This window comes from Ichthyophthirius multifiliis, assembly GCF_000220395.1.
Source record: "Ichthyophthirius multifiliis unplaced genomic scaffold scaff_1120509251395, whole genome shotgun sequence".
Lineage (NCBI taxonomy): Eukaryota > Ciliophora > Oligohymenophorea > Hymenostomatida > Ichthyophthirius > Ichthyophthirius multifiliis.
In genome coordinates this window covers 1-72089 of record NW_004085915.1, presented here as the reverse complement: position 1 = coordinate 72089, position 72089 = coordinate 1, and the positions used below count along the sequence as shown (strand labels likewise).

General features: G+C 17.2%; 10 protein-coding genes and 1 non-coding gene across 11 annotated transcripts, besides 61 other annotated features; 5 read left to right on the top strand and 6 right to left on the bottom strand. All coding sequences in view use genetic code 6, as the record gives it.

Annotated features, from left to right (window-relative positions):
• Window positions 1-373: 373 nt before the first annotated feature.
• Window positions 374-398: a microsatellite.
• Window positions 399-1746: 1348 nt separating this feature from the next.
• Window positions 1747-1792: a microsatellite.
• Window positions 1748-1777: a microsatellite.
• A 1185-nt stretch (window positions 1793-2977) lies between the features above and the next one.
• Window positions 2978-3039: a microsatellite.
• Window positions 3040-4023: 984 nt separating this feature from the next.
• Window positions 4024-4074: a microsatellite.
• Window positions 4025-4072: a microsatellite.
• A 1882-nt stretch (window positions 4075-5956) lies between the features above and the next one.
• Window positions 5957-6003: a microsatellite.
• Window positions 6004-6247: 244 nt separating this feature from the next.
• Window positions 6248-6279: a microsatellite.
• Window positions 6280-6629: 350 nt separating this feature from the next.
• Window positions 6630-7925, top strand: IMG5_195020 (S-adenosylmethionine synthetase, putative; the record flags this gene model as incomplete). The annotated part of the gene is made up of 1 exon (XM_004024359.1): window positions 6630-7925. The coding sequence occupies one exon, from the start codon at window positions 6630-6632 to the stop codon at window positions 7818-7820; it is 1191 nt and encodes a 396-aa protein (XP_004024408.1). The 3' UTR covers window positions 7821-7925.
• Window positions 7869-7907: a microsatellite.
• A 737-nt stretch (window positions 7926-8662) lies between the features above and the next one.
• Window positions 8663-8697: a microsatellite.
• A 286-nt stretch (window positions 8698-8983) lies between these two features.
• Window positions 8984-9042: a microsatellite.
• A 340-nt stretch (window positions 9043-9382) lies between these two features.
• Window positions 9383-9438: a microsatellite.
• Window positions 9439-11502: 2064 nt separating this feature from the next.
• Window positions 11503-11565: a microsatellite.
• A 1028-nt stretch (window positions 11566-12593) lies between these two features.
• Window positions 12594-12648: a microsatellite.
• Window positions 12649-12717: 69 nt separating this feature from the next.
• IMG5_195010 (hypothetical protein) lies at window positions 12718-13679 on the bottom strand (the record flags this gene model as incomplete). The annotated part of the gene is made up of 4 exons (XM_004024358.1): window positions 12718-13148; window positions 13212-13314; window positions 13378-13454; window positions 13501-13679. 4 exons carry the CDS (start codon window positions 13677-13679, stop codon window positions 12887-12889), a joined length of 621 nt encoding a protein of 206 aa, XP_004024407.1. The 3' UTR covers window positions 12718-12886.
• Window positions 13680-13751: 72 nt separating this feature from the next.
• Window positions 13752-13811: a microsatellite.
• A 1841-nt stretch (window positions 13812-15652) lies between these two features.
• Window positions 15653-15691: a microsatellite.
• An 857-nt stretch (window positions 15692-16548) lies between these two features.
• Window positions 16549-16602: a microsatellite.
• Window positions 16558-16656: a microsatellite.
• Window positions 16605-16720: a microsatellite.
• Window positions 16721-16993: 273 nt separating this feature from the next.
• On the bottom strand, window positions 16994-23778 carry IMG5_195000 (K antiporter P-type alpha subunit family protein, putative; the record flags this gene model as incomplete). Its single annotated transcript, XM_004024357.1, has 7 exons — window positions 16994-17046; window positions 17114-17313; window positions 19775-19984; window positions 20489-20912; window positions 21107-22488; window positions 22557-23187; window positions 23328-23778. The coding sequence occupies 7 exons, from the start codon at window positions 23776-23778 to the stop codon at window positions 16994-16996; spliced, it is 3351 nt and encodes a 1116-aa protein (XP_004024406.1).
• Window positions 18159-18218: a microsatellite.
• Window positions 18227-18275: a microsatellite.
• Window positions 18263-18323: a microsatellite.
• Window positions 18699-18771: a microsatellite.
• Window positions 19446-19539: a microsatellite.
• Window positions 21037-21101: a microsatellite.
• Window positions 21048-21101: a microsatellite.
• Window positions 23173-23234: a microsatellite.
• Window positions 23238-23320: a microsatellite.
• Window positions 23768-23808: a microsatellite.
• Window positions 23777-23808: a microsatellite.
• Window positions 23777-23817: a microsatellite.
• Window positions 23816-23844: a microsatellite.
• A 4549-nt stretch (window positions 23845-28393) lies between these two features.
• On the top strand, window positions 28394-28466 carry IMG5_194990. The gene has a single exon. It is a non-coding gene; the product is annotated as a tRNA-OTHER (tRNA).
• Window positions 28467-28909: 443 nt separating this feature from the next.
• Window positions 28910-28948: a microsatellite.
• Window positions 28949-30936: 1988 nt separating this feature from the next.
• Window positions 30937-32375, bottom strand: IMG5_194980 (hypothetical protein; the record flags this gene model as incomplete). Its single annotated transcript, XM_004024356.1, has 4 exons — window positions 30937-30948; window positions 30978-31072; window positions 31891-32029; window positions 32094-32375. The coding sequence occupies 4 exons, from the start codon at window positions 32373-32375 to the stop codon at window positions 30937-30939; spliced, it is 528 nt and encodes a 175-aa protein (XP_004024405.1).
• Window positions 32376-33979: 1604 nt separating this feature from the next.
• Window positions 33980-34028: a microsatellite.
• Window positions 33986-34064: a microsatellite.
• Window positions 34065-35246: 1182 nt separating this feature from the next.
• IMG5_194970 (hypothetical protein) lies at window positions 35247-36427 on the bottom strand (the record flags this gene model as incomplete). The annotated part of the gene is made up of 4 exons (XM_004024355.1): window positions 35247-35265; window positions 35810-35972; window positions 36039-36155; window positions 36220-36427. 4 exons carry the CDS (start codon window positions 36425-36427, stop codon window positions 35247-35249), a joined length of 507 nt encoding a protein of 168 aa, XP_004024404.1.
• Window positions 35548-35580: a microsatellite.
• Window positions 35562-35617: a microsatellite.
• Window positions 36428-38323: 1896 nt separating the features above from the next.
• Window positions 38324-38391: a microsatellite.
• Window positions 38332-38388: a microsatellite.
• Window positions 38334-38365: a microsatellite.
• Window positions 38342-38387: a microsatellite.
• A 2046-nt stretch (window positions 38392-40437) lies between the features above and the next one.
• Window positions 40438-40481: a microsatellite.
• An 809-nt stretch (window positions 40482-41290) lies between these two features.
• Window positions 41291-41333: a microsatellite.
• A 345-nt stretch (window positions 41334-41678) lies between these two features.
• Window positions 41679-41726: a microsatellite.
• Window positions 41680-41722: a microsatellite.
• A 2781-nt stretch (window positions 41727-44507) lies between the features above and the next one.
• Window positions 44508-44552: a microsatellite.
• A 3074-nt stretch (window positions 44553-47626) lies between these two features.
• Window positions 47627-47686: a microsatellite.
• Window positions 47687-51194: 3508 nt separating this feature from the next.
• Window positions 51195-51239: a microsatellite.
• A 342-nt stretch (window positions 51240-51581) lies between these two features.
• On the top strand, window positions 51582-54375 carry IMG5_194960 (transforming growth beta receptor associated protein 1, putative; the record flags this gene model as incomplete). Its single annotated transcript, XM_004024354.1, has 3 exons — window positions 51582-51921; window positions 51985-52145; window positions 52195-54375. Exons 1-3 carry the CDS (start codon window positions 51891-51893, stop codon window positions 54373-54375), a joined length of 2373 nt encoding a protein of 790 aa, XP_004024403.1. The 5' UTR covers window positions 51582-51890.
• Window positions 51924-51976: a microsatellite.
• Window positions 54376-55525: 1150 nt separating the features above from the next.
• Window positions 55526-56034, top strand: IMG5_194950 (hypothetical protein; the record flags this gene model as incomplete). Its single annotated transcript, XM_004024353.1, has 2 exons — window positions 55526-55613; window positions 55670-56034. 2 exons carry the CDS (start codon window positions 55526-55528, stop codon window positions 56032-56034), a joined length of 453 nt encoding a protein of 150 aa, XP_004024402.1.
• A 1162-nt stretch (window positions 56035-57196) lies between these two features.
• Window positions 57197-57247: a microsatellite.
• Window positions 57248-57533: 286 nt separating this feature from the next.
• On the bottom strand, window positions 57534-58762 carry IMG5_194940 (hypothetical protein; the record flags this gene model as incomplete). Its single annotated transcript, XM_004024352.1, has 3 exons — window positions 57534-57565; window positions 58009-58318; window positions 58424-58762. The coding sequence occupies 3 exons, from the start codon at window positions 58760-58762 to the stop codon at window positions 57534-57536; spliced, it is 681 nt and encodes a 226-aa protein (XP_004024401.1).
• Window positions 57642-57674: a microsatellite.
• Window positions 58763-58782: 20 nt separating the features above from the next.
• Window positions 58783-58830: a microsatellite.
• Window positions 58831-58942: 112 nt separating this feature from the next.
• On the top strand, window positions 58943-59293 carry IMG5_194930 (hypothetical protein; the record flags this gene model as incomplete). Its single annotated transcript, XM_004024351.1, has 1 exon — window positions 58943-59293. The coding sequence occupies one exon, from the start codon at window positions 58943-58945 to the stop codon at window positions 59291-59293; it is 351 nt and encodes a 116-aa protein (XP_004024400.1).
• Window positions 59294-60230: 937 nt separating this feature from the next.
• Window positions 60231-60292: a microsatellite.
• A 3261-nt stretch (window positions 60293-63553) lies between these two features.
• Window positions 63554-63622: a microsatellite.
• Window positions 63556-63606: a microsatellite.
• Window positions 63623-68447: 4825 nt separating the features above from the next.
• Window positions 68448-68489: a microsatellite.
• Window positions 68490-69735: 1246 nt separating this feature from the next.
• Window positions 69736-69771: a microsatellite.
• A 286-nt stretch (window positions 69772-70057) lies between these two features.
• Window positions 70058-70107: a microsatellite.
• Window positions 70108-70146: 39 nt separating this feature from the next.
• Window positions 70147-70230: a microsatellite.
• Window positions 70180-70265: a microsatellite.
• A 132-nt stretch (window positions 70266-70397) lies between these two features.
• Window positions 70398-71554, bottom strand: IMG5_194920 (class v pyridoxal phosphate dependent, putative; the record flags this gene model as incomplete). Its single annotated transcript, XM_004024350.1, has 2 exons — window positions 70398-71351; window positions 71406-71554. 2 exons carry the CDS (start codon window positions 71552-71554, stop codon window positions 70541-70543), a joined length of 960 nt encoding a protein of 319 aa, XP_004024399.1. The 3' UTR covers window positions 70398-70540.
• A 421-nt stretch (window positions 71555-71975) lies between these two features.
• Window positions 71976-72089: a microsatellite.

The following is a 72089-nucleotide window of genomic DNA, read 5'->3' as shown; positions in this document are numbered from 1 at the left end:
ATTATAAAAATTGCTAATATTTCATATTTTTATACAAAAAGGAAAACTAAATAAATATATAGGAAGCAAAATAATATTATGAAATTTGCAAAAAAAATATAAACGAATAATTTGATTTTAATCCGATTTTTATATCTGTAGTTAATAGTAGTAACGCAAAATAAAATATCTAAGTATTATTTTATATCTAAATTATATTTTTAAAACACATTTTTATTTTTAAATAATTTTTTTATTTTTAAATAAAAACTGTTTCTTATTATAAACTTTTTAGTTTCAGTAATAATTTATCAATTAGTTTGATTTAAATTATTAAAACATTTAATATTTTGAAATTTAAATAAACTAACTATATGAATGTATTAATAATGTATTTTATTTTTTATTTTTTATTTTTTGAATATTTTTTTTTTTTTTAAATAAAAATAAAGATTGTTATAAACCTCAATAAAAAATAAAAAAATTTAAACAAATTAAAATAAAATAATTTTAATATATAAGACCAAGAAATAATGTATATAATTTAAAATAAAAAAATTGCTAAATCTTTATAATGTAATTAAAAAAAAAAAAAAGTTAATCTGAAGATTTAACTAACTTTTAATAAAATAAATTATAAAAATTATCATAATTAAGATCTTAATCTTCTAATGTAAAAAGTTAAGAAGAACTATAAAAAATATAAAGTTGTATTTAGTATATAGAATAAAATAGCTTAATTTCAGGCTAATAATTATAATAATTAAAAATATGAAATAAATATTGAAATTTATAACTATCTTTTTTATTATAAGAATTAATTATTAAATATAAGTTTTTTTACAAGAAATAAAAATATATATATATTCAATAAAAAATTATTTATAAAATATTAATTTCAATTTATTTATTTTTTTAACAGAATTTATTTTGCATAATTTATTATTAATAATTTTTTATTTTATATATAAATTTTAAACTATTTATTTTTATTTTTTTTTAAAAAAAAAACTAATTATTTGAATAATTAATTATATATTTTATTTTATTTTTTTAAAATAATTAAATAAAAAAAAAAATTATTTACTATAATATAAAAAAAATCATTAAATATATTTTTTTTTTAATTTAAAAAAATATTTTAAATTAATCTAAAAGACTTGGATTAATTTAATATATTATTTATTTTTATATGTTTTATTTTCTGTACTAATATAAAAAAAATTTTATAATTTCTTGAAAAATAATAAAACAATTTAAATTTTTCTCAAAACAAATTAAATAATATAAATTATAATTAACATTTACATTTAAATTTATAAAAAATAATAATACAATTATTAATTATTATTAATTTTTTTTAAAAAAAACATATAATAATTAGAAAAACTATATTTATATATTCATTTATTGACTTCACTAATATTTTTAATTTTTTGTTTTAACTTTTATTATTTTTTATTTAGAAATATCTAATAATAACTTTTTTATATATTTTAAATTTAATATAAATAATTTCCTTACATTAAAAATAAAAGAAATTATTTCTACTATAAAATACATTTCATTATTATTTGAATTTTATTCATTTATTATGTTAGAGTATTTTAATTAGTTAGAATGCTTTAAACAAATAGCATCATATTTTATAATATTAAACGATAAAAAAATATATTAAAAATAAATTTAATTAATTTTAAGAAAATTACTTTTATATTTAAAACAATTAACTATAAAAAAATAAAATATTATCCTTCTCTTTTCCATTAAAAAATAAAAAAATAAAAAAATAAAAAAAAAATATAATAGAAAATACTAGAGAACATATAAAAAAAGCTAACAAAAAATCAAAAAAAAAATGGACTATTTATCAAACAAATTTTAATAAATTAAAGAGTAAACGGTAATAATCGAAGAAAAGCTTTCCAAATTAAATGGCGAATAAGGAGTTAAGAAATACTTAAGAGGTAAATTTTTAGGTAAAGGAGGTTTTGCAAAATGTTATGAAGTGACTAATTTGGACACTAAAAAGGTCCTTGCAGCAAAAATAATTCCGAAACAAACCTTAGTAAAAAATAAGGCACGTTCAAAATTAATATCTGAGATAAAAATTCATAAAAGCCTATTTCATAATCACGTAGTTTTATTTGAACATGTATTTGAAGATCATGAAAATGTATATATATTATTAGAACTATGTCCTAATAATACATTAAATGAACTACTTAAGAAAAAAAAAGATTCACGGAACATGAAGTACAAGCATATGTAAACCAAATAATAAATGCTCTAAAATATTTGCATAATTCAAAAGTCATACATAGAGATTTAAAACTTGGAAACCTATTTTTAAACGAAAAATTAGATATAAAACTAGGAGATTTCGGTTTAGCAACGAAACTGGAATTTAATGGCGAAAAAAAACATACCATTTGTGGTACACCTAACTATATTGCTCCTGAAATTCTAGATGGAAAAGTAGGTCATTCATATTAAGTTGATATTTGGTCATTAGGAGTTATTATATATACTTTATTAATAGGAAAAGTAATTTTATAAATAAATGTTTATATATATTTATTTAAATAAATAATTATATATATAATTTTTATATTTTTATTTCAATAGCCTCCTTTTGAAACAAATGATGTAAAATCTACTTATAAAAAAATAAGAAGTAATTAATATTATTTTCCGGAAAACGTTTAAGTTTCTGAAAACGCTAAAAATTTAATTTCTCGAATTTTAAATTTAGATCCTAATAAAAGGCCTACTTTGGATGAAATTTATAATCATTCTTTTATTTGTAATAATCATTAAATTAGTTTAATTAAGGCGAATTCTTTAGTGTTAATTCCGACTTTTTAAACTTCTTATAAACAATAGTTTCCGAATAATTCTTAAAAATAAAATAATATGAGGTAAACTGACTATTTTAATAATGACAAAAATTAATAAAATTAAACTAAAATTTTATAAAAAAAATATTAAGTGGAATATAATAATAATAAAAATAATAATAATAAAAAAATTAATAGTAATATTAAGAATAATAATAATTTGAATAAAATAACTTCATAAAATTTATAATAAAAAGAAATATAGAATAGACCTTTAACATAAACTACTATTACTTAAGGAAAGTATTTTAATTATTTTACTAGCACATAAAGTTTTGGTAAAATAAATAATAATAATTTATTTTCAGTTGTTAACAATAATAATCCTAATGTAGAATTTAATACAGTTCAAGTTCTTTAATGGGTAGATTATTCAGCAAAATATGGGCTTGGTTATATTTTATCTAATGGATGTTATGGCGTTTATTTTAATGATTCGACAAAAATTATATTAGATAATGAACTTAGTAATGTAAAATATATAGAAAAGTAAAATGCTGATGTTATTTAAAATTTTAATTTATAAGAATATCCATAGGAATTGAAAAAAAAAGTGACTCTTTTATTACATTTTAAAAGTTATTTAAGTGAAAAAGTTATTGTATAAGAAAATTAAATTAATTAAAAGGGAAAAGATAATGAATTATATGTAAAAAAATGGATGAAAACTAAATATGCGATATTATTTAGATTATCAAATAAAATTGTTTAGGTTTGCTTTACAGATAAAACTGAAGTTTTAATATGTAATTAATATAAAACAGTGTGTTATATTGATAAGAAAAAATAAAAAATTTATTCTTAACTTTCAAGTGCTTTGGAAAATGAGAATAATGAAATGTCTAAAAGAATAAAATACACAAAAGATATATTAAATAAAATGCTAAATAGTAATAATATAGGCGGAATAAAAAAAGTTAATAATTAATTTAATATATAAGAAAAAGAAAATAACAATATCTGAGATATATTATTAATATGATTATAATATTATAATTTTTAAAAAATTTATCTAATTATATTTTTGAAAAAAAATAAATAAAAAAATTATATATAACAATTTAAAAACTATTATTTTTGCTAAAAAAAATATTAAAAATATATCAATAAGAAAAAATAATATAGTAACGAAATATATATGCAAATATATATATTATATATTTATATATTTATATATTTATATATTTATATATATTTTTTTTTAATATTTTTCTATTATATTAATATAATTATAATTCATTTTTAAAATCTTGAAATCAAAAATTATTTAAAATCTTTATATATATTGAAAAATTATAACAATTTATAATAATTTATTTTATCACATATTTATAGATTATACAAATTTTATAATATCTTTTTTATTAGCTTTTTTTTTAGAAAAAAATGGATGTCCTAAAGCTTATTAAACTCCAAATCTTTCTTCTTTATTATAATCAATTAAATGTTCAATAAGATTATATAATTCTTTAACTTCTTATTAAAATTAATTATCGTCTTATAATAAATAATCTTTCTCAATGATAACTTTTGCTTATTTTTTCCAGAAATTTTCATAATCTTTATAATAAATAAATTTATATTTTGAATCATAAATACTAGCATTATAAAATGGATAATTTTTGGTAATTAATCTACAAAAAACAACGCCTACAGCAAAAGTATCATATTTAAATAAATTTTCAATTGAATCTTTTATTGATATTTATTCATTAGAAAAGTTAGATAAATTATCTCTTTCTATAATTATTTACTCAGGACATGAATATTTTAATGTGCCACAAACTTCCGATTATAATTTGCCTGCGAATGAAAAGTCAATAATTTTTAAATCAAAGTTTTTATCAATTATCATGTTATCTTCATTAATATCTCTATTTGCAATTCCTATTCGATGTATTTATTTTAGTCCTGTAAATATTTAAAATGTAAAATATCTTAAAATAGATAAGGTTATTTGTGTATATTTTTAAGATTTTACTATTTAACCTAAACTTCCATTTTCTCCATATTCTAAAAATATTGCGTTTGAATTATATGATTTATTATTAAAATCAAAAAAATAGTTTCTTATGCTAAATTTATATTCAATTATATGAATTGTTTCTTATTTATTTTCTGAATTATCATTTTTATATGCTTATTAAATTTTTGTTAATGCGTCAACTTCACGTTTAAAAGATTCTAAAAATTTTTCGTCCATTAAATCTTTTTTGACGGCTTTTAATACTATCAATTCATTATTTTAGTCTTTGCATAAAAATATTCTTTTATTTTTAAGGAAAGAAAATATATAGATATTTTTTTAAAAAATAAATAAATTTACTTTCCATAAGAACCTTTACCGATTTTTTACAAAACCTAAATTTTATTCATTTACATTTTATTAATTAATATATATTTTTTTTTTTTTGAATTTTTAGATTTTTTTTGTTTTTTTTTTTCAAGTAAATATAAATAATGATGAAAACATTAATAAAAAATAAAAAATAGATTAATAAATATTTTTAAATATAATAAATATGATGTAATAATAATATTGAATTTGTTTTTTAAAATATAATATTAAATAAAGTTTGATTTATATATATTTTAAAAATTTAAATATTAATATATGAAATTATTATAGATTTATTAATATGAAAATTACATATATTAATAATTTTTTATAAGAAAATATACAAATCAATTTAAAACAAAAAAACTATTAAAAATATTTATATTTTATAAAAAAATCTATCTAAAAAAGTAATATATATATATACTAATTATCTGTTTATAAAAAATAATAAATATATTTATTAAGTTATTATTAATAATTAATAAAAAAATATATTATATGAAATATTACTTCTTAATAATTAATTATATATAAAGATATTAGCTATTTTTTTTGTATATATTAAATTTTCTGCTTTCATATTAATTTATAATTTATAAACATTCAACAATAGCAAAATAAATGCGAAATTCATAAAAGAATATATATTAGAATATAAAGATAGTATATATAATATATTGTATGTAATATACTATTATTAATTTATATTATAAACATTTATTAAAATCAAAATTAAATTTTATATATATATTATTATTATATTTTTTATATATTTTTTATATAATTTATTTAAAAACAATTATGAATTTAAATTGATAAATAAAATAGTAAAATATATAAATATAATTTATAAAATTTGATATATATGTATATATAAATAATTTTTTTTATATTTATTTGATCAATAATATTTTTAGAAACATATTTAAATATTATTTTTTATATAATTTATTTTTTGAATATTTAAGAAAATTAAATATTAAATTAAAAAAAATACTTAAAAGATAGAACATATATATTTCTTTTTATATATATCTTAATATATATCTTAATATTATCGCATTTTTTTAAAATTTATTTATTATATTAATAGGTACTATTTTCTATTTTAACAAAATAGAGATATAATTATTTTTTTAAAATAATATTTATTTATTATTACCTGTTTTCAATAATTTTATAGATTTTTACTAATTTTATATTTTTGTTTTTATTAGTTTATAATTTTATTAAAATTAATTTTTATTTTTATTTACAAAAAACTAAAAATAAAAATAAAAAAAAATCAATATAAATTTAATAAATCATTTTCTTTAATTTTTTAATATAAAAAAAAAGTGTACTATAAAAAGTAAAATATATATAAATATTTATATAAATTAAATATATAATATTAAAAAATTAAAAAAATGGATACTCTTCCATCAAACCATTTCTTATTCACATCTGAGTCAGTAACCTTAGGTCATCCTGATAAACTCTCTGACTACATATCTGATTCTGTTTTAGACGCTTGTTTAGAAAAAGACCCTGAATCCAAAGTAGCTTGTGAGACTGCTTGCAAGAATTCCACAGTTATGGTATTTGGTGAAATATCGTCAGCCTATCCAAATATAGTATACGAGCATGTAGTTCGTTAGGCTATAAAAGAAGCGGGTTATGACAGTATTGATAAAGGTTTAGATTACAAAAATGTCTTCGTAATGGTCGCGTTAGATTAATAATCAATTGAAATAGCAGATGCAGTCCATAAAAATAAAAACTACGAAGATGTAACAGCAGGAGATTAAGGTCTTATGATTGGTTATGCTTCTGATGAAACTAAAGAAATGATGCCTTTAACCCATTTGTTATGTAATAGATTAGTCGAAAGATTAATGGAGTGTAGATAGGGGGGTATTTGTGATTGGATGAGGCCTGATGCAAAAGTATAAGTTACAGTGGAATATAAATAAGAAGGAACTTAAATTACTCCCTTGAGAGTACATACAGTTTTGATTTCATAATAACATATTCCTTCGATTTCTTATGAGAAGATTTAACACGATATTCTTACTTAGGTCATTAAGGTTGTTATCCCTGCTAAATATTTAGATGATAAAACTATCTTCCATATTAACCCTTCTAGATCTTTTATTGTAGGAGGACCCTGTGGAGACGCTGGGTTAACAGGAAGAAAAATCATCGTTGATACCTATGGAGGATGGGGTGGTCATGGAGGTGGTGCCTTCTCTGGAAAAGATCCGACTAAAGTTGATAGATCAGCAGCTTATGCAGTTAGATGGGTAGCTAAGTCTTTGGTTAGTAATGGTTTTTGTAAAAGAGCGTTAGTTTAGGTCTCTTATGGAATCGGTATTGCGAAACCTTTAAGTATTTATGTTAATACTTATGATACAGCAATATAAGGATACAATGATTTTGATTTAAAAGATATTGTTGTAAAAGCTTTTGATTTAAGACCAGGTATTATTATTAGAGATTTGTAGTTGAAAAGACCTATTTATAAAAAAACTGCACATGGAGGACATTTTGGAAGGGATGATCCTGATTTTACTTGGGAAATTCCTAAAGATTTATCATAATATAAAAAATAATAATGAGAAAAGATAATGAAATTTTTTATATATATATAATATTTAAAAAATTAATTATTTGTGATATTATTTTTATTTTTGATAATTTTTTTAAAGATTTTTTTTTTTTAATTGTTTTATTAATTTGGCTTATTTTTTTTTATATTTTTATTTTTTTACATTTAGATAATTTTTTATTTTATTTTTTTAATGACATTGAGTTAATTTTTAAAATGATATTAAATTAAATATAAAATTTTATATACTAAAATATAAAAAAAGGATAATAATTGTAATAATCTAATATTATATCTAAGTAAAAAATAATATATATATGATTTTTATAATAATATTAAAATATATTTTTTAGATTATACATAATATATCATATGAATTTTGGATTATTAATATATATCTCTTTTTTTATTAAAAAATAAAAAATTATTAATTTTATAATAAACAAAATAGTTTATTATTTTAATATAATACAAAAAAAAAAATAGTTAAGTAAAGTACATTATTTATGAAAAAAATAAAAATTTCAATATTAGTATCTTTATTCTAAATAATAATTAAACATTTAAGTTTGTACAAACTTTTAAATGAATTATTCTTAATTTCCTTATTTTTAAATAAATTATTATCTAATTTAATCATAATCAAGTTATTTCTTTATTTAAATAATAAATTTTATATTTTTTTTTTTTTTTTTAAATATATATTTTTTTTATTACATTATCATTAAGTATTAATTAATTTGGTAAATAAATGAGTATATGATTTTGAAAGTAATTTTTTAAACAATTAAAAACCTTAATACAAATTTATTATTTTTTAAAGTTTTCTTAATACATTTCTATTTCACTCAATTAATTATTAAATTCATTTAATTAATTTAATTCATAAAATATTGGTTCTAGTATATTTACTAATTATTAATATAATTTATTTTAATAAATAATTTCTTTCTTTTAGCTTATTCCAAAACTATCTAAATTAATAAAAACACAATGTCCATGTGTTTTATTAAATTATTTTTCTTTAATAAATTAATAACCTTTATTAACTCCCATAATAAAAGGAACTGGAGAATCAAACATATGAATTAAATCATTTGTTAAAAATGTAATTATTGGAAAAAGCCATCTAAAAGGTTTTATTATTGAAATAAAAAGTAGCCTGAAAAAAAAATATATATATAATATATATATATATATATATATATATATATATATATATATATATATATTGAAAAAAAATTATTTTACAATGTTTATGTTAATAAAGTACTATTTTTAGAAACAAATACTAAATTCTCTTCTAAAAGTAAAGAAAATAATAAATATACAAATTCATAAACATTCATATTTGAAATAGCATTTACCATTCCCCATTTGGATTCTAGATAGAGACATTCTTATTTACAAGGTATATCTAGTGTAAGTAGTTCTTTATAAAATTTAAGTTTTAAGCCATAATCTAAAGAATAATTTACTTTAATACATTAATCAATTATTTTTAAAGTTTCAGTGCTTTATAAATTCTTATATTTTATAAAAATTGATATATATACATTAATATAAACAACAATATATATATAAATATATAAATATATAAATATATATATATATATATATATATATATTAATTTTATATTTACTTTTAAATATTTAATATCTATGCTTAACTAATTATCATATTAATTTTCTTTTATTTTATTTAGTTTATTAATGTTTACTTAATCTATTTTAAATATAAAATAAATAAAAAATTAATTAATTTAATTTAATATTTATTAAATTCATACTTATTTATTATTCAATTATTTAAAAAAAGAAATCAAAAAATGGATATTTAGAAGTAATACAATAAACATTAGAAGCTGTATAATAATATTATTTATCATTAATTTATTTATATTCATTTGTATTTTAAGAAATAAGGCTTTAATTTATATATTCTTTAGTTACAACACAAACACAATATGTAAGTTTATTTGGATTGCAAATATCTTATAAAGATTCGCTATTTTTAATGCCGGTTTTATCATAAGAATCTTGCGATTTAATAACAAAAATAAAAGCATCTTTATTTTTATCAAGTTTTTTTATTTCTGATAAACTTTTTTTTTTTTTTTTTTAGTAGAAATGAATAAATTAATTTTTTTTAACTTTTTTATATCAATATCAGTATTTTTTCTTTTTTATTTTTTAATTTCAACACCAAAAGGAAATATGAATTAATTTATAACATTAAGTTCTTCAATTTCACTACTTGATTTAGGTTGTGATTATAAATATATTATTTATGAATCTAAACTATAAATTTATTTATTTTTTATATTTTTTAAATATAAAACTAACTTAAAAATTTTAGATTTTATTTTTTATTCAATATTATCTAATTAAGCTGATATTAATAAAAAGTTTTGGATTAATTTAAATTGTTTTTATGATTAGTATTCATTTTTCATTATTTATAAATCATTGTTATTATATCTTTATGATGTTTTTAAACCTTAAATTATATCTACTACACCTTCTTATGTATCTATATTTTCAATTAAATTACTATTAGTATCTACATAATTGTTATTAATGTTACTATTTGTTAAATTTTAACTACTCTTATATAAACTATTTTGTATTCTATTAATATTAAAGTCTTTTTTATTAAAATATATATTTTTTTTTGTATTACTATTGGTAAGAACTTAAAGAACATTTCGATATATCTTTTCTTTTTGAATAGTTTAAATATTGTATTTTTTATATATTATTATTTGCTTTTTTTTTATTATTATATATTAAAAAAAAATAATAGATATAATATTTTTTTATTACTATTGTTATATTATGTGATATCATTTAAGTTTTACTTAAATTTATACTAACTATTGTATTATTAATTGCTTAAATCTTCAAAAATAAATTGTTTTTAAGGCGCTATAATTTAATTTAAGTTTTTGTTTTAATTATTATTATTAGTATTACTTTATAATTAATTACTATTAATACTGTTTTATTTATATTCTTATATATTTTCGTTATTTGAATATTGAGAAATACTTAAATATTGAACATTTTTGTTATGAAAATCCTCTTTATTATTATACCTAGAAGATTAAATCATATAATTGTTTAGTTTATTTGTAATTTATTTTTTAATATTTAAGGATACATTATTTGATGTATTTAATTATTTGGATTAATTTTATGGTTATTATTTTATAATTTCTTGCTTTATTTCATTTTGAATATTACATGGAACAGATGTTTTTCTGGAAATTTATAATTATTCTAAATCATTTTAAGTACTATTTTATAATTTATTACATTGCTATTATAAAATTTAATTATTTTTTAATAAGTCTTCAATTTTATACTTCATATTTTCTTGTATTTCTTCATAATTTTATATTCTTGATAAAAATATATTTGTTTAATCTTGTTATATTTTGTTCTGTTCTTATAATTATTTATTATTTAACGACATTTATTCGAGTTTATTTTTATAATCTTTATTTTAATAATGTAATTCTTCAATTATTTTTAATAAATTATCGTTATATTCATGGCTTTGCTCTAATAATAGTGTTAGTTATTATTTAGAAAATTATTAAAATTTATTTTATTATGAAATAGAAGTCTTTTCTTAAATTTGCATTTTAAATAAAAATGTAATAAATAAATATTGAAAATTTAAAAATTATATATATATATAATAATATATATATATATATATATATATATATATATATATATATATATATTAATTGTTATCTTAAAACTCTCTTATCATTATTAAATTAATTGTAAAAACAGAGAATTATTTTTTAAAAAAATTAACTTAATTAATAATAAACAAAACAACCTTATTCTGTATACATATATAAATTAATAAAATATTGTTTAAATAAAACAAATCAAATATTTAAATTTTTCATATTTTTATAGATCTATAGTATATTTTAGCATGAATGCATGAAACTAATTCTATTAACCCTGGAATTAAACTACATGTTATAAAATAAAAATACTTATTTAAATTTAAAATATTTACCTAAATAATCCAAAAATATACCATAAAGATAAATAATGCCATTTATCTAAAATAAACCATATAAGTAAAAGAAAACCAATTATATGCAAATAAATTTCTTTTATTTTTAAGTTTATATATATATAAATAATAATATTATTTTTATTACATATTATATTAATTTAATCATAAAGCATAGTTATTCCATAAATAACTATTATTATTTCAATTAATGTAAATAAAATTATTAATCCTCCTGCTGCTAAACAACTGTTTTAATAAATAGTTAATTATTAATTAGTATTTATAAACATACTTATTTTCGGCTTCTTTATATTCAGATGAATTTATTTTCGCATTTGCTGATATACCTGCAAATACATTTTCATACTATTTAATTTGGTTTTTTTGTTTTAAAGTTAATAAATTAAATTTATTAGATTATTTTAAATTACATATGAATATAAAACTATACAACCAGCAATAAGCTAAAGAAATAAAGTAATAAATTTAATAGGGTTAATTACAAATGCTGCAGTCATTAGTAATATATAAATTATTTATTTATGAATAAAAAGTTATTAATATTTTTAAAAATAAAATATATATGAATATTGTTTTTTTATTTTTTAAAAAAAATATTAAAACATTTTGCATTTTTGAAAATAAAGTTAAAAAATAAATTTTTTTATTATAAATTTTATAGAATTTATTTCATTAAATATAATCTTAATAATATAATAATTTTTTTCTTATTTCTATTATAAATAATTATAAAAAATATTAAATATAATAGTATAAAAAGTATTTATAAGTACATATGTAATATTACAGTTTAACATTATTTGTATTTATATATATATAGAAATATTTAATTATTATTAACTTTTTAAATTTTTGATAATATTTTTTTTTCTTATAAATATACAAATTAAACTATTTTTAATAGTTTTGATAAATGGATAAGCTTTTATTTTTATATATTTTATAAAAAATTTTTTAGTAAAATTATATAATAATTAATTAAAAAAATTATATTTTTAATTTGTATCTCATTCTCCAATACATTTTACTTTAAACAAAGTAAACCAAGAATCTTCTTTTTTTGCTTTTCTGATTAAAATTACTATTTAATTTTCCTTTATTTAGATTTTAGATTTTTCAGGATCAAGACTATACATAGTTCTTGGAGCAGAAAACTAATAATTTTTTCCATTAAATTCATGCACTTTTAATTCAAAGCTTGTTTCTAAAAATCTGCAAGATATTTTTTTTGCGTTATGTTAATGTATTTTTGGAAAATCTAATAATACTCTTTAATTTAATTTGTAAAAAATTTAATATGATTGAATTTTTAATTTTAAAAAAATAAAATACTTAACACTCCATTCTCCTGATTCATAAAAAGTAAAATTCTTAATTGTTTCATAATATATTTTTTTTTCATCAACTCGTCCAACTGCAATAGGTTATGGCTAATCTTTTGTTTTATTATTTTAAAAATTAATATACAATTTGTTATTAAAAAAAAGAAAAATATTACCACAAATTATATATACATCACTTTTTTAATCAAAAAAGTTACTAAAAAGCATATTTAAATTTTTTATTGGTTTTGCACTAATAATTAAATATTTTTTAAATAAAATAAAATAAAATATAATACCTTTCGTTAGTTAAAAGTTAAGCATATTATAAATTTATATCAGTTCTAGTTTTGGCAGCATCTTAAATAAAATTATTTAATGTATAATCATTATCTAATTTATCTTAGGGTATTTCATGTAAATATGTTTAATATTCTTATTCTGAATGTGCGAATTTTAAATGAACATAAACTTTCATTTTATTTTATTAATTTAATATATTAACTTTTTTAAAAGATACATATAAAAAAAAATATTAATTATTAATTTAATTTTTAATTAATAAATTGCTTATATATTTTTTATTCATAAATTATTTATATATTTTTTAAAAGTAGATACTTATAGAAATATTATATATATTTTGAATATAATTTGAATATAAATATAATTTTAATAGAATTAAATAGAATTAAATCGATTTATGAATTATAAGAGTTTTTTTTTATATAAATAATAAAAATAAAATAATTTTAAGTTTTTAATAGACTTTAAATATTATTAAATAAAGTTATTAAAAAAAAAAAAAAAAAAAATTAATAAAATTATTTAATATATCTATATATAAATTATATACTAACATAAATTTTTTATTTTTTATATATAAATTTAAATATCTTTTGAAATTATTTATTCTATTTTTTAAAAAAATATATAAATAGATTTGTTTTAAAACACTATATTATTATTATTTCATTTTTTTATATTTGTATTTTTTTTTTAATAAAAATTGCATAATCTTTCAATTTATTTTCATATTTCTATTCTTTAATTATAAAAATGAAAAGCTTTTTAGGTGAAATTTATTTTGGGATAAAAAAAAAATTAATATAGAAAAAAAAAAGATATTATATCAAATATTTAGAAAACTAATAATAAAGTCAAATTGTAAAGCATTTAAATATTTTTTACCTTTCATATATTTATTATATATCTTAGAAAAATTAGTTCAGTATTTTATAATAATTATATATTCAATTCAAACAATTAAATTCTTAAAATATAAATAGAGGTTAGAATTTTATATAAAATATTAATTTATTAAGATATTTAAGTATAGTTTTGATTTCACCAAAAAAAAATTAATTTAAAATAATAATAGCGCAAATAAAATTAAAGTTAATTTGTTTAATAAAAAAATAAATTAAAAATAAAGAAAATAAATAATATTTAAGTAAATCTGTCATTTTCCCAAAAAAAAATATTAAAAGAATTAATTTAAAACTTATTAAAAAAAAAAAATACAAAAAATTTAAAAATAAAATAATAATTATATTAAAGCAAAATAAAATATAAAAAAACAGATTAATTTCATATAAATTATATTTATGCTTATTTCTATATATTTATTTTAAAAAAATATTTACTTATTTAAAATTAAAATAATATTAAATCTAATTTCTTATATATAAATAAATAATACATATTATCATTTCTTTAAACTACTCCTATATTAAATGCATCCTTTTTACATTGTCTCAATCCATTTTGGAGGTTATCTAGCCGCAATATAATTAACAATTTATTTCGGCACAACTCCTTTAACATCACTTTAAGTTAATATAGTTAATGAAGTGTCATTTCCCTAAGGTCTAATAACATACCCAGAAATATATGAATGTGCCCTTAAGAACCCTTTTTTTTCCGGACAAGAAGGATGAGAAGTACTATAAAATGCAATAGTAATATATCCTTTTTAAGGATAATCTTTTTAAGAATTCTAGTTTAGCAAAAATCTCTTTTAGAAACTCCTAAACCAGGATCAATATAAAAATAAATGACATCCAACCCTTCCTAAATAGTATCTACAACTTGAAATCCTAAAGTCACTTTATCCCATTATTATCTTATTTTTGCGTCATATATTTACACAAATACTTCTTCGGAAGTACATCCTTATATAAGTGCTTCCGCTCTTACCAAAACACAAGGGATTCCCTGGAATCATCTTTGTAAAAATTGATATTGTATTTCCTTTTCTAACTACTGATTCCCAATTATTGTGGGCTATCTCTGGGTTTTCGCTTATTAATTCAGTTAAATTTTTGAGTTTTTCCATATTTTTGATTTTAAATTGTGTATTTCGGTCTTCTGTTTTTTCCGAGTATTGGCATTTTTATTTGTTTGTCTAAGTGTTGAATTTTTAGTTTTCTTAGTTTTTCTCGCCTTAAGTTATTAGTAAATTATTTTATTATAAATTAATTTTATTATCTGTATCGAAATCTGAATTCAATTTCTAAAAAGGAATATTTTAATTTAAATTTAAAGATTAAGATTAAATAATTTCTTTGTTTTTTATTAAGGAAGAATTTCTAGTTTTTTAATATATGGAATTTCATTTGTTTTTTTGGATTTTCCTTTTTTAGAAAAGGAAGTTTGGTTAAAAACACTTTCGTTTTCAGCGTTATTTTTTGGAAGTTTATCAAATATAATTTTTAAAGTAGATTATTTCATGAAAATATTAAAGTCTTTTTCTTATTTATTTTCTTCTGTTTTTATCTCTTTTTCTTTTTCTTGAGATATTTATTCTTCTTTTTGTTAATTTTCAATTTTTTATTCTTCCTCAATACAATTCATATATAAGTCGATCACTCTGCCTTGGATTTAATCACTTTTATCTTTATTAGTCTTATTTTATTTATGGTTAATTTCGTTATTTAGTTACTAGTCATTTATAGGAGATACACCTTTTACTTCATTTTAATTGGCACTTTTAGTCTCATCATTATAAATAAAATCTTAAATAAAAACTTAAATGTGTTCTTATTTGAAGAGTTTTTTGAAAGATTGTGTTGTTATAGGCTTGTCTAGGAAAACGTCGATTTCTTGTATTTTATTTTTTAAATTTTGATTATGTGTTTTTTATTTAGAGTCTATTAGTTTGAGTATATAGTAATTTTTTATTAATTTTTCAACTGAAAACATATATTTTTTAAGTTCAGAGTTTATTCGAATTTCTTTTATTTTGGAAATTTAATAAATAGGGTAAAAAACATTGAAAACAACATCTATTATTTATTATTCAAAGTGTTCTTAGTTTTTCTAATTTTCTTCTAATTTTTCTTTACTTTTTAAGTTTTCTTGTAAAATTTTTATATTTTAATTTAAAATTTGTTTATTTTTTTATATTTCTTATTAAATATCATTATTTTATTTTTAAATTTCTTTATTTTTTTCTTATATTTTTTAACTTTTTTCTTATGTTTTAATATTTTTTTATTAAATTTCTATATTATTTTAGTTTTCTTATAATATTTCTTTGTTTTTTAAAAAAATTAATTATAATTTTCAATAAAAATATCTTTATTTTTTTATTCTTATATTTTCATTTTAGTCAATTTTTTTATTAATTTTAAAGCTTCCATATTTTATTTATTATTTTATATAAAATTAATAAACATCTAAAGAATATTTATTAATTTGCTATGAAATTTAGTTCGAAAATATTGTATAAAACATATCATTTTTAACTACTCAATAATTTTTTCTATATAATATCTATAAGTATTTAAATCATTCTTATATTTTCCTACCAAAGACTTTCCATAAATAATAAAGCATTCCATCTTTAATAAAAGAAGATAAAACAATTAAACTTTCTATTTAAATTTTTTTTCTTTTTAATCTTCTAACCTGCATATTAACCTATAACACCTCCTGCAACCGCTCCTGCAGCTGAAACAATCGGATTTAACCCTGAAGCTAGTAAACCTATTGTACCTAAAACAGTAACTCCAAAAATACCACCCATAGCACGGTTATTTCCTAATTGAACATTCAAGAGTAATTAGTTAATTTATTTATCAAAATTTTGATTCCATTCTAGGGTGGGCCTATATTTATTTTCTTGGAGTATATTTAAATAAAATTATGTGTCTTTTTATGTATATTTTTTTAATTATTAAGTATATTTTTTTTTTTTTAGATTTCGCTTAATTTTTTAGCTAATTAATATTATTTTTCATTTTAATTTTTGTATATTATTGATTATGGATATATTGATTCTAAGGGATTTAAGTTTATTTATGTAGGATTTAATATTGTTTCTTATATCTAATTATTTGTTTGCATTTTTAATTTTATTTTATTATTTATTTTATTAGTTGATTTTTAAATAAAGTTGCTTTTATTAAGTAATTTTGTTTATTCGATAGAATTTTTGTATTTTATGTTTAATAAAAAATAATAAATATGAAAAAATAAAGTATAAAAATAATTAATATATATTTAATAATTATTTGTTTTTATTTAAAATAAAAAATATGTAAATTTTTAATATATTTTTAGACTTATTATTAATTATTAATAAAAAGGTATTTTATCATTTTAAATATATATAAATTAATAATTTTAAATATTATTTATTTGTTTTTTTAATATTTATGTTTATAATTATAATTTATGTAGAAATGAGTTATTTGAATTAAAATGGTGATATTAATAATAAATTAAATTTATTTCGAATTTATAATTTTAATGAAAATAAAAAATAATAAAATAATAAATATTAAATTTTAAAAATTAATAATTAAATAATGAATATAAATTATTACAATAAATTATTATATATATTATTTACGTGATTAAATATTTTTTATAATAAAAATATCACATTAAATTGATAAATAAATATGAAAAAATAAAAGATAATTTTAAAAATAATAAATAATATATAAAATTTTAAAATTGATTAAAATTTATTTATAAATAAATTATAAATTTTATATAATTATTAAAAAAATTAGAAAAATATAAAATTAAAATATAAAATAAAAGTGTAAAATATAAATATATATATATATATATATATTTATATATACATTTATCTATATATATATATATAATTTTTATTTAGTTTATCATTGATTATTTTTAAACGGGTCTATTCTACAAACAGGACACTACTTTTTTTTTTTTAACCATTCATCAATACAAATTTTATGGAAATAATGATCACATTTAAATTTTCTTATCTTTTCACCTATTATAAACCTATTTAAACATATAATACAATTATCATCTTCTTTATTTATTTTTTTATATTTGAATACATCGTCTATTTAATTAAGTTATTATTCAGAGGCTCCTTCAATTATATTTTACTAACTTTCAAATAAATACATAATATATATAAATTAATAAATTTATCTAAATAATCTTGACCTTAAATGATATTAATAATTAGAAAAAATTAAAACATTTCTTTAATCTGTAAAAAATTATTATTATTATTATTATTATTATTATTATTATTATTATTATTATTATTATTACTTAATTTTCTTATTATTGAAATTATATTTAATTTTATAAATTTCTTCTATGAAAATAAGAAATACATTATATTAAAATGATTTGACATATAACTATAAAAAATAATAAATAATATTTATTTGTGTACAACTATTAAAGAAAAAAAAAAAAATCGCTATTTTAATAAATATCTTAATCATATTTCGTGCATTTATTTATTAATATCCTTAATTTTATGTTCTCTAGATTTATCTAAATAAATTTTATTATATTTAATGTTAAATTATTTACGTTTAATTTTAAAAAATACTATTACTATCTACTTAATTAAATAAAAAGATAGGATCAAATTAATTATTTCTTATATTATAAAATTATTCAAATATATCTTAACTATTTTAGATATTTTATTGTGAATTATTTATTATATTATTATGAAAATCTTACTATTAATCTGTTTATTGTTGAATTTGTATATTCTCATTATTTATGTTAGGGAGTTATTAATTATTATTTTATTATTATGCTTTTTCATATTAATTTTATTCTGATTATATTTTATTATTTATTTATTAATTTTCATTTTATTCAGTTTTGATGCGAGCTTTTTATAAATTTTAATTGTATATTTAATTTACGCATTCTTCAATTTCATTAATATTTGTTTTCATAACTTTTTTTTTAATATTTTATTTAATTTTAAAAAATTTATATAAATATATATATATTTATATATAATAAAAATTTAAATATTTTATCTTTATAAAATAAATATATAATTATAATTATATTATATATTATTTATAAAATTTTTAAAATGTTTCTTAAATCTTTAAATAAATAATATAAAAAAAATATTACATAAGAATAATATTTAATTATTAAAAAAAAAATAATACAAATGTAAACATAAATATAAAGATTAAATATAAATAAAAAATATAATAATGTTTAACTTATACAAACAAAAGTATATAAATAAAGAAAATTAAATCAAAATAATTAAAACTCTAAACTTTTTTTTTAAGTAAAAAAAATCACCAACATAAAAATCTATCGAACCATTTAAATCTTCTAATAAGTGCTTTTCTTATTTCTTCCCAAAGTAACAAAAACATCGAAAACGGTAACCCAGGAATTCCAAACTACCAAAAATCAATGGGTCTTCCTCCGAAAATTTTCTAAACACCAGGTGTATAAAAAAGGAATACGCATAATACAGTTTCAACAAGAATTCCTATAAGCATAACACTATTGAAAGGAGATGTAGTAAAGGACATTTTTTTACTTTTGCAAGCAAAAACATTACTCCATTAAACCAGTACAACAGCTGCAAAAAAAGCTGTTTAAGCATAAAATAAGGCCTATGTAGAATAACATACTTGATTATTAGTAATAGGAGATTTATCACTAGAACCACATTAAGGAAATTCGTAATCTTTAAATTTTTGGAATTTACCATCTACACATTTATAATAGGCATTTTATATATTCTAATCAGAATTCGGATTTGAGAAGTCGAAATAGTCGAATTTTAAATCCTAAGGGCAACATCTCCAATTTTTATATCGTTAGTAATAGAATATAAAATAGGGAATTTGTCATATTATAATTAATACAAAATCTAAGGACTTAATCCATAATAATTCCTTTTTTTGTATAAAAAAGATATAAATATAAAAAAAAATACTTAATGAATATGTAAATAAAAAAATTTATGTTTATATATATATAAAATAATAATAAATATATAACATTGTAGTAAAATAAGCCGCAAAACCTCCACATGTAGAAATAAGTCCCATTAAAAGATAGGCATGAATAATGAGTTTTGCAGATACCAAATGGTCATCTTTTTTTCTTGGTTTTCTAGTCATTATATCGATTTCAGCTTCCTCATAAGCTAAAGAAATCGCGGGTAATATATCAGTTCCTACACAAATACATAAAACAAACATACTAGAAAGTGGTAAAGGATATCCAAAAATAACATTAATTAGAAAAGGAATTAATTAAGGAATATTTGAAGTTAATAAATATACAATTGTCTTCTTTAAATTATCGAATATTTTTCTACCTTCTTCAACTCCATTTATTATAGAAGCAAAATCATCATCTAAAAGAATCATATCAGCAGCATCTTTTGTTACATCAGCACCACTTAAATTCATAGAAATACCTTATTTATTTAAAAAACAAGATTAAATGTATAAAAGTAAACAAATATTAATAATAATATGATTTATTTAAATTTATAAATAAATATATAAACAATTACATTAAAAAGTAAAAAATTTAATAATTATAATATTACTATATATATATATATATATATATTTATTTAATTATATATTTATTTATATATATAATTACCTATATCTGCTTATTTTATGGCAGGAGAATCATTTACACCATCACCTGTAACAGCACATATATATCCTTGACTTTAACAGGCTTTTACTATTTAGAGTTTTTAAGCAGGCGTTGTTCTCGCAAATACACAGTAATCTTTTTTTACCCATTATCCTATATAGTATAATTCTTAATTATTTTCTTCTTTTTCTCGTTCTAAAGAGTCCATTATTCTATCTCCATGGACTACTATAGCTTTGGCTTTTTAAATTGCTTCATCCCAACTGATCCCTGGATTTTTTTCCATTATATCTTCATTGGTTTCCACATTTCTTGGAATTATATTACATTCTCGAGCTATAGCTGCTGCAGTAGGAGGTTGATCTCCTGTAACCATAATAACTTTAATTCCTGCACTTCTACATTCCAATACTGCATGAGGTACTCTTGTTTTAGGGGGATCTATTAATGATATAAGCCCTACAAAAGTGAAATTTTCTAACTTGAAATTATAATTAATCTTCGAAGAAACATTAAAATAACTTTAATTTAATTAAAACTCTTCTCTTAATAAATGCAATTTAGCAAATCCAAGTACTCTTTCTCCTCCCTTTCCAAACCTTAAATTGACATCGTTAAATTTTCTGTCCCATTCTTATTAAATTTCGACTTTTCGTTGCTCAAGTAGTATATATTTGCAAAATTTCCATATTCTTTCTGGAGCACCTTTAATATATATACAATAATCAGAATCATTAGTACTTTATTCTACTATTGTCAATGCGAATTTATCGTTTGCATTAAAAGGCATTCTCGCAGGAGCACCTTCTTTAGTTTTCGCAAACTTGAACTTCATACGTGTTTTTTCCACGTCTTCTATAGATTAATAAAATCGCAAAAGACCAGTTTCTGTAGCATCCCCGAAAACTGGACATTTAGAAAAGTCTATATCTTCTCTATTTATATTTTCTTCAATATTAAACTAAGCTTCTGAAGATAAAATTGCATTTAAATGTAAAGCCTGGAAGCCTCTATCATTTATATCATATTCTAAGTCCTATGTAATAGGCAATTGAGACTTATTGACTGCATTTATGATTTATCCGTTATACCACATATGTTTTACAGTCATCACATTCTAGGTTAATGTACCTGTTTTATCTGAACATATGCAGGATGTGGAACCTAGTGTTTCTACAGCTTCCAGATTTTTTACTAAAACCATTTTATCAGCTAACTTTTTAGCTGTTATTGCTAAAGATATTGTTATACAACCTAAAAGACCCTCTGGAACGTTTGCAACTAATATCCCTATACCATTAGATATAGAATTTGCTACTCCTGCCTTTATTACAAGTAAGTCTAATATGAAAAATAAAAAACCTAGACTAACTCCGATTATACTAATCATTATTACAAATCTTAAATTTTTAATATTTTTTCATATAAAAATAAAAATAAATAAAAATACCTATCTAGTTCTTTTCTTAAAGGAGTTTTTACTTTCTATCCGCTAGAAGCTAAATCTGCAATTTAGCCTAAAGTAGTATTATCTCCGATTCTAATGACTACTCCTTTTCCTATTCCTGATGTACATAAAGTCCCAAAAAATGCCAAGTTGGAAGTTTCTAAAGGGTTTAAGGGATGAGAGCAGTCTATGGTTCTTAATAAGGGTTCAGTTTCTCCTGTAAAAGGAGAATTATCGACTTTCATTTCCATACTTTCGATAATTCTGATATCTGCTGGTATCTTCATTCCGGCTTTGATTTAAACAAGATCTCCTATAACTAATTTTTCTACAGGAATTTATTTAAGCATACCATCACGGAATACATAGCATACTTAAGGTAAGAAATTTTTAAAGCCTTCCATTAATGCTTCACTTTTAGCAGTTTACATATATGTAAGATAACCAGTTAATAAAATAATAAACATTAAAACTATAGCAACATATAAATTAGATGTTTATGAAGTATCGATTCCATATGTAATAAAACATAAAACAGTACAAACCCAAAGCAATATTGCAAATCCATTCGATATTTCTTTGAAAAACCTTAGCCATCCCGGTAATTTTTTCTTTTCAGTTAATTTATTATCACCTAAAATTAATATTAAATTAATTATTATAAACAAAAAATAATATTAAGAAATATATAAATGTAAATATATATAAAATTTATTATATATATTATATAAATATATTAATATATATATATATATATATATATATATTTATTACCATCTTTTTAATTTAGTTATATAGCTATAGCTTCTTATAAACCTTATTTAAAATCTGTATTTAATCTTTTTCGCAAATCTTCTAAAGGAATTCTATGATCGTCCATCAATCCAAAAGCTTCTTTTGTTTATGCTTTTTTTTCCTCTGGATCATCTATATGTGGTTATATTGCTTTATATTAAGAGTTAGGTTCCTTGTATTTTTTAGAACTATTTACCGAAGATATTACATTATTATCTTGATTATTGTTAAAATTCTATATTGAATTTGATCGGTTTATTTATACACTTTTGCGTTCTTCTTGATAAAATTATAAATCTATAGATTATTTAATATCTTCATAATTTCTTGCTAATGAAGATCGAATTGATTCTGATTTAGGTTGGTATTCTAAATTAGGATTGATTTAATTGTGTGTTTCATTTAATTTTTGATAATTCTTTACTTTCATTTTTTTTTTATTTAATTTTTTTTTATATTTTATTATTTTAATTATTTTGTATTAATTATTTGTATTTTGTGTTATTTTAATAATTCTTTTATATATATATATTTATATTTAATATTTCATTTAGATATTTTTAACAAAAGATATTCATTCATAAGTACTTCTTTTAAATATTAACAAATTATTTATTTTTTGGTCTTTTCCAATTTAAAGTTCATTTATTTTGAATAATTTAACATATATTTTAATTATATATATTTTATATTTTTATATAGTTATCATTATAATTAGAAAATTTAATTTTAACTTTTTTGATAATTTTTTATTAAACAAAGTAAATTTATTTTTTTATCTTTTTGTTTTTAAGAAATATTAAATAATAAATATTTAATAATTTTAATTGCTTTGCAATTTATAATAAACAAAAGTTTGTTTGATTCTTATTAAAAAAAATTATTATAAATTAGTAAATTTTATTAAATAATAATATATTATTAAAAATATTATTTTTAAATAATATTAATAATAAAAACAAAAAAAATCCATATAAATATTTATCTCAAAAAAAAAAAAATTCAAACAAATTAATATTATCATTAATAAAAAAATGAAAAATAATAAATATAAAGGATAAAAAATAAAATTATCAAACTAAGAAATTATCCAATTAAAACATGAAACTGGTTAAGGTGCTTTTTCCTACGTATATTAAACATCTAACCCTAAATACGTTGCAAAGATAATGAACCGAAACTACACACCAGCATTTACATCATACTAAAACGAGTTAAATGCCTATGAAAAATTAAATACACATCCCAATATAATCAAATACCTAAGTTCAGCCCAAACAACTATTTGTAATGACTAAGTATGTATATTAATAATTGAAAACTGTCCCAAAGGTTCTTTATTTAATCTTATGTCATTACTACCACATCATCAACTACAAGAGAATTAGATAATTCGAATAATATATGATATAACGCATGCCTTAAAACACATTCACTCACATAATCTAATACACAGGGATGTCAAAATAGAGAACGTGCTCTATGCGGAAGATAATAATTTTAAATTATGTGATTTTGGATCTATAACAGATAAAATAATACCCGAAATCGGATTAATAAAAGATATCTAATAAGTACAAGAAGAAATTGAAAAAAATACAACTCCCTAATACCAAGCCCCTGAATTGATTGATTTATAATTATATAAAGATTAAAGTATTAGTTAAAAATTGGATATTTTTGCTTTAGGAGTTCTAGCTTATATTTTATGTTTCCAAAAACCGCCTTTTGATTCTAAATTAGCAGCGATTAATTGCCATTGTTTTTGGCCGGAAAAAAATGAGTTTTCTATAGAATTAATTTAACTGATTTAAAAAATGCTTTAGGAAAAAGCTTGCGATAGATTGGGGACAGAAGAAGTTATTTTTTATATTGAAAATGTTATTGGGTTTAATAAGTGTGATGGGGTTATTGATTTTCAATTGTTTAATTAAAAAAAATTAGGAGAAAATAAAAATATGTCTTAGTCGATTAAAACCATCTTTTATAGAACACTTACGGATACAAAAGGATGGAGTAACTTTTTTTTTTTAGTTTTTTTTTTATTCTATTTTATTTTTAGTTTATAGTGCAATATTAAAAGATTAAAAAAATTAAAATAATATATATATATAAAAATTGATTTAAAAAGCAAATAAAAATAATTAGAAAGTAGAGAAATTTTATAATGAAGTTTAGATTTTAGTTAACGAAAATTAAAATAATTTAATTATTATAATTAAAGTTTTGATTTTAATTCATTAATATTTACTTTAGGCACCTATTATTTGTTTTTAAAGTTAAAAAATACAATAAATACTAAATGAAATTTAATTGATTTTGTAAAAAAGTTCAAATAATTTTTTTACTTATTAAATTGCTTTAGATTATTTATAAGTTCTTTAATAAAAAATATCAATAGGATTATTATATAAAGACTTTTTTTCAGGAAATTTTTAAAATTTGAAAGAAAGCTAGTTTTAAAATAATTAATAGTGTATTGATAATTTATTAAAGTATTTTAAATAAATCACTTATTTTAGTAAAAGTCTTCTGAATATTTATGAATTATGGCATATTTAATTATAAATTTCATATTAAGTTATTCAAGAAATTTATTGTTTATTAGATCTATTAGTTTAATAATTTGAAAAATAATAAATACCTGCATAATAAACTATAAATGAGTTATAGTATGAATATTATTAATTTAATAAATTTGTAATTAAATGTAAAGGTCTTCAAAATTGTGTAATTTTGCCTGAGAAAAATTAAAAAATAATGCAATATATTAAAAAAATAGATAATAAAATGTCATAATAAAAGTAAGATTTAAAATAATAAGAAAACTAAATTAATATATATTAAAATATTACAATATTTAATTAAAATTAATTAATAAATATATAAGAAGTTAAATAATAAATTAACTAAATTGATTAAGTTTTTGATTAGTTTTAATAATATTAAAATACTAATTGTCTAAATGAATAAATATAAAAAAATGCAATTTAAAATTAAATAGATAATAAAATTTTAATTGAATAAAATGATTCAAAATAATAATAAAATGAATAAAGTGAAAAAAATATATAAAATTATGAAATCGAAGAAAATAATAAAAAAGAGTTTTAATAAATTAAAAATAAAATAGATGAAAATTAATTAAATTAGGAAAATATTAACTTAAAAGAATAAAGTTAATTTAAATATCAAAATTTAAATGAAAAAAAAATAGTTAATAAAATATTTAAAATTAAGAAAGCTTAAATGACTAATAAGCGGATTAATAGAATAATTGTATTTTATTAGAAATTGGTAATAATCAAAAAGAATAATAATAAAATGAAGATTAATTTAATGACTTTAATTTGAATAGTTTATAATTAAACAAAAAATAAATGAGTGAAAATTGCGATTTTTAAGACGATGAAAATATAAAAATTGTAATTTAAGATAGTTTAATTAATAAAAATGCTATATTTTTAGAAAAATTATAAAGAGAAATTTTTTTAGTTGATGATTTTATCAAATCTTAAAATCAATATTTTTACTGTTTTAAGAATTTGACAATTAATTAAAAAATTGGAAAATGTAATTTTAATTATATAAAGTTTATATTTAATTTTTACTTTTTAAACAAAACAAAAATAAGAATATTTTAAAGGACAATTTTTAAATAATGAAGTATTTATTAGTATTGTAAATATAAATAAGGTTAATATACTTTAATTTTAGGATTTTTTAGAAAATTAAAATAAATATCAATATTTTATTTAAATTTTAGGATTTTCATTTAAAAATGATAATTTTTATATTATAGAAAAATAAGAAGAAGATTATTATATTTTAGAGAATTTATTAAAAGAAAATGTTGATTAAAATAATAAAGAATTAATATACTATTCATTTGATTAAAAAATGTTATTTATAAAGAATTTATTGAATATTTTAATTGAAATAAAGTAAAGTAATTTCACACATTTTTATTTATAAAAAAAAAAGTGAGTAAATAAATATATATTAAATAATTATTTAAAATTAATTTATTTATCTTTTACATATTAATAAATTTTAAAAGTATATCTATTAAATAAAATTTGAGATAAATTAAGTTTAGTTATTTAATGATAATAAAGGTATATTTTAAATTTTTCTTAAAAAATTAATTATTTATTTAATAAAAAAAGAATAGTAAATAATTAATAAATTAAGAAGCCGAAATAGAAAATATAAGTGTAAATTTTTATAATTATTTTATTATTTATTATAATTATTATAGGTGATTTTATAATAATTAACAAATTATAAATAAGAGAAATAATAAATTGATTATGAAAAATAAGTAAAACAATTTTAAATATTTAAATTATTTATATCATATTAATTTAGTTACAACATATAAATTAATTCGTTAAACTTATATATAAAAATGAGATATCTATTGAGGAAACTGAAAATTATTTTTTATAAAATAATATTATTTAACGTTTAAAATGAAACTAATATAATAGGTAAAGTTTATTAATTTATAAATAAATATTAAATTGACATTTTTAATTTAAAAAATTATTATATATAAAATTTTCGTTTGTATTATTTATTATTTAAATTTTTTTTTTTAAAAAAAATTAATTGAAATTAATATTATTATTTCAAGTATAAAATTAATTAAAAGTCCTTATTAATTTTTTGCTTTATTATTTTTAAATTTTATCTTAATTATAATTATAATTAATTTGTATAAGTAGATATTGTAACTGAAATAAAATAATCAAAATTACAACTTATTTTTTTATATAATTTTGTAATTTAATTAAATATTAAATTTGTATTTTATTTTAAATGAAAAAAAATGAAAATACATATTAATAAAATACTAAATAAATTTTCTATTAATTTAGTAGACATTTTAAAAATAAAAAAGAAAGAATTGTTTTTATTTTATCTTTAAAACATAATGAAATAAATAATGAATGTTTATAAATTATTCTTATATGTATAAAAGATATCTAATAATATTCTGATATTTATTTATATCAAATTAATTCTAATTATAACATTATAAAAGTGTAGTGTAGTGGATGCACACCAATCATATTTAGACTGGAAGCGTAGGATCGAAACCTGCCACTTTTACTCTTTTTTATTAGTTTTTTTTTTAAAAAATAAATTTAAAAGGTAATATTTATTTAAAATTAAAATTTTTTTAGATATATTAAAAAATATTGAATGAAATATGTTAATCATTATTTTTAATTAGTAGCCAGCCACTTTTATAAAAATTGTTTATATATTTACATATAAAATTATTTTAATTTAATTTATAGGTTTATATAAAATTAAAAATGTTATAGATGACTAGTTGAATTTCTTTATATTTATTTTTTATTAAAAAACACATCTGTTGTAAATAAAATTTATAATATGCTATTATCAAGAACTTTTAAATTAATTACTTTTTAATACTAAGAACTTTTTAGGAATAATAAAATTAAACTCATCGTAATAAATTTACTATTTTGATTTTGCAATTTAATTTACTTATTATTAACTACCAAAAAGTTCAATTTTTTTACTCATTTTTAATTATTTTATTTTTTTAATTTATTAATTTTTTACATTCTATTCTAATTTATTCATAAATTAATTAATTTAATTTGCCCTATCTGAATTAGGGAAAATCTTATCGATTTTTAGTTATTTTTAATTAAAAAATTAAGAAAGAGTATTCTTTGTCAAATCCAAATTATTAATTTCGAACTAATTAGTTACATGCTTTTATTTTAATACATATCTATCTTTTATATCTAACAAAACTTTTTTATATTTTTTAATTAATTCTTATGATTATTAAATTTAAATTTTTTTAACAATGACACTTTATTCACTTTTTTTTCGTGAAGTTATACAATTATTACCATTAAGAGATTATATTTTATGACTTTCATCCAGGCTTTAATTATTTTTGATTTTATTTCGAAGTAAATTTATTTAATTAGTGTTTTATGTTTGTTAAATTTCAGTTTAAAAATAATTCTATCTTACTGTTTTTAGTTTATATTATTCTAAATTATTATATTTTTATTATGTTTCTTATTCCTATTATTATTTTTCGAATTTTTAGCTTTTATAATAGTTTATATGATCATCGATTTTCTGTTATCTCCAATTTAGTTTTTATGTTAAAAAATATTGTTTTATTTCATTATAACAGTTATTTATTTTTAAATAATATAAATACGTTTCTATTTAGATTTTCATTAGTTTACAATGAGATGATTTACAAAAAACAGAATGTTGTCTATATTTATTTTCATTGAAAACTTCTTCTTCACCAAAACTTGATTTTTCAGACAATATACATAGTTTTATTTAATTTTTTTATGTCTTTTTATGAATTTTTGGGGTCGAAATGCTTTTTATTAATTCTAGTTTTTACATTATTTAACTTTTATTTTATAAATCTTTTGAACTTAATTTAGAAAGTTATAAAGGTTTTAATACCTCTTCTTATTATTGTGCACATAAAAATAATTTTCTTCTTTATTTTACTTATCCTTTAATATATAAAGGCTAGTTTAAAAGATAACTATTTTTTATTTCACTATAGTATTTATCTACATCTTCGGAGAATTATTATATTATTTTTTATTCTATTTGTTGATTATTCTTTTCTAGTATTAGTTCTACATCTCCTTCTAATATGTAATAAATATAGTTTACTTTGTCTCCTTCTTTATATATAGGCGCTCCTATATTATACAATTCTACTTTAGAATTTTATATTAAAGTTTCAACTTAAATAGAACGGAAATATCTTTATTTTTTTATTTTTATATTTTATTAAAATTAAAGATTTATTTTACTTAAAAAGAGTACTATTTTTTTTTAAATTTTCTATTTCTTAGATTATTTTAGCCTTTATTTTATTTTCATTAATAAAAAATAAAAATAATACATTTTATATATTATATTTTTTAAACTTAAATTATAAAAATAAACTTGCAATAAATACAAATAATTATTAATTATTTTATATAATAATAAATATTAATGAATAAAATAGAATGTATATATATATAAAAGAAGAAAAAAAATTAAAAAAAATATTACTTTAATCCCTATATATTTATGGTAACTATCATAACTTAAAACTGCAAAATGACATGCTTCATTACTAATTAAAGTGGAGGTTCTTTTATCATTATGCCTAACAGCAATATCACCAAAGTAATCCAACATATTGTATTGTTTTAATATTTAAAAGTTTGGATATTTCATTATTATATATTCTTCAACTGATAGTTTAAAAAGTTATTTATACTCTTAATATTCTTTTTGGCTAAAGTTACAATCATAGTCATTTAAATAATTAGTTATAATTTATTAGTTATGGTCAGGAATTAATATGTGTGCACTGCCTGATAATATTATATATATTTTTTTTCCTTTTTCCCCATATTAGAAAATCTTTTCTAAAGGACTGAAATATTCATAAGTTAATGTTTTTATCAGTTCTAAAAATAAATTTGGGTTTTCTTTAAATTCTTATTGATAAAATTTATAAAATTGAGTTTATTATATACAATTATATATTAGTTTATTTTCATTTTCTGATCTTTATTATTTTTTTAAGATTTATATTACTAAATTTAAGTTATATTAATCTGTCAATGTAAAATAATCTAATATTTCATCAATATTTTATGAATTAACTGTCTTTATTTTAGGGTTGATTTAATCTATTTTATTTTACGATATTAATGGTTTTATAAGATATTTTGTATTTCTTAATTTTTTTAAAAATTTGATAACCTATTTTTTTGATTTCATTTTTTTGTTATAAATAAAAAATTATTAAAATGGGATATATAATAAAAATAAAATTAATAAGAATTATTTCGTTAAAAAAATATTTATATTAAAACAAAGTAACTATTTAATAATAAATATATATTTATTATAATTTTTGTAAAATAATATTATATATCTAAATATTTAAAATAAGTTATTAATATTTTTATTTTAATTTAAAAGTTTTACATAATAAATTATTAAAAAAAAAATTATTAATTATTAAATATAGTTTATTATATATATAAAATAATTAATTCAGTTTTTATTAAATAAACATAAATGAAATTTCTAATTATTTATTAATATAATATATTAATAATAAAATTTAATTATTAATTATTATTAATAGTTAAAAAAATTTTCTTTTTCTTTTTACTTTTATATAATTAATATTTATATGTATAGTTAAAATAAATAATGTATATGTATATATATGCCTTTTTTTTTAAAAAAAAAAAATAAACATTTTCCTAAATATATTTTTATTTTTCTATTTATTTTTCTTAATATTTTTAAAAAATAATATAAAATCATTCTTTTTTTAATAAGGAGGTTTTCTCATTTCTTTAACTAATCTTTAAAAAACTTCTTCTTCTTTTTATTTGCATTAATCTATATCATAATTTGGATTTAAAAGAGGATAATCAAGACCTTTCAATATAAAAAACAAATAAATAAAACAATTTAAAATTAAATTTTATACCATATTTTTGAAGTCTTTCTCTTTTTTATTCTATCCAATTAACAATTTTAGATGCATCCTACCATGATCTCATAGATTGCGCTTAAGCACCTCTGATATGAGGTGAAGTTAAATCAAGAATTTAATCTGCAAATTTGTGCTTTTTTTTAACAAAAAAAAATTAAAAATAACAATTAATATAATTGCCTTAAATATAAAAATACATTAATATATTCACGATGATAAGCCTAAGGAAGAAGGAATACTATTTTACGAACTTCATTATTTAAACGTGTTCTATATTCATTTAATAGACTTTCGCCCAATTTTAATTTTTCTTTAAATAAAAAATAATCGAATTAAGAAAGATCGGGACGATAATTGTCAAATATGCTCCTTCTGTAAATAATTTGTTATTATCTAGTTAAATTTCTTGTATTTGTTATAATTTATCTTTTTTCGTCAATGGTTTATTCGTTATCGTTTAAAGTTCCACCAAATATCATTTTATATAATATCTTTTTTTATTAAATATATTATATATAATTTAATTTCCTGTTTAGTTTTTTATATAATATGAAATAATAAATTAAATTAAAATATTATATATATATATATATATAAATGATTTATTTATTTCCCATAATGATATTATCTAAAATAAGATAAATATATGAAAAATAAAAATATTTTTGAATTTTTAGTATTATTTTTATCAATATATATTTATTTTGACATTTTATTTTTATTATATTTTATATAAATTTATATTTATATAATGAAAAATATTTAATATATATTATTTTATTTATTTTTAATTATTATATAAATAATAAAATAAATACAAAATAAACAAAAAAAATGTTTAGAAACAATCTTAATTATCTAATTTATATATTATAAGTCCACTATATTATTATATTTAAAAAAAAAAAAAAAATACTAAATATCAATTTGCTAAATGTTTTAATAAATAACCTGTTTCTTAAAAATATTATAATTTTTTTAGACAACTTAGATTTTACATTCACTTTTATAAGCATTTTAGCATATATATAATAATATAGGCATAAAATAACTTTAATATATTTGCAAAATGTTACTCAAGTTATATTTAAAGCTTGCATTTTGTAGAAACACCAATAACTTACATCTATTTGACATAATATTATTTTATAAAGTATATAAAATGTTAAATAAATAAATTAGAATTCTTAATTTCATAATGAAAAAATTTCAATTTTATCAAAAAAATTAATAATTTTAATTTGTGTATTGTCTATCTAGCTATTTGATTGTTAAATGTACTTAAAATCTAAAAAAAAAATAAAAAAAAATATGTATTCAAACCTAAATTATAATATTTTAAGTATGTAAAGTTACTTTTTGGAGATAAACTTTTATTTTTAAATATCTTAATATATTTAAAGAAGATAAAATATAATAAACAAAATTATTATTAATAAAAAAGTCTTCTGGGGGTAAGAAAATCAAGAAAATATTTATATATATCTAAAAAATAATATAAGTATAAAAAATTTCTACTAAAGGATAATAATATTAAATAATTAATTTCTTTTATTAATAAAATACATATTTTAATCTTAAGAATATTTTTAAATTTCCATAATTTTATCAAAATGATAACTGTAATCGATTTTATTCTGATTTTATATAAAATATTAAAAAATAAAAATATTTTAATATGTAAATAAAAACTATTTGAAAATTATTAACTTTATAATAAAAAAAAAATTATATATATTTTAAAATTATTAAATTTGAAAAATAATAAAAAAGATTAATAAAAAAAATTCTAAAAATAATTATTTGTTATTTAATAAAAAATAATATATAATAATATTAAGTATTTTTAGAAAAAAAATTAAATAAAAATATTATTAAACCATTATATATTTATTTAAAGAAATTATAGATATTTTAATATAATTAATTTTTTGTATAAATTATATAATTAAAATATCAAATTAAAGTTAAATTAAAAAAAGAGTATTAAATTATGCGAAGATTAATAATTAATATAAACGTATTAAAAAATTATAAATGATAAATAATTTTTTATAATTTATTTTATATTAATAGAAAATTAAAAAAAATATATATATAATATATAAAAAAATGTATTAAATATATATATATATATATATATATATATATATATATATATATATATAAAATTTTTTTTAAAAAAATTTAGCCTATATTTTATTGTTTTAAATATTTTGTTTTTTTGTTATATATTATTAATTTATATCAATTAAAAACATTAAGCAATTAATTTTTTATATTTATTATCCACATATATATTATTACTTATTAATTTTTATAGTGCTTAATAATGAATATAAAAAGTTAATTTATAAAATTATAAAATAAAAATCTAATATTAAATAAAGCTAACAACATAAATAATAGTCTAAAATGTAATAAAAACAATACAAAATTGGATATAATTCAAAATATTCCTTATCAAGTGTATGAATAATCAACCTATAATTAAAAAATTACTAATTGTATATCATTAGAGTCAACTTTTTCACAAATAAGTATTTCAAATTAAGCATTATCAAATTTGGATTATAAGTAAAATATAAATATCAATATGATTGGTAAAAATCCATTTTTTATTGTTATAAGCTTTTTACCATTAAAGTTTTGTTTAATTTAAAGATTAACATGTAAATATTGGAAAAATTTAATAGAAAACTATTGTAAGGATTATTATAATATATTGTGTGATGAATTAAATCAATTATAAATATAAATATCTATAAAATAAAGAAGTGAGTAAATGCATTCTAGCTTTGTTAAAGGATGGTAAGGAATAAGTTAAGGTCATGATTTAGTTTTTTAAATAAATGATAAATAAATAGATGAATTTTATTTATTATAAAATAAAAGTGATTATGTTAAAGAAATTAGAAGTTTACTACATTAAATTATCGGTCTTAATATTACTTAGAATAAAAATATAAAAAAATATACTACTATGTATTATAAACAATTAATTAATGAATGTAAAAATGTTTAGGTGTTAGATATTCCATATATCTTATAAGTTTTTAAATATATATCTATTTTATTTTATTAATATATTTTATAAAAAAAAAATTAGTATAGATTAAAAAGGTTAAAAGATTAATCAGATAATATTAGTGATAATTAATTGAAAGGTTAAAGTTATTATATTTATGCATTTAAAGTGCTTTTAATGGGATATTTATAACTTATAAATGAAATGAATCCTTTATAATCCTAAAAAAATAGAGAATAATGCATAATAGAGGATACTAGACTTATAAATAAAATATTCATTTAAAAAAAGTGAAAAAGGGTGAAATAAAAAGTAGAAAATTTCATATAAAGACGAAATAACTATTTTATTTTTAATATATATAATAAAATATATTTAAATAAATTTTAATACTAAAATAAATATATAATTAATATATAGAAAATATAAAAAAAAAAAAAAAAAAATTCTAAATTAACTATTTAACTAAAAATTTTATGTAAGATCCTTAATAAAGTGATAAATTTAAATATTTAAAAATATAAACTAATTTTTGTTTTTATCAAAATAAAATTTGAAAAATATAATATAAAATAGATTACTATAAAATATTTTTAACAATTTATATCTATGAATATAAATATATATTTGTAATAAAATATTTATAATATAAATATAAAAATATATATATATATATATATATTTTATATATATCTTTTTTTTTATATTTATTAATCATTTATTTTTCAATAATAACTTGATTTTTTAGTTGTATTAAAAGTACTAAAAAATTTACTTTCTTTAATTTCCTTTTCCCATGTAGAATGTTTATCTAAACCAAAATAATTACTTGTTGCATTAGTTATTTTAAAATTTTCTTTATTATTTTAATTTATTTTTTCTAACTTATAATCTAATGAAATTTTTCCATATTTTGAAGGCCTAAATCTCCAATCTACTTTTTTTATTGAATTTTATTTTAAATATTCTTAAAATTATTCTGGTAATAAATTTAAATCTGTGTCTCCAAATTCTTTAGCACAAGTTGGAATTTTTATTCCTTTATAATCTTTTTATTAATGAAATTTATATAGAAAATAAAATTATTTATTTGAAAATTATATTAAATATTTACTTATTGGAAATTTATACGACCTTTCTGACATATACATACGATCAAAATCCTAATTTCTTAATAAATTAGCTCGTAAAATAGGTATTTTATTGAAGTCAGAGTTTGTATAGCCTGGACCTGTAAAAAATGAAATTTATTTTTTTATTTTATTGATAAGAATTTTTATATATTTAAAATCTACTTTTCCAATTTAATTTTTGTTTCAATTTTAAATCTTAATATAACTCCTCTTTAGTTTTTAACTTTGGTAGATATTTTTCAATGTCTTCTGTTTTCAATGGTTATATTTTTTTATTTTCTATGTATTTTATATCATCAAATTCTTTTTTAGATACTTCTTTGTTTTTTTATAGTTCTTACATAAATTATTGAATATTATTAGAAAACATTTTATTTTTAATTTTTAAATAATTTAAATATTATTAATTTTTATAACAAATAAATAAATAAAATTTCATACAAAAAGTTTTTAAATTTTCATTTAAAAGAATTATATTATTATTAGTATATATTCTTATATTTATGAATTTACTAAAATATAACATTTAATAGAAATTTCTTTATAAATATAATAAATCTATTATATATTTTAACTATATAAAAACTATTTATTATGTTTATATATTAGAAGCTGTTAATAATATTCATAATAAAAAAGAATAAAAAGCTTTTAATATATATCATTAGAAATATTTGATAAGTAATTATGAAAAACATTAATATTATTTAATTTAATTACTTTCTCTTTTTTTAATAATTTCCTTTTTTATTAAAAAAATTAGATATTTATAAATATTTAAGGCGTTTTAAATTTTTCTATATTTTTTTCTTTCAATATATAATTAATTGTTATTCAATTTATATATATAATAATTTGTTTTAAAAAAATAATTTATTTTATATTATTATTTTAATATAAATTAAATTTTTTTGACTTATTTTTTAATAATCAAATTCTTTTATATAAAAAATTGTTATTATTAAATTTCTAATAATTATTTTGTTATTATTTATACAAAAATAGATTAGAAACACATTCTATATAGATATTATCTTAATTTTTTTTATAAAATGATATTATAAATTAATTTTTTAAATATACATTTTAATAATAATAAGTTATTTTCTTTTTATATATTTTATATTAAACTTTAATCAATTTTAGCAACAAAAAAAAGGTAAAAGTAATATCTATTTAATTGTTTATTTTTATATATAAATATTCTGTTTATTATGAAGGATTATTCATGCTAGAAAATAAAAAATTCTAACATTTTAATTTTCAAAAAATACAATAAAATGTAATATTTTTTAATTTATTACTTTTTTCAATTAAATTTGTTATAGTTAATAATATTTATTTATCTAATATCTGCTTTTAAATTTAAAATATTACAAATTTAATATAAATTATTGTCAAAATAAATAGAATTTAAAGGCTTTCTTATAATTATGAGATTTATTGATGTAAAATATTATAAAAATAAAATATATTTTAAATAAAAAAAAAAGATATATAAATTAATAATTAAATTTGGATATAATAATATAAAAAAAAATAAGTAAATATAATAAGAAGATTAATTAAAATATTTATTACTACGATTCTTCTAGTAATTAAAATATTTAAAAAATAAAATTGAAACTTAATTTTGAATAGAATAATAAATATTTAAAGATTTTAATATTATTTATTCAAATTTTTAATAAAATTTTATAAAATATCAACATATTTACATATTATTTTAATTATTTTTTATACAACTTATTTTAAGGTTATTATTCTCATCTTTTTATTATTTTATTAATAAATTTACTTCTTTTAATTTTTCTTCATAATAATATTATATTTTTTGTTCAATCTTTATTTTATTTATTTAAAAAAAAAATGAAAAATAACATAATGTTTTACAAATTAAGATGATTATAATATTTCAATAGCTTTTTATTTTTATTTTTATTCTCTTCTTTAGCAATATTCTAAGTCTTTTTATAAATTCTTTATTTTATCATTAAATTATTAGTTATTATACTCTAACTGATCTTCGAAAATTTTTTTATATTTACTTATTTAATTCAAAACAGCTTATTTTTCTTTTAAAATTAAGAAATTTTTTAATTTAATTAATTATTTTCTTAATTCAATTTTTAGCTTTCTGTTTTTAATTTTTCATTTTAATTTTTTGAGTCATTTAAAGCATTAATTTAATTTTATGAAATTATCTCTAAATGGTTTTTCTCGATTTAAATTTCTTTCATATTATTAATATAAATTTATTCATTTAACTTTATATATTTTCTTATTTTTTTTTTTCTTATTTTTTTTTATTTTTTTTTACTTTTATTTTTTCTTAAAGTTCTATAATTATTTTTTCCTTTTAAAAAATTAAATCCTTATTTATTTCCTATTATTAGCCATATTGAATTTCTTAATTTAAATTTATATATAAAGTATTTAAATGGGTGAAATCTTTAAAATATGTTTCTGATTTTTAAATTTCATTTTGAAGTTAAGTTCTTAATTCTTTTATATATTCTTCATTTTATTAATTTATTTATTTTTAACTTAGTTTTATATTATTTATTATTTTTTCATATTAAATTTTTAAGCCATCTAGTTCTTTTTTGTGCTTTTTTATATAATTTTAAATATAAAATAGCAAAAAATTAAATACGTTTTAATCAATATTTTCTAACGTATTTAATAATTATTACTCTTTTATTATAGCTTTGTCTTTTTCTAAAGCATTCTCAACCATTTTTTATTTTAAATCTTTTTCTAATTTAATAAAATGTTCTTATTTTTAATTAAAATAAAATTATTTTTATTCATAATTATTTGCAAGTTTAGTAACTTCTTCGATTTCGTTTCTATATTTTTCATTATCTTGTATTATTCTTAGATTCTCTTCTTATAAATATTGAATTTCTTATTCTAATTTAGCAATAATTTATTGACTTTATAGCTATTAATCTTTATGTTAAATATTAGATTAATTTAATTCTTCTATTTAATTTGAATTAAGAGCTAATTAATCGGATAATTCTTTATTTAAATTTTCTATTTATAATTAATATATTTAAATTAAGTTTTCTTATTAATTTTTTAAAAAGTCATATTCTTATTTTTTGGTTTCAAATAATATATCCAACTCATTAAATTTAATAGCCTTTTAATTTAAACATTAATTTAAATTTAGAATATTTTAATATTCAATTTCGATTAATTTGAATTTCTAACTTTATTCATTAAATAATTTAATTAAATTATTTAAATCCTAATCTTTTATATTTAATAATTAATCCAATTAATTATATTTTTACTTAATTTTTAACATTTTTTTTATTAATTAATTAAAAAAAAAAATCATCCAAATCAAAATATTTTTAATTTATTTCTTAATTTTCTAATTATAATAAATTAATTCTTTCATATAAATCAATTTTTTCTAATTTTTACTATTTAAAAAAATATATTTTTAATTAATAAAAATATTATATATATATATATATAATATAAATAATAACAATAAGGATTTGCTGGATTTGTTTCATATTCTCCATTTTAATAAATCTATATTATTATTCTAATTTTAAAAATATTTTTATATTAATAAATTATAAAATTTACTTGCATTTTTTTTCGAGTTCATCCCTTAATAAATTATTATCATTAATTAAATAATTTCCTTTTTGTTCCATATCTCTATAATTTTCGTATATTTTTTCAATAAAGTTTTCCATTTCATATACTTATGAATCATATGCTTATAATAATGGTTATATAAACGACGTTTAATAATCAGATTTGATTTCTTCTGTATCTATTTCTTAAATATAATCAATTTTATCGAGTATACGAATATGTCCTGGATGAATGCAATATCTTTTTTATAAAACTGATAATTCTTTACCTAATCTAGTGTCTATTTTTTAATTTGCTTTTTTTTAATATTTAAATTATTTTGATTTACTAATATTATCTAAAAATAATATTTATTTTTTTAAAAAATTAATTTCATTCATATATTAAATTTCTGATGGTTTTTTATGTACAAAATCATTTTCTTATCTAATTTTTTAATCGATAATTACTTATTTTTGATCTATTTAGTTTATTTTTGAAAAAATACATATAAAAATGATTTTAAACTAACTTTAATCCATATTAATTTTAATGATTAATATTTGTTCAAAAAGTCTTTGATTTTTTATTTAATATATAATGTTTAAAAATAAATAATTTAAATTTAAAAATATGTACGTAAATATTTATTTTATATAAATTATTCATTAAATTAAAATTTATATAAAATTTTTCTTTAGTATATATAAAAGCAATATTTTACCTTCTTAATGTTTTAATATTTTAAGAATAGTTTTATAAAATATTTAGAATTTTTTTTTTTTTTTGTATTAATTTTTTTTTTTTATGTATTAATTACTATCATTTATTTTTAAATTCTGAAAAAAATAAAAATATTATATTAAAATTATTAACAAATGTTAATTAAGCAAAGCAATTCACGGAACGATATTTTTTAAAAAATATATATATTTATAAATTATAAAAAACTTCATAATTTAATAATTAAAAAAAGTTTAAAATCATTATATATAAATCTTAATAATCAAAAAATAAGAAACCTAATTTTTTATTTTTTTATGAAATAAATTTAGATAAAGACAAGTTAGATAGATATTATAAATAAAATTAAGATTTATCTGAAGTAACTAGCAATTAAATTGATATTATAGCAAAATGTTAAATTATAAAATAATTAATATTATTTTATATTAGTATTTAAATAAAAAAATACTTTGTCTATAATATAATAAGTATTATGAAAAATTACAATAATAACTTTATTTTTTAGAGAAAATTTGATACAAAAGTGTTCACAATATTAATATTATTATATTTCAATTCAAATATTAATTCTAATAAAAAAAAAATTAAAATCTGATTAAAAAGATAAAATAAAAAATAAGAGAAAATTTTAACAATTATTTTAAAGAATAATTTTTAGAGGTTTTTTTATAAAATAAACTAATTTATAAATTATTTTAAAGAAGTAATAATGTTTGATGATAGAAATTAGAAGAAAATAATAATTTAAAAAGCAATTTAATTAGACAAACTTATTAGTTTATTCTCTTAATAATAAAATACATTAAATAAGTAATAATTTTTTTTAAAAAAAAATTAAATCTCCTTTTATAAATTTTTAATTTGTATTTTTAGATAAAAAAAATTGATTAAATAATAAAATTTAAATTATTAAATAATAAAATCTGGCATTTAAATGATAAATAAAATATAATTAAAATAATGAAAATTAAGATAAATAAATATTAATGAATAATAAAAATTTCAAACAAGAAAATATATACCTTTTTTTAAAAATAATAAAAAATAAAACTATATAAGTTTTTAAAATAAATAAGTATTAAGATTTTTGTATTTTTAATTTAATTTCTCAAGCATATAAATTAAAAAATTTAAATTATAAGTATATAAAAATAAAAATATACGTAAAAAAAATATCTTTTATAAATTAAGATTTTAAATAACCTTAAATTTAAAAATAGAATTAAACCAAAGACGGGATATAAAGATTTGATTTTTTAATTGGAAAAAAAATTAATTAAAATAATTTAAATTAATTAAAAATTATTTAAATATTACTAATAATATTTTATATTTTTTTACTTAATTTCAATCATATTAATTTATCATTATTTATTATAATTTTATTTTTTAAATTAAACTATTTATTCTTTATTTTATTTTCAAAATAAAAATTATTTTTTTAAATAAAAATTATGTAATATTTTTTTTTTTTTAAATAGTGAAATATAAAATAATAAATTTATATTTAATATTTTAAGAGTTTTATATAAACTGTATAAATAAAAAAATAAATTATCTAAAAATATTAATAAATCAAAAAAATCTTAAAAAATATATTCATAAAATGAATATTTATATAATTAGACTTCAAATATTTATACTCTTTTTTAAACTATATTATTTTGATTAATAATAGTAATGTATAAAAGCTTTTTGTCAATTTTGCTCTTCTTAAGATAATTTCGAATGCTTAAAATGTTCCGAAAATTTATTTTTAAATTAATAAAATTTTTGTGAATCAAATATATGCTAATTAAATGAATATTATTAAGAAGATGGAAGTTGCTAAAAAGAATGTAAAGAAGGATTTTAGAAAAATTATTACTATAGTTATTGCGAAAAAAATTAATAATGTGGTCTTAATTTTAGTTTAGGTAATAATCCTGCTAGAGTTTCACTACTTGAATAACTTTATATAGATTCTTAAAGAGAAATTTATATTTAAATAGGGCTCGAGTATATTAATATATATGATAATAAAAATTTATAGCTTTTATAGTCTATTTAAATATAAATATAAGCTTTAGATGTTTTTTATTCTGTTTATATGGAAAACGAAGGAGTTTATTTTGTTAATAATAATGTTGGATAAATAAATTTCATTGATATTGTTTAAGGAAAGGTTATATAAACTGAAGAGGTATAGTGTTTAGCTAATACTTCTTTGGCTTATTTAAAAGAGAAAAATAAGTTGTTTTATATTGATTAATTTGGATTTGTGAATGTGTTTGAAAATATATATAATAATAAAAATGATAAAATAATAAAAAAATTAGAATATGTAATAGAAAACAGTTAATTTAATTTTTAGTATAATTAAATAAAAAACTCAATTATTTTTTGCGGAAATAATTATGAAATTTTAGAAATTAATGTCGATACTTATAAATTAATATTTAAAAATAAAATGCAAATTGACATGCCTGAAGACACTTAGAATATTATGTTACCATATATTATAGATTAGAATTACATTATTTATTACCAATAAATTTCAAGTAAGTTTCGAATGTATTAAGTTCTTTTATCAAAATTTAGTGATCCTAACATACTTTTAGATTTAGAAGGTTAAAAAATTAATAGAAGTTAAATTATTTTAGATCATTTATTTATTTCTAATTCTGAATAAAATGCAGTTTCCTTTTTTTATAAAATAAATCCTGATTTTACTTTCGAGAAAAAAAACTTCAGTTTAAATTCTTAATTTAATGATATTATAATTTTCAAAAATAAGCCTAAATTTTTACTAGTTTCGAATTCTTCTTATAAAGCTACTTAAGAAGCACATTTGTGTCTTTTTGACAAAAATAAATTATTTGAATAAGATATGTTAACATTGGAAAAAAAAATAGATACAAATCAAATAAATGATCCTTAAGTCTATCTGTATTTTTATTTAGATGAATAAAACGAAGTACTAATTTGTTAATAGGTTAATTTTAAAGGATTTCCTCAGTGGTAATTCATATCTTTGAAAAAAGGAAAAGTTTTCCATATCATTAAATAATTATAATAGTAAAACATTCAAAAATATGGAATTTTTAGAGCTTTAGATAATCCTCTTCTTTTAATGCAATAGCCTTATTATACTCTAATGAACAAATAATATATATAAATAATACAAGATTAATAGAATTATGTTATAGATGAAGTATAAATATATTAAGATATTTAAATTTTCCCGAAATTCTTTTTAGAAATTATTGAAACTAAAAATTATTTTGTTATTGTTAAATTAAATCTCTCTATTATGGTAGTAGAAAAACTTACTTTCAAAGTTTTTTAACAGACTAGAATAAATTGTTAGAATATAGATAGCTTTTAAAAGTAAGAATCTGATTTATTTATTTTAATTTGTTAAAGAATTGTTTTTGTTTTTAATATAAATAACGGAATCATTATTTAAGTAGCTAATGATATTTAACCTTTTACGACTAATCCGAAACTGTTTAATTTTTAATCTAATTTTGTTGTTTGTGATACTTTAGTGTATGTAAGTTATACTAAAGGTGCTGATGGAAGTATTTCTTCTAAAGCTTTGAAAATGCCTGCTTAAAGTTTAGTTTTTTAAAATAATTTATCAATAAATTTGCTAATAATATTTATAGGAGCAGATATAATTGTATAAAATTAAGCATTAGTAATGCAAAATAAATTAAATTTTAAAATTGGGACGACTATTCCTACTGCAGCCTATTTACTTGCCAATAATATATCGATAATATACTATTTTTCTAATCGTAGCTTTATTATTATAGATGCTTCTGATACTACTTCTACAACAGCAAAAAGAACTTAAATTGTTCAACCTTAGATATTTACATAGGTTGATATAGTAGGCTCAAATCATATTATTTTAAGGAATATAGTAACAGGAAAACTTTATTTGACTTTATATTAGTTTGATAAAACTTATTCTTCTATGAGTTAGTTGATGAGTACTTATTTTTTAAGTGATGAAGTTAATTATGTTAAATACGATTTAAATTAAAATAGAATTTATTTAGATAATACATATAAGTACTTCAGTATATATACTGATATTTATTAGGAAGTAATTCTTATTTTATATATTTATAATTATATATTTTTTTATTTATTTTTTAAAAAAGACTATTTATTACAAAGGGCATTATTAATTAAAATATTATACATAAATAAATTAAAATACAAATTAAATAATAAAAACAGTTTTTGATATGAATAGCTTTATTATTATAAGAAAAGATTTAATTTAATTTTATAATTTCTATAATTAAAATTTAAATGAATTATCAATTCCAAGCATATAAGATGCAATAATAGAATATGAGTTAAAAATAATTATAGTTTTGACAAGTCTATAAGAATAAAATATAATTTATATTAGCTTAGATACTTATTAGATAATTAAAATGTTTACTTATAAAAATACTTTTACTTAATTATTATTATGTGATTAAAATTTCTTTAAAAATATAATATTATTAGTTGGAAATTTAAAAAATAATTTTAATATATGCAAATACTCAGTAGATAATTTTATCTGTGCTAATTAATCACTTGATAATAAAATTTAATAAATTCGAGTTTTTAAAAATTAAATTGTAGTTACTTTTTCTACAACTTAAAATACTCATTTAATTTATAATTTAGATTCTTAAGAACTTAGTATTTAAATTGCTTTTAGAAATAAATATATTGAAGATATTACTATTGTTACTTCTATTTATATTTCCTAATTATTAAATGGATACATCATATAAACAAAAATCAATAATTTTGTTAAAAATTAACTTTATACTACTAATGGGTTAATTATTGGAGATAATAACTAAATAGTTAACACAATAATTGATATTTTGAATGTAAAGTTTAACGAAGAGAATAGCTAAAATTAGATATTAATAGTTTGTTAATAATTTATTTATTCTGTTGACGAAAAGTTGAATATTAAAAAAGCTTATAATATTCAGAACACAAATATTTCAAAATTGCATATTCTTAAATAAAAAGTAATTTCTTATAGTTTCAAGCTTATCCACTTAATAAGGATAATTAATAATATATGATTTTGAAATGTAAAGTATTTAAAAAACTATTAATTTATCTACACTGAGGTTAGAAGGCATTTTTTATGATGATGAAGAATAAGTATTTTATGTGTATAATACAAAGGGATAATTTTATAAAATCAATTTAAATGAATCAGATGCTTAGGACATAGTTCAATAAAAACTTGAATTAGATATATATAACTAGGCTTTTACAAATAATTTACCAATTAGCATAAATATAGATAGATAGTTAAATTAGATAATCATATATGATGATACTAAATTAATGAAGTGGAATTTATATAGTTTTATAGGAAAATAATTATTCGGAATTTAAAAAATAAAAGTTAATTAATATTAATCAATATAAATTAAATAAACTAATTAAAAAGAGGGAGTTCTTTATTGCGATTTATTGAATTATATTTGGCTATTAGCTGATTTTAAGCAAACATATATAATGAAATTAAATTCTAGTATGAAATAAATGTTCTAGTTTTAATAATATTGTTTGATTTTTGCTTAAGAAAGCTTTTTACTTTTGAATGTTAATAGTTTTGCTGTAATTATTTAAGAAAATGTTACAATTAGAGTTTATTTGTAAATTTAGGAAGGAGTTTTTATTTATGGAAATAATTTAAATTAACTATTCAAGATAAATTTAAACTAAAGTATAGATGATATTACAAAAAATATAAAAATATCAATATATAATTAAAATTAGTATATTTACTAGATTAAATTTTTAAAAAATAACTTATTTTTGCTATTGGATAAATCTTTATAATAAAAAATAATAAATACTGAAGGGTAGATTTTGAAAAATTTAGTCGATTAATTAGTTTTTATTATTGATTTGTATATTCATAAAAACGGAAATATTTTTATTGTTGATTAAAATGGAATTTATGAATATGATAATGATTTTAATTTGAAAAATAAATATATATTTTCTGTTTAAGTTAGTAAAGATTCGATTGCCGAAAGAGTATTTTTTGATGAATAATTTGACCGCTTTTATGTGCATTGCTTATATTTAGATTATGTTTTATATTTTTCATTTTAAAACATATTAAATGCCAATAAAATCGGGTGTAATAATAATTAATAAATTAGGTTTGGGATATATCAAAATTATTTAATGATATATTCTTAGTTTTAAGTAAACTTTCATTTAAGAAGCAATTTAGAGTTTAGCCATTATTTCAGAAAGCCATATATTTGTAATTAAATATTGGAAGTTAATTAAATAAATGATAACATACTTTTAATATCCTAACTTGATTAAATTAATGTTTATGACTTTTCCAAAAAAAAATTTATAAAAACTATAAAAATAACAGAACCTAAAATATATAAATCTGAGTTTGATGTATATATTTTTTTTATATTTTTTATTTTGTATTTTTTTAATAGGAGAAGTCTAACACTTTGAAAATATTTGGCGTTGGCTAAGAAGGTTTATTTAATAATTTGATAAGCTTTAATAATTAATGTACTTTTTTAAGCGAACCAGTAAGTAATGATATTGAACTTAAAACCTAAATAGATAATCTAGATATTTAAAAAAATATAATTTATTACATAAATATTCAAATAGATGATAATGTCAACTAATTACCTTTTTTGCAAGAATTTAACGATAAATTTAATTAAAATGCCTAGATTTTATATACACCTAAAAATAAAGAAAAAAAACAATAAATTAAAGTTAATAGTTTAACTTTTTAAAAAATCAAATTAAATTAATTTGTTCTTGAAAATTTCGAGTTTTAATTTGATAAAGAAAGTCATAATTTAGAAATATTATTTAATGAGTAAGTATAATATGCAATTTTTAATTAAATATTAATATAGGATTAAAATTTAGATAAAATAAACATTGCTTTTATTAATCATTAGAATATAAAAATTAATGATTTTTAACTTTTAAATTTAAATTTAAAAAATTCTGTTCTATTTGAATTTACGAATATTAATAAAATATCAATTAATTTTTTGAAAATTATTAATTGTTCTTTTGTTGATTCTTTATTAATTTCTATTTAAAATTCAGAAAAAGTTTCTATTGGAGATATTTAAATTATAGACTCTAATATTGATTTAGATTAGTAATTTTTAATAAATATAAAAGAATGTAAATAATTGAATATAGATAATTTCAAAATAAATAATTTATAAAGAAAAAATTTAAAATAGACTAATTAAGCTTCTAGAATTTTATTAGAATCGAATGCATAAAATTTTGATTTAAATGAAGATTATTTTGATTAAATGACTGGACATGTTATCTATTTACAAAAAATTGAAAAAACATTCATGGAAAATCTATTTTTTTAAAAATGTATTGAAATATCTATTATAAAACTTGTTGATTATTTAAGTTCAGATAATCTATTATAAATATTGAAAAATTCTTTTATTTCTTTAAAAAATACAAAATTGGAATAAAATGATTCTTAATATTCTTTAATATATATATAAGCAGATGACATATAGATAGAAAATTTGACTACTAAAGACAATAAATGTCTAATATGCAATGGAAATGCCCTTTATATAAGAAATTGCTTTAAAACGTTAATTTAAGGGTCAAATTTAATCAAAAACAATGCAAAAAACGGAGGAGCAATTTATTTATCTAATTGTAAAATAGGAAGCATTAATACAATAATTAATTCTATTTTTGATGGAAATATAGCATTTGGAAGTGGAGGAGGTTTATATTTAAATAAATGTGATTTGAAAATGGAAAAACAAAATTTTTAAATAATTAAGCATCTATAGGGGGAGGGTTGAGATATAGATAAATAGTCCCTTAATTTGTGATTTAACTATATAATAAAGAATATTTAGATATTCGATTTTCAAATAATACAGCTTTAATATATGGTGATAACTATGGTTCTTATTTATACAAAATATCTGTTTATGATATAAAAGCAATAGACAATTAATATAATGATATGGAAAAAAGCTTTGGTTTTTTTGAGATTATCGACTTTAAAAGTGGAGGAGGGTTAAATTTAAGAATTTAAGTTTTTGACGAAGAAAATAAAAAAATTAAAATAAACAAGGAAAAAATTTTAAATAATATGAATTTCCCAAGTTCTATACTGTAAGAAATACAATAAATGTTTTTGAAAATTGTGCCTGAGGATAACAATGCAATTATAGATGGAAATTCTTAAAAAAACTTTATCGAAAATACTAATTGGGATGATTCTAATTTAATGCTTTCAAACTTTAATATAATATCAGTGCCAGGAAGAGAAAGCTTATTAAGAATTTTAACTAATGAAAATTATTAAGTTCCTTTTTATTTACTAAATTAAAGTCAAGATAAAAAATTATTATAGTCTATAGTAACACAATAGTTTATTGTTAAAATTTAATTTAAATTCAGACTATGTATTAAAGGAGAAATTTACTAAAATGCATTAAATGATAAAAAACTATGTTATCAATGCCCTTAAGGATAATATTCGCTTATACAACCATAAATTGATTTTTAACTAGAATGTAAAAATTGTCCTTTTGAAAAGGCTTTAGAATGCGCTAACAATACTATAATTTTGAAAGATGGCTATTGGAGACTTAACAATGATTCAGATTTGATAGTTTTTTGTGAAAATAAGGCATAAAATTGTATATCCTTAAAAACTAAGGAGGTCATGTGTTAAAAAGGTCATATTGGTCCTTTATGTGAAGAATGTGATAGTTTAGGTAATATAAATATTTATAAATTAAATAAATATATATGTATATATATATAAAAGGTGAAAAATGGGGTATATCGTATTCGAAAATTGGAAAATTAAGTTGTGCACCTTGTGATGAATTTTCAAAGACTTATTTGAGACTATTAGGTTTGTTTATTTTGATAAATTTCTAACTAATAACTACTATGAATATGTTCGTGGAAATGTCTTAAAAAAGTGCTACTGTTAATTATATTAGAAAAATGGGAATGCTTAGTTTTGGTACAAGTGTAAAGAAGGATTATTCGAGTGTTTATATAAAGTTTTTATTGAATTATATATTACTTTAGACTAATGCAATTAAATATAAATTATCTCTTCCTATTTTTGAGTTTACGAATTTTCTAGGCGAACCTGTTGATAACTTAAATAATGCTAATGATTGTTAAATTTTTACTTTCTAATATAAACTTTTAACTAAAGCTATTTTGACGTTACTCTTACCTATTATTGTTTATTTCTGGATGAGTTTCTTGTTTTTGATTTATTTTGTTTTAATTCGTAAAAGAGAATAATTATTGTTTTAAATAAAATAAAAACTTATTATTATATTATAAGTGTGCTTTTTGTTATTTTAACCAAATTTAATTTAATATTTCATTTAAACTATGTCTTGTAGAGAAATCGGTGGAATAAAATACGTAAAGGCAGATTTGACTATAAAATGTTACGAGTTCGAACATAATATTGTCCTTATTGCAAATTTAATTGGATTTTTTATTTGGGTAATTGGTATTCCTTTTTTTAATACTTATTAATTAAAAAAAATAAAAAATCATGAAAATATAATAACTATGTATAAATATGGGTTTCTTTACTCGGAATATAAGAAAAGCTCTGTAGACTGGGAAATAAAAAAAATACATATGAAAACTTATGTAGTACTTTTTTCTAATGTAATTAGTGATTATTAATTAACATAAACAGCTTTGATATTTATAACTTTATTTATTTATTTCATTTATATTGTTTTGAGATAACCATATAAAACTTTACATCAAAATAAAGTGGAAAAATACATTATTGCTTCACTTATTTGTTAGCTTACTTTTAGCTGTATATTAAGAGAGTTTGAGTTTTAGGATATTGTTTCTCAAGTTTGTAGTATTATAATACTGATTATTCATAGTTTTACTTTTTTGGTATTACTTTTTATGATAATTAAATACAAAATGAAGTTTATAAAGGATAGTATGGATAAAATTAATGAAATAGTATAAAAAGTTTAATTTTTGGCTAAACTGTGTAACTTTAAAAAATATATTGATAAAAAAAATAATATTAAGGTTCTGTTAAGATGGAAAAAATTAAGTAGAAATTTAAATGAAGTAACTTTGCAATGTTAAAAATAAAATTTTAATCAGTTTTTAGAAAAAAATAACAGGAGAACAAGTACTTAATAATAAAGATTTAAATCTTTTAATAAAGTAGCCTAAAATTTACTTGCTTAAAATTAATAATAAACTTCTAATATGAAAATAATTGATACGGCTAAAAATTAGGATTAAAATATGATTGATATTATTCTAGAATAATAATAAGAATATCAATAAAATAATTAAAATTAATAATTAATACTAAGTAAATATAAATCAAATAAATATAACTTTCAAAATAATACTGAAAATGATTAGGATAACTAAATTACATAAAATCAAGAGGCTTTCGATATTTAAATATAATCTGGCAAAAATAGTGGTTTAAATTTAATCAGTAAAAAAGATAAGAATGTTATAAATTTTATAAAAAGTGAAAGCTTAAAATTAAACAAAATTGAAAGTACAAATAAAAAATAATTATAAGAAAATGCTTTATCTTTAATTGAAAATATTAACACTTAAAAATAAATTACTTTTTTTGACGATGATTTAAGTTAAAATTTTAATAAAAAATGATTGTAATTAGTCAAAAAGTAAAAATAATCATTAAAAAGTTTGAACAGAATAAATTAATTTTTTTTAAAAAAATATAATTTTATTATAATAAAATAAATATAAATTTTAAAATTGATAATCATTAATTTTTATTTTATTTTTTTGATTAAATAAAACAAAAAATCTATTTTTTTATAAATTTCAAAAATATTTAGATATTAAATAAATTAGATAAATATATTTTATTTTAATTTTTTATATTATATAGATTTAAAAAAAAAATGCAACAAAAATAATAATCTGAAGAAGTATATAAGTAATTAAAATTCATTAATATAAAAAATGTTATTAATTGTATGGAATACTTTAATAATTCACTTTATATTGGTGATGAAAAAGGCACAATTGTAAAATATTAGCTTGATAAAAAAGAAAAAGACTTTCTTAATTAAACCATAAGTATACAATAACAAATTGTGAAAACGAAAATAGACCATATAAAAGCATAGCTATTTGGAAAATATTTAATAGTTTTAGCGAATGAATAATTACATTTAGTAGATTCATAAACCTTGGAATGTAAGAAAATAATAATATAAAAAAATGTAAATAGTTTTGTAACAAATGAATCAAATAAGCATGTAAATGAAATTCTTGTTTCTTTAAAAAAAGGAAATCATAAATTATCTGTTATTTAATTCGATATTAATAATTCTGAAGTTTTTACAGAAAAATATTAAATTAATATTTCAGAAACTCCTTTTACTATGGCTTTTACAGGAAATTTGATTTATTACGGTAAAAATAATTAAATATATTTGAAAAAAATAATTGAATTATAATTTTAAAAAAAATTAAAAGGGATTTAAAAAAAAGAATATTAATATATTAACTTAAAGTAAGGACTTAATTCGGTGGTTTTAGACTGTTTATAAGCTCCTACTAATCCTCTAATAAAAGTTACAGACAGAGATGAATTATTTGCTTTGACAGTTCCTTACAATGTTGGTATATTTATTGGGGTAATTAAAAAAATATATAAATGCGTTTTATTAAAAAAAATTCTTTTAGAAAGATGGACAAGTAAAAATGAAGAGTTCAATTACAGAAATTTAAAATAAGCCTTGTATTTAAGCTTTATCTTAGAAGCCATACTTACTTTTGCTTTATGAAGGAATGCTACAAATATATAATATGATAGACTCTAGAAAAATACAGGAATTCTAAATAAATATAAAAGCAGTTAATATTGCTAATAATCTTCTTTTTATTGCTACAAGTAGTTAGTAAGTTTATTTATTTGAAGAAGTTCCATATGATTAAAGAATAGCTGATTGTTTAAAGCAAGGTAGAATATAAGAAGCTTAGTTAGTCTTTGAATAATAGGTAACAAAAGATGATCCTTTATTTAAAGAAAAATAAGATAAACTAAACGTCGATGCTGGTTGGAGTTTACTTTTACAATTAAACTTTAAGGAAGCTTAAGAAAAATTTATCAAAAGCGAATTTGATATTAGAGAATTAGTTGCCCTTTTTAAAGGTTGCGTCCCTATAATGATGAGTGATAAAATAAAGTCAACCAAAAGTTTTAGGGCTTTAATTGAAAGTTGGGGAAGGGTTGAAGATAAGGCGAAATTCGATTAATTGGAAAAAGAAGGAATTTAAATGGGAATTTCTGTTTTGGAAGAAAAAAGGAGCAGGTATAATGTACCATAATTAAAAGAAAAAATTAAGGAAAAATAAAAATTTGCTTATTCTTAATTTTCACCTAATAAATAGGAAAAAGAAAATGAATTAACATTGCAAAACGTACTAGAGTTAATTGATTTTTGTCTTATTAAATTGTATATTGATTATAAAAAGTTTAACTAACTAATTGATATTTTTAATAGTGAAAGACCGGTTCATTGTAAAGGATTCTTTATGGATCTTAATGATGTGATTAATAAAGATTAGGAAATAGTTAGTAACTATCCTTAAATTATTGCTGCATTTTATGCTAAATTTGATAGAATTCATGAAGCGCTTGAAAAATGGAAAGAAATAGGTCAATCAGATTAGCCTAAATAAGTAGAAATGGCATGTACAGAATCAATTAAAATACTTTAAAAATGTGAAGAAAGGTATATATTTTTATAAAAATAATATTTTAAAAAAAAAAGTAAAACTATTTTAGAATATTTAACATGGATATTAAGAAAAAATCCTGTTCATGCAAAAACACTATTTTAGAATGTTTCTGAAAATATTCTATCTCCAGATATAGTTTTATTATACATAAGTGATCGAGTTTATAGCAAAAACGAGCAATCCTAAGCTGAAAGATTAAAAGAGTAATATTTAGAAATCCTAGTAAATGAAAGAAAAATAGAAGAAAGAAGATTCCACACCTAATTAGGTACTATGTATATAGAAACTCTTTTTAAATCTATCCCTTATGAAACAAAAACTATACAGGCTAAAACATAATTGACTAGCAATGAATAAATATCTAAAGTTTACAAATAATTAAATAAGTTTTTGAAGGATTCTAATGCTAAGTATTCAGCTAATGTTTTGCTGGAAAAAGTTAAGGATAGTTGGCTTATTTAGGAGGAAATTTATTTATATGGAAAGGAAAAAAGACATGATGAAGCACTTTAAAAATTAGTAATTTTGAAAGAGTTCGAATGGGCTGAGGAATATTGCGCAGGTCATACCGATAAATTACTAACAAAATTGTTTTCAATATATCTTAAATATTTAAAACAGTTAAAAGAAAGAGCAAATAAAGAAGGAGATCCTGACAAATATAAATATATAGAGTTAAAATCAACATTTGAAAATATGTTGAACCTTTTTATTAAAAAATATGCTACTCATCCTTAATTAGATTCACTTACTGTTTTGAATAGCATTCCTGATGATTGGATTTTATGTGAGGATTCTTAGAAAAATGAAGACGGATTATATAGTTGTTTAACTTAAATTATTTCTCATTCTTTACATTAAAGAAGGTAAATGAAAGTCGCTAAAAATTTAAGTGATATGGATACTTAGAATGTTATATGTGATTTAATTAAAGCTAAATAAGCTTATGTAAGGATTACAGATGAAAAGAAATGTATTGTCTGCCATAAATCTATTGGGGATAAAAATATATGCGTATATCCTAACGGAGTAGTTGTGGATTATAAGTGTGTTAATAATGGATAGTCGTTATGTGTATGTCCTTAAACAGGATAGGATTTCGAAAAAACATTTAGAGGATGAATTTTTGTTAGCTAATAGAAGAAAAAATATTATATTTTTTTATTTTATTTTTTTAAAATAAATAATAAAATTTATCAATCAATTTATTCAAAAAAATTAAACTTGTTATATTTTATAATATTAAATTTTAAAAGAAACATTCCGTATTTTTTTTTTGAATAAATATATAAATTAAAAAAAGTAAAACTTAAAAAAAATATAAGCTTTAGAATTTCCTATTTAATATATATATTTTATAGTAAAATGAGTTAACAAAACCAATCATATATTTCATAATTCCCTAATATTGAAAAAGAACTTGAATTAGTATAACGAATAAATAACTTTAGATATTCTCCTCTCCCAATTATATCCTCTTTAATTTCCTAATTATAATCACTCGACGAATCCCTGACATTAAATTATTCGGAATTAAATAAATTATCACAAATAAATAATTAAGAAATAATTTAAGATTTTATTAATTACCTAAATATGCATAAAACTGAATATTTTTCTGCTTTTGACTATGATTCAGCTAAAAATATAGAGTTTATAGAAAAAAATAAGCATTAAATGTTAAATCAAGAAATTTTTCTTTAAGGATAATATTAAAATTTTGTAAGTTATAAAATAAAAAATATTAATTTTTTAAATTCCGACTAAATAATTATATTGATTCTTGTTGAAGAATACTTACTTTTGCATTCATAATAATAAGACTCTAATAATATAAAGATATAATATGACTTTTATTAGCATTAATAATTAGGTTTATTAAGCAATTAATATAATACAATATATGCATATATTAATCATAAAGAAGATAAAGTATTTGATATTTATATTAATTTGATTTATGATAATAATTGTAATATTATAAAATCGATTAATAGTAATACTTTATTATAATCTCATAGAAGAGATAGGCTTAATTTATCACTGATTCCTTCTAAATACTAAGAGAAAATTTTCAAAACAACCTAAATACCAAGAAACAGTATTGTTAATTTAGTTGAACTTATTGATTCAAATAATGACGGTAAAATAACAGTCGAAGATATAATAAAATTCTCTCATAAAAATTATATTTTTTTTCCTGAAAATGTCATATAATATATAAATAAATATTTAAAAAATAAAATAATAAAATAAATAGATTTATTAAGAAATGTTTAATGATGCAGCAAAAACAAGAAGAGTTACATTTGATTATTAATATTAGGACCCTATATCTGTTAACGAAATATGGATGGCAGGTAAAAAATAATTATTTTCTTCATTAACTATGTTTTTAATATTATTACTTATATAGTATAGCTACATTATAAAATTAATAATAATCATGATTGGATAGAAAATCCTAAACCTTATAGAAATTATTGGGTTATTCTTTTAGAAAAAGCAGGAGAAAACCTTCCTAAAAAGCACGATCTGCCTAAAATTAAAATTTAACCTGTTTTCGACTTATATCAAAAACGAAAATAAATATAAACTTTTTATCCATAAACTTCCGTTTATAATTCTACTGTAAAATAAAATAAAAAATTAATATATATATTTATTTTTTAAAGCTCAAAATAAGTGACTAATTAAAATGTTCATATATAAGTTAATGTAAACCAGAAGCAGGATTAACAATCCATAATACAAATTATATAACAGAATCAGCAAAAATGAATGAAAAAAATAATTAAAAGGAAATAGAACCGTTTGAAAAAGTTATAAATATAAAATTCAAATAAGAAGAATAGTAATAATAACCAATTATAAATTTTGATACAAAAAATTATTTCAAAGAAGCACATAGGTTATCTATTGACCCTCAAAAATATAAAAAAGTACCTAAAAATCCGATATTATTATATGTCCCTGAGAATTTTAATTTCAAAGCAAGCTAATTAATATAAGAGAAAGAGTTAAAAAAATAATAATTACTTGGCTAATAATAATAAACTTCTTCTAGAAAATTTAAGAAAAAGATTTAGACTTAAAGTTAATTTAAATTTAGCAAAACTTTAAAAGAAAACTCTTCTTTTTATCCTTATGATATTTTTGATAAGAATTTTTTTACTAGAAAATACTAGGTAAATTAAGTTATTACTAATCAAGAAATGGAAGTAGATAATAATATTTTCACAACAACTTTTAAGCTGGAAAATTGCACGTCTTTGAAATAAAAATTAGCAAAATAAGATAATAAAACAGATCCATATAAAGATTTTTACAAATAAATTATAAGGGATGAGTTTGTTTATGATAAATTCTAACCACCATATATAGTTAATATATATTAAAAATAATTTATATAATTTTTTTTATTATTATATAAGACAAGGTTTAAATGTGATCCTTTGCCTAATAGATATGGAATGTCTTAACATGATAGTAGACCTAAAGAAACTATAGTAAATGAATAAAAAATACTTTAAAAAAAATTAGATGAAGAACAAAAAAAACTAAATGAATAATTAGGCAAAAAGTAACGAAAAGAATGGGTAAAAGAATTTAAGGTAGCAGATAAATAACATAATATTGGTGATAAATAAAAAACAGAATTTATTAATTAAGGAGGAGCTTATTATGAGCCCGTTTAAATTATTCAAAGTTTGCTTAGATAAGAAGGGGATTTTAAAGTGCCATTTAAGCTTGCTATTAGAGGTCTAAGGGCAAACGACAAAAATTTATTTTTAGGATAAACGAAAGAGTCAAAGTTTTGAATTTATTTATTATTATTAATATAATTAAAAATATTTATATCTATTTCATATTAGAAATCCAATTAAGTACATAACTTAATATTATCGAATTATTTTAAATATAAATATTATTTTAAAAATATTTAATTATGTAAAAGAATGATTTTTATTAATATCTAAATAAATATTTTTATACTACAATTTTTTTTTTATAAATAATATTATAAATTAAATATAGGTTAAAATACTTTTAGTATTAAAAATTTAATTAACTAATTATCTTTTGTTTCTTATAATTATTTATCTTATGACTTCAATATTTTTTAATTTTTAATTATTTGATTTTGAAAAAACTTATTTTCTTGTAACAAACTTTCATATTTATTATCAAAATAATAATTTGAAAAGATATTAGTAAGAATATGTTTAATTTTGATATTTTTTATTATATAAAAACTATTATTATAAAATATTGCTTTATCATTTAATTTTTATAAATATAGTTTTTTATTCTTTATATTAAATAATTCAATTTTATATAAATTATATTTAAAATAAATAAATATAAAACATAATATTTTTTTATTTTATAATAAATAAATAACTATAATTAAAAAATAATCACAATAAAAAGATATTGAATTTTATAAAAAGTCAATTTTATAACAAATTAATATAATGAATTTTAAAATATTTTTTCAATGAATTATTTTATTTATTCTTAATTCTTCCCAAAACTCATCTTAAATTTTTATTTGAAAACATTCCACATTTTGATTAACTTCTTATTCACTTTTAGCCCCTGGAATAACAGCTTTTACATTTTTAAACTAAAGTGGATATTATAAAGCTGCTGCTTAGATTGGAATATTAAATTATTCGCAAACTTATTTAATTTTTTTCACTTTTTCATTAATTTATTCTGTTGCTTTTGAATAATAATAATAATTATTACTTCCAGCCAAGATACCACTACAATACGGGGCTGCCACAATAATATTTATATCAAAAAAATTCGGAATTTCTAAAAATCCTTAATCTAATAAAGTCGGAGTTCCCGATATCATAAGAAAATCGGCATCATTTTTTAATAAATCATTAATATATTTTTCTATGTATTTTTTATCATTATTACCATTTATACTTCCTCCAAAAGCTTTGATTTTTTTTTCTTTTTTTAATTATTTTAAAGCCTCTATTCCAGCATTTTAACCTTCGAAAAGTTATTTGTAATAAAAATCTATTTAATCTTTATGACAATTAGGCTCTAAATCATGAATTATTAATGTATCAATTTTACTTTTGCTCATTCTTAATAAACTATCTTAATGTTATTTTAAAATTGAATCTTTCTAATAATCAAATTATACTTTATATGGGGCTCTTTATTGCCATATTTTTTACATTATCAAATCTTTTTCAAATTCTTCGTCTGGAATTAAAAAACGGCCCACTTTTGTCGATATTTAATATTCAATATTGGCATTATGTAAGGCTAATCCTAATCTTTATTCACTTAAACCAGTTCCATACCAAGGAGCAGTGTCAAAATATGTTATTCCTTTTTAAATTGAAGCATTAATAACTTAAAAGGCTTATTCAGTGGAAATTGGTGTGTATAAATTTCCTATGGATGCACAACCTAAGCCTATTTTTGTTATGTTTAATTCAGTGTTATCTATTTTTGATTTTGGTATTTAGTTTTGCATTGTTTTTTATTTTTAAATTCTAAAAATATTAAATTTTATTTTATTAAAAAATAAAATTTATTTATATTTTAAATTTTATACATATCTTTATTTAAATAAATATAAAAAATATATGTATATGTTTTTAATTTGTAGTTTAATTATATTAGATAAAGAAAAGTAAAATTAATTTACATACAAATGAGTAATTAAGACAGAATTTATTATTTAACTTTAGATCTTAAAGATGATTAAAATCTCATTTAATTGTATGAAGAACATCATAAAAAAATATGGCCTGAAATTACTAAAGGAATTAAAGATTCAGGTGTATTAAATATGTAAATATATCGTGTTTCAACTCGTTTATTTATGGTAATGGAAGTCGATGAATATTTCAGTTTCGAAAAAATGGAATAAATGGATAAAAATAATTAAAAAGTTTAATAATGGTAAAATTTAATGGATTAATTTTAATAACGTTTACCCTATGCATAAAATGGAGAAAAGTGGGTTTTATTATAAAAAATTTTTGATTTAAAAGAATAATGATTATAAAATGTATTTACATATTTTTTTTTTTATTAAATATCTTTTAATATATATATAAAAGTTAAATTATATATTTATACAAAAAATTAAATGCAAACTTAAAATATTAACAAAATACCTATAATTGATACTCACGTACATTTATGTTTTCCTGAAAAAATAGACTATGTCTTGGCTTAATAATACCCAAATTTATTTAAAAATATTCCTGAAGAAAAATATATAGAAGATTAATAGAATTTACCTTTAAAAAGCTTCATTTTTATGGAAATGAACTCAAAACCGGAATTCTATTTACAAGAAGCTAAACTACTTTAAGAAATTTCTGAAAAAAAAGAAAGCAAAATGTCAGGCATAATACCCCATGTCCCTATGAGAAATGAAGAAAGTTTAATTTAGAAATATTTAGATGAAATTTAGCATAAAAAATTGGTTGGAGTTAGATTTTTATTGAAGTTTTTGGATAAAAATGATCTTTTTTACTTAGATTAATAGTTCTCAAATAATTTATAAATTTTAAATAAATATGGACTGCCTTTCCATCTGAATAATTTGGAATATTAATTACCTTATTTTGTGAAACTAATTCAAAAAAATCCTGAAACTACTTTCATTTTGGACCATTTAGGTACTCCTTAGGATAATTTTTAATTTTGGGCATAAAATATGAGTGAATTATCTAAATTTAGTAATCTATATTTGAAATTGAGTCCTGGATTTGACTGTTAAGCTGATTATATTGTAAATTCGTAAAAATACATAGATTTTGCTCTGAGTACTTTTAGAAATTCTAATCTTATAGTTGGTTCTGATTATGGATTTGGAGGGGTAAATGTAAAATTTGAAGATTGGGTAAATTCTTTAAAGAATGAAGTTTAGAAAAAAAATATTTAATATGATTAAATTGAAAATATTTTCTATAAAAATGCAGAAAAAATATATAAATTAAATAAATAATTATGATATTAAAAATTTAATAATAAATATAATTATATAAATAAAAAAAGAAAAATCTATTAAAGAATAAGAATTTTTTTTTTTATTATTAGACAACATTAATTAAAAAGATTAATTTTTATATTTTAAATAATCATTTATATTAAGATTTTTAAAGCATTTTTATTATTAAATTATTTTTTAAAGCTTTAAATATTCGTAATCCTAGTGTTTTTTTATCAACATTTTTAATCAGGAACTATATATAAGGAATGTAATTCTTTATTTTCTTAATAGAAATTTTTTTATGCACAAGATTTGTACTGACTTAATTATAAATTTAAATATAAAACATATTGCTAGAAAACTTTAAAAAAATAACAATGTATTACGGAGGATTAAGAGTCAATACTGACCTATAAAAAACACACAAATCGTCTTAATTACTATTATTATTAGAAAAAAAACACTAAACTATGTATTTTTATTATCGAAAAGGTTCTAAAGTTAATTATTTTTAATTTTATTAATAACTAAATTTTCAGAAACTTTAATTAAATCGGACATTCTAAATTCACTATTTTATATTTTATATAAATAATGCTCATTACACTTATTCTAGTTATTATTATGTTTAATAATATTTAAAAGAGGCAATTTTTAATTAAAAGTAGTATTATTTGAGAAATTTCTCATTCTGACATAAAATTTTATTTTTTTGGCATCTTTTTCTCCCATTTTTGAAATAATTTTTTAGTTTGGAGCTTCTATTAAAGTTTCAATTAAAACATGATTTTGATTATTTTCTAGAATAAAAGCATGTTTTTGAACTAACTGTCTAATAATTCCTACATGATTATTAATAGAAATTCTTTTTGAAGGTAAAAATTATAAAGAAATTATTATATTTTCCCATATTTTTATTTCAATGAAACTTTTTTAATAATTATTAAGTACATAAGCGAATGTTTTTTTCAAATTTATTGTGAAAAATGAGGTTGTAGATTCGTTTAAAGTTTAAAAATAAGCAGAAAATTGTTCGTAATTTTTAAAATTGCAATTTAATGAATCAGTTATATACAATTCTAAAATTTTTTCTTTTATTATTTTGTTTTGGATAAAATTATGAGTTAATTCTTCTAAAATAGTCGCATATTGAATCCAATGTATATATTTTTAACATGTTTTTTATTCATATATTTCTAAGCAAAAATTTTCTAAAATCTCATATTAATAAAAACTTATAACAAAAAAATTTTAGCCAACTCTTTTACTTTGTTAAAAAATAAAGCGGGCACTTCTTTCTTCTTTTTATAAATACGAATTATTTTAATCCTTTATTTTTGTACTTTTATAATATATTTCATCATTATTTATACTAAAACCTTTATAAGTATTTTCCTTTTAAAATGTTAATTTTCTAGATATTTATTTTCCGATTTTTTAAAGACATTGAATTTCACAAATTTGATTAAATTGTATTCCTGTTAACATTTTTACATCATTATTGGTAAGTTTTAATTTATAAATTTTTGTTTTCATATATTTTAAAGGTTATAATATTAAATGAAACTATTATTCTTCTTCGAAAATTAAATTAATTTGAAATATTAATTTATCCATTTTTTATAATATTTGAATAGATTTTTATTTTTCCTTTTTCAAAATTAATTATTTTTGACTAATGAAAGCCTCTATTTTTGAAAAAGCTATCTATAATTTCATGTCTATATTCATTTATAAATTTTAAAATAATACTTTTTATATTTATTCATATTCATCTCTTTATAAGTAATAAAGTATTTAACTTTTTTATTAGAAAAGTCCTTTTTAGCATTTTATGAATATGTTTTTGTGGTCTTTTTTAAAAATTGTTATTAATTATTTGCTTTTATGTTTTATTTATATTTTTTGCATTTTTTCTGTCTTATATTCTTTATTCTTTTTTTATAAACTATTTAATTTCAAGTTTTAACGAAAAATATAAAAGTTATTAGAGACTTTATTTGATATTATTATTTATTTATAATTTATTTAATTCTTTTGTATATTTTATTTTTTATTAATATATGTTTCAAATCTTTATTTTTTAATTGTTTGTTTTTTTATCTGGCTCTAAATAGTTTATTAAAAGTTATTACTAAATTATATTTTATTTTATTTATCTGAATTTATTAATCCATATTTTTATTATTCCAAATTTAATTATTCTTCAATTTATTATTCAGAATTTTATTATTTATATGGCCATAAAATTAAAGATAAATTTTAAATAATATTAATTTACTCATATTCTAAAATATAAAAAGATTTATTTGAATAAAACTTATCATCATATTATGGAAAAGACAAATTCAAATTTTTTAAAAAAATGTTGTTTTTTTTTTTTTTTTAATTATTTATGTATAAGAATAAGCCTATTTAATTATTATCATTAATAAAAAGAAATTAATTCAAATTTTTGATTATTTATAATTTCTACGAAGGTGTAAATCCCATATTAAATATAAATTTTTAAAAATTAAATTTTAAATTAAATTCATTTTTATTTACAAACCATTTTATAAAATCTTTATATTTCATTTTAATTATTTCGATATTTTTATTTTTTAATGATTTCTAATGTATTAATTATATACTAAATTCTGAAAATTTTAAAGCTGCTTTTTAATATAAGGTCGTTTGTAGAATTTCATTAAATTAAAAATAAATTTCTAAAAAAAATATGTTTTTTTATTTTTATTAAAGACTTTAAAAATAATTTATTATTTAAAAATGGGTTTAAATAAAATTTTGGAAGATTAATTATTAATTTTTCATTTGTTGCATTTATAAAATAATCTTTCTTATGCTAAAATAAAATAAAGAAAAATAAATAATTTTAATAAATATAAATTTTTACATCTATATAAATTGCAGGAGGTGGTATATAATTTAAAGTACTTTTGCGGGACCCAAAATAATAATTAAATTAAATGAATTCTGTCATAGATCTATTGTTAAAAGAGTTAAAAGAATTAACTTTGTTAATCTAATTCGATAAATCTAACAAAGTCTTTTTGTCAATACCTATATCATTAATATTTTATTCATTATCTGTTTTATGCTTATTTTTTATGGAGATTTTATTTTTATTATAATTTTCATTTTTTTTAGAAGCCCTATCTGACTAATAATGGGAGCCTCTATTTTTCTATAGATGTATATTTTTATTTTAATCATATTAATAATTATTTGAAGCATATTTACTAAAAATACTTTTGTTAGATTTTGGTTGATTTTTTTAAGCTAAATCTATGCTAGTAAGAGTATCGTTTTATTACAACTATTAGTTAATATTACTAATATTATTATTACTTTTAATATTATTACTATTAATATTGTTGCTATTATCATTTTAATTCTATATAATTTACTATTCATTATAAAAACTTTCATTTAATTGATATTGTTTTATATACTAGTTTAATTGTTCTTGTTCTTTTTTAAATTAATCATATTTTGCAAAGGCTTCACTAAAATTGTTGTTTTGCTAATATATTGATTGCGATTTTTCTAGAATAAAATTTTTATTGTTACTAATATTAGTATTTAGATTATTTTTAAATGTTTCAAATTCATATGCGTTTATATTTGGGAGATATTTCTATTTTTTTTATTCAATTATTGATTTTATTTACTTTGCTGGTTTAGGACTATTTTTATAAGAAAAAATAGGTTAATTTTGTTCATCTAATATGCTACAGCTTTTTGGAGAACAATCATCTAAAGATTTTGTTTTTTATTTAGCTAAGTTTTATATTTGCTTTTTTAATGTTTAAATATGTTAAACATCTTATAACTATTTTATTTAATTCAACTTTTATTCACTGTTTTTAAACTTATTATTCTGTTTATTTATAAAAGGAGATAAAGCCATATCTATACCTGGAAAATTGATAAATTTATTATTTATTTCATTATATTTAAAACTATAAATTCTATAGATTTATTCTACATCAAACTTTTATGGTTAAATTGATAATGAGTTTTGTATTTCTTTAACTAATAACTATTTATTTAATATGTTATGTATTTAAATTTTTACTTATATATAAAAACTACTTTATGCTATTTTAGCTTATTCAAATTCGCACTATAATTAGTCATTATTTTATTGTTAACTATTTCAAAAGATTAATGAAATTTAAGTGCATTTCCTGTTATATTAGATTAAATATAAGTTAACTTCTATAAAATAAAGATAATCTAATATATAAATTATGTAATGTTTTCAATTTCATTTTCTTATTCTTTTTAAGTTTATTAATTATTTTATTCCTAAAGAAAATATTATAACACAAATTATTTATATTTAAGTTCTTCAATAAAAAGGCTTTTTAATTCAAACAAATTATTATATTGCAACCAATAATCAATAATTATTTTTGCTAACCCAAATTTAGTGTGTGTATTTTCTAATTCTTCATTAATAGTGAGATGCTTTTCTATTTAAAAACTCAAAGGATTATTTATATTTATATTATTTATCAAGCATTTAAAATTTATTTTTAAATTAATTCTGTAAAGTTGCTGTTAATTATTCTTTTAGTAATTGTTAACTAGATCACATGATATTTAAATATCTGTAATATCCCATTTACACATGAAATAATTAAAAAATGACTTGTAAAAATAAATAGGAAAAAACTTCAAACTTTAAATTTTGTCTAAAAGAAATTTTAATTTTCTATTTTGAATTTCAGGAATTTGCTCTTTTATTTTTATTAGTTTTTCCTCACGTATTACTTCTAAAAACCCAGCTTATTTATCTTATACTTTTAAATATCTTTAATAAGCATGCATTTTGTCACAAGAAGGTGATATTTATTCATTATCAATTTAACTTTAATTAGGTTTAATTTATATTTGCTAATTTGATTTTCTTGATGTATAAAATGTGTTTAATAAATTAGGATTTATTCTTTTTTATAAAACTTAACTTCCAATCAATTTTATATTATCAATTTAATTTTACAAGTCAACAACTTCTTTTACTTATTCAACATTTAATCCTAACTAGATTTAAGACTAAGTAAAACAAACATTATTTTCGTCGTTAACTTTTGTAGCTTCATTATCATATTATTTAGGCTCATTTATTACTATTTAAATGTATTAATTATTTGTTTTTGAGTTAGCTTTAATATCATTATAACTTTTGCTTAATGATTATTAATCTTATTATGTGCTTAGTTATTTTTTAATTTGAAATAATGATTATAGTTTTACTTAGTTTCTTTTAATAGATACTGGCTATTATCTCCACCAACATTAAATGGTTTTTGCTGCTATTATTCTTTCTTAAATTTAATTATTTTAATGTTACTAAATCGGGTCTTTAAAAAGCATAGAATGGATAAAATTTTAATTAAAACAGGTATTTGGCTTTTATTTAAATTTAATATCATTTAAACATTATATTATAGATTAATTTACTTAACTTAACTATTATTCTGAAGAGTTTAAAGATTTTTATAATTCTTCTTATTTTAGATATTTCTAAAAAAATGTCATTTACTATTTTTAAGCTACTACATGTTTTTTACTAATTTGTTGGTTTCCTGAAAATGAAAATATGCTTTTTCTTGTATTATTGCAATATGTACTAAAAAAACTTTTTTCATTCTTTTAATTATTTGGAGGGGAGTTTTATTTAAAATAAGAATCTTATTTTTGAAGAATAAATTTCTATAAAGAACTTATATTTCTTAATTCCTAACCATTATTTGGTGTTATGGCTAGAGAAGAAAGATCTTAAGGATTAGTTAAAGTTGCTGCTTTTTATAATTCACCTCCTTCTTCTATTTATTGTTATGAAAACTTATTTGTATCTAAAATTTATAGTTTAAATTAACTATTTTCAGGAGTGTTTGATTAAGAGTTTAATTCAGCAAGCATGTTAGTGAGTATTATACTTTAATTTCTTTCACTTTTTTTGTTTTTTTTATTTTATATTTATGGTCTTGAAATCATACTTTTACGAATTTGTGGAGGATATTAATTATTTTAAACTTCTGATTATTATAATTATTTTTGTAGTTATTATTTTTATTAAACATTAAATGATTTTGTATTTAGCTTTTATCTGCGTTTTAAAAGTTTAAATCTTTCATATTTTTTTTGAGGATTAATTACTTCTTCTTAAGTGTTAATTATTTAAGGTTTTAAATCTTTAACTTCTTTAATAGTTTATTTAATCCTTCTTAAATTAACATTTTTTTATTATTGGTTTAAATTTATGTTTGTATTAAAATTAAAATTTTATTAATTTTCATCATTTTCATAAACTAATTGACTTTCTTATTCAAAGTTTTATTTGAAATTTTTTATATTCAGGTAAACTGGTTTAAATTTAGTAGTAACAGTTCTTTTTTTTTTCTTGTTACTTAAAATACTTATGTCTTTATTAGAATTACTATTTTTACTAGTTTCTCTTGATCTATCAATAAAATTTATTATATTTCTCGAAATTTATTCTGAAGAACTTCCATCACGCTAAACATAGACACTCATATAAGTAGTTTATTAACTATGTCGCTAACTATTATTTTTAGAATTAGTAGTTTTTCTATTAGTTTTTGTTTCTTCGTTATTTATAGAAGTAATTTATGAATTAGTTCTTTAAGTATATCTTTTTCTCCCTCTTTTTAAAAATTTAGCTTATAAACAATAATCTTATTTATTTTTAAGCGGTGTTTCAGTAGGAACTCTTCCACAACTATAAGATTCTGTTGTATTATCTCTTTTTTTTTCTTATTATATTTATTATAAATAATTAGGATGCAGATAGAAATTTGTTTAGTCATTTGGAATTCTTTTTTGGTTAATATTAATGTATTTTTTCTTTTATTTATTTTCAGATATTTCTTATGTTTAAGTAGTGAGTCTTTTATTTTGGATTGTACTTTTAATTTTTTTCTATTTATTGTTTACTTAGTCTTTATCTTGACCTTGATTTTGATTTTAATCTTGATCTTGGCCTTTTTCTTTTTTTTTTTATAAAATCCATTATAGTTATCCCATTCTTTATTTAAATTTATTAGTTTAGGCACTTTCTTCACCAAATATTTTTTTCGAAATTTCGCAGGCTAATTCACATGTTTCGAAAGCTAATTAAAATTGTTTAAGCATTTTATAGTATTTCGAAATCATATATAAAGAGTGACATTTTACTTATTAAATTTTGCAATCATTGTTTAAATTAATTAATTAATTTATAATAAGGACAGATAATTTCGAATAAATATACATATTTTTATAATCACCAATTTATTAATATACTTATGCTTATTAATAATATAATAAATATAGGTTATTATCTATATTTTTTTTGGCATCATCTTTAAAATCAAAGCTTATTGATTATTCAATTTAATTTAATATATTTAAACCATCTTAATATTACTTTTTTTGCGAATATAATAATGCTAACTATATTCCTATATCTATTCTAATTTAATGTATTTCTAAATTTTATTCCCATATTAAATTTTACTTATTTTTACTTTTTAATTCATCTAATGGATCTAATAATTATAATGTACATATTAAATTATATTGTGCTTGTTCTAGCTTATTTTAGCGAATTAAAATACACGAACCAGTATATATTATTTAAGCAATTTTGTATGAACAAATAAAAATTCTTTCGTCATTAATGTCAAATTCTTATAAAAATTAATATAGCTGTTTTTCTAATTGTAATACATATTCACATTATTATTTAGTTATTACATCTAATATGCTTTATGAAATTATTGATAATTATGCTTATTATGTTTGTGTGTTTATCATTATACTTTAATCTACACTAATGTTACTTAAATTATTATTTAATTCTATTGAATCTTTACGAACTATAAAATCAAATTTATTTACTTAAATACTCATTAAAATTTTTTTTTTATATATTTTAATTAATAATTTATTTTTTAAATAAATTTGATTAATTAAAGCTATGATTTTAAAAATATTATTTGAAAAAAAAAAACATATTTTTTAATATTAAAAATGTTTTTTAATTTATTTTATATGAATTATTTTTGTTATTATTATTGTTTTAATGTATACATTAATTATAATTTTACTTACAAATTATTTGCCTTTTTTCTAATTAAGGTAATTTATGATATAAAAATAACTTAATTTAATATTAAATAAATAACTTTTATAAGTAGATAAATAAAAAAAAAAATTTGATAAAAATAAATAAATATTTTAATTTATTAAAATAAAAATATATTCTGAATTATAACTCATATAACACTTCTTGACATATTTGTAAATAAATAAAATAAGTATAATATGCAAAAATTTTTCTCTTAATTATTTAAAAATAATAATAATAATTAACCTTCATTATAATAAATATTATAAAATTCATAATTTTAAAAAGATAACTTTTAAAAAATAAGCCCAAGTTATTTAAATAAAATAATATATTATTTGTCTCGATAAAATTAAATAAACTAATAAAATAAAATATAAGAATTTTTCATTTACTTATAAGCCTAATCAGAAATTTCATTATAAAGAAGATTAAAATTTTTATATTTGATACACATATGTATAAAATAAATAGGCGAAGAATTTGCTAATTAGTTTTTGTCTTAGAAACCTTCAAATGTTAGAGAAAATATTAACTAAAGTAAAAATGCGATTTTAAATTATATAAATATTGATAATTGGCTTGAAGAATATTTAATTAAAAATTATTACGATTATCTAATGAGAATTTCTTTAAATTACAAAATTTATTAACATTGTATAAATTAAAAAGAATAATAAGATATGTCAATTGAATCAAATTAAATCAAAACAGTTTTTTTATTCAAAATTAATAATTTATTGAATTTTTTGATTAACTTATAAAAATACTTTATAGCAATTATAAATAATTTTAAACATATAAGTATTGCAATAGATATTTAATACGAAATATTAAAAGATTGTATTATTTAATATAATTATATGCATTAATGCGTAATGTAGATGTCTTTTGAATATGAATAAATGAATGAAGATAATTAATTATAATTTTATGAACTTTTTATCGAATTAATTAAATTAAATGGTTAAGTAAATGAATTTTATACATTTAAAAAAATTCCTAAAGGAAAAGAGGATATATAATAACCTCTTGAGTTAACAATTACAAAAGAAAGAGCCTATCAGATAGATAAAAATCATACTTTTTTAATTCTTAAAAATTAATAAATTTAACAATAAAAATAAATAAAACACTAAAATAAAAATGGATTTTTAAGTGCAAGATATGCTAATTAGTATAATTAAGATAAAATAAACGAAGAAACAAAAGAATAAGATGAGGATGAAAGTATTTAAATAAAAAGAAATATAAAATTAACCTAATCTTGCAGAAAATTAAAGCTTGAGAAAATTTATACAATTAAAGATGATTAAAACAATTTTGTTGATTCTCATTTTAAATATGACAGTCTCTTTATAAAAAATAATATAATATAAAACAATAAATAATAGGAAGATTAATTTTAAAATAATGAAATAAATAATAATATTATTTAGTAACCTTTATAAAAAAATAATAATCCAGAAGATAAGTAAAAAAATAGAGAAGAGATAGAAAGTTAAGAATCAGATACTTTTTAAGAATGATTGTATAAATTTTAAGTATTTTTAATAATTATAATTATTTTGAAAAATATAAAAAATATTTAATTTTAAATTTAAAATATAAAATATTTTTTTTTATATCTTTTTATATTACTGATTTTATGTTCACTTAATAATATATAAAATAATAATTATTTCATGGCTAAAATAAAAAAAAATATTTCATGGCTAAATTAAAAAAATTAATAATTAATAAATGAGTAATAAAATAATTTATTGTATTTATTATTAAATATATATATTTTGTTATAAATTATATAATGATATATATAATATATAATATTTTATTAAAAATATATATATATATAAAATACATATAAATAAATATAATTATTTATAAATTAAAAAATCATTTATAATAATGCAAACTATATAATTTTGATAAATTTCATAGTTTCTGATTTTTAAAGGCCATCTTTTAGAAATATTATAGAGATATTTTAGCTGCAAATACATAGTCATTTTCTTCATTATATATTTAAGCACAAAATCTAGCATACAATTTATCTTAGAAATTAAATACAGGAAAAAAAAAGTTATATTAGAAATTCATTTCTTTTAAAGCATTGTTAATTTAATTTAAATCTTTAAGCTCAAAAGGAATTTCTATGTTAATCATACTACCAATTAATTCTTTTTATCTATTAATAATTCAGACTGCCATATATCTTTTACAATTTGTCCAACCTTCCAAGCTAATTATCTATTATGATTAATTATCTCTTCTTCACCTAATTGTTTTCTGTATTCCAATGCGTCTCTTACTGTCAGATAAACAGATAAATCTGTAGTGCCTTATTAATAAAATTTTTCAGCAAACGAATTTTATATATAGTAATATCCAATTACTGCTGGGAATGCATTTTTTTAATTTTTTTTATTTACATATAAAAATGCAAAAGATCGAGGAGTAAATAACCATTTATGTAAATTAGAGAAATAAAAATCGACATCGATCTCTTTCAAATTTAGTTTAATTTGACCAACACAATGTGCTCCATCACAAATTGAAATAATTTTATATTCCTTGCATAATAAGCTTAGTCTTTGAACTGGAAATATAAGTGCTGGAACTGAAGAAATATGATCAAAAATAAATGCTTTTATTTTTTTATTTTTCTAAATAATTTATTCAATAAATTCCAAAAGTTAATCATGATTATTTAAAAGTTCTTTTGTTAAATTAACTTCAATAAGTTTTATACCTCTCTTTTGAGAAAGATATTTCAATTAATTGTTAATATTTACATAAATTATATTTGTATGTAGTACTATATCATCTTAATTCCAATCTATTGAATTTAATACGTCAGAAAACGCTGTAGTGGCATTTCTCGAAAAAACTAAATCTTCTAGGTCACAATTAATATAATTTGAAAGAGTTTATCTACATTTTTATATTTTATTTTCTAATTTAAAACGAAACCTTTGATTTTTTTTATATAATATTTTATAAAATATATATATTTATATTTTATACCATTAATCAGGATTTTTATTTATCATTTCAATATATTTTTATCTTTTTTATTAAATAACTAAAGGTTCTACGCCATAGCTTCCATGGTTAATATTTAATTATTTTTAATCTAAAGGAAACTCTGAAAGTAACTTTTTACCAAATTACATTTTATAAAAAATTATAATTAAGTTATTAATTAAAAGATATTATGAATACTGATATTAAATTAACTTTATTTTATTTTTTATTAAAAAAAAAAATATAAATTATATAAATTTCTAAAAGAAATAAATATTTAGCAACAAATTTTTTAATATAATAATATAAAAAAATAAAAATTTATATTTAATATTATATTTTTATATATTATAAAATTAAAATAACATTTAAATATTTATTAATAATAATTTAGTATATAAATAAACTAATTTTAATTTAAATTAAATAGGAATTAATAAGGATTATTTTGAAAGTATTAAGTAAATACTTGATAAAATTAAAAAGAAATGAAAAAAAATATAAAAATAAATATTAATTATAAGCTTAATTTTCTAAAAATATTTAAATAACTATAAAGGAATATAAGAAGGTTGGGGATCGGGGTTAGGGGTTGGGGTTGGGGTTGGGGTTGGGGTTGGGGTTGGGGTTGGGGTTGGGGTTGGGGTTGGGGTTGGGGTTGGGGTTGGGGTTGGGGTTTGGGGT